The 72,089-nt window shown below is 36.0% G+C and overlaps 3 protein-coding genes and 1 long non-coding RNA gene across 4 annotated transcripts; 2 read left to right on the top strand and 2 right to left on the bottom strand.

The window, feature by feature from the left end:
- Window positions 1-6,561: 6,561 nt before the first annotated feature.
- Window positions 6,562-11,830, top strand: LOC138886919 (uncharacterized). Its single transcript, XR_011405876.1, has 2 exons — window positions 6,562-6,941; window positions 11,654-11,830. It is a non-coding gene; the product is annotated as an uncharacterized lncRNA (long non-coding RNA).
- Window positions 11,831-32,045: 20,215 nt separating this feature from the next.
- On the top strand, window positions 32,046-34,342 carry LOC104217125 (reticulon-like protein B2). Its single transcript, XM_009767280.2, has 5 exons — window positions 32,046-32,448; window positions 33,172-33,352; window positions 33,431-33,572; window positions 33,708-33,777; window positions 33,879-34,342. Exons 1-5 carry the CDS (start codon window positions 32,247-32,249, stop codon window positions 34,046-34,048), a joined length of 765 nt encoding a protein of 254 aa, XP_009765582.1. The 5' UTR covers window positions 32,046-32,246; the 3' UTR covers window positions 34,049-34,342.
- Window positions 34,343-34,906: 564 nt separating this feature from the next.
- On the bottom strand, window positions 34,907-38,799 carry LOC104217119 (F-box protein At5g52880). Its single transcript, XM_009767272.2, has 6 exons — window positions 38,349-38,799; window positions 37,431-37,585; window positions 36,685-36,772; window positions 35,676-35,863; window positions 35,308-35,450; window positions 34,907-35,150 (listed from the first exon to the last, which is right to left on the bottom strand). The coding sequence occupies exons 1-6, from the start codon at window positions 38,534-38,536 to the stop codon at window positions 34,974-34,976; spliced, it is 939 nt and encodes a 312-aa protein (XP_009765574.1). The 5' UTR covers window positions 38,537-38,799; the 3' UTR covers window positions 34,907-34,973.
- An 8,261-nt stretch (window positions 38,800-47,060) lies between these two features.
- Window positions 47,061-56,186, bottom strand: LOC104246700 (uncharacterized). The gene is made up of 16 exons (XM_009802575.2): window positions 55,609-56,186; window positions 53,364-53,485; window positions 53,189-53,277; window positions 53,065-53,100; window positions 52,788-52,881; window positions 52,119-52,161; window positions 51,931-52,031; window positions 51,430-51,494; window positions 50,813-51,306; window positions 50,631-50,718; window positions 50,423-50,542; window positions 49,515-50,083; window positions 48,754-48,889; window positions 48,599-48,667; window positions 48,355-48,486; window positions 47,061-47,740 (listed from the first exon to the last, which is right to left on the bottom strand). Exons 1-16 carry the CDS (start codon window positions 55,818-55,820, stop codon window positions 47,627-47,629), a joined length of 2,484 nt encoding a protein of 827 aa, XP_009800877.1. The 5' UTR covers window positions 55,821-56,186; the 3' UTR covers window positions 47,061-47,626.
- Between the last annotated feature and the right edge of the window lie 15,903 nt (window positions 56,187-72,089).

The following is a 72,089-nucleotide window of genomic DNA, read 5'->3' on the forward strand; positions in this document are numbered from 1 at the left end:
ATTAACGCACAATTAAGTAATAATTAAGCATAAAATTGTATATTTGGGCATTAAATGCTAAAAATGCAAAAGATGCCTATTTTTGTAATTTTCATTTTTTGTAAACAAATTTAATTAGTAACAATTATAGAATTAAATCCTACATGCAAATGCGACATATTTTTGTAATTTTTTATTAATTTAACAAATAAACAAACACAGACAAATACAAATAATTATCCAAAATATCACAAAATCTCACAAAATTTCACACCAAGGAAAATCATTTTATTTTGAATTTTTTGGGAGTAATTCTCATATAGGGCAAAAATCACGTGCTTACAAGTACAAGAACAAAAGAAGTAGGAGTCAGCAACAGTAATAACACGGCAACAACAGGTTCAGCAACACCGCAAAACCAGTAACAACCAGTAGAATAACCCAGCAACGGATTGAAAAATCAGCAATGCCAAAGTGCAGTCACAATCAAAGCAGAGAAGAGAAAAGATACGAGATGCAGTAGTTTCTGATTTTTGAATAACACTCGAAGAAAAGCAAACAGAATTGTTCGAGTGAAAGTTCAAATTGTCTTTCTCTTTTACTCTCGAAAACTCTCTCAAGTATAAAAGTATGTCAACTCTCAAGTGTAAAAAAATCTGTCAACTCTCCAAGTCTCTCTTAATGTTTTAGTTCTCTCAACTCTCTTTTTAGTCAATGTCCTCCCCCTTTCAAGTCAAGAATGACTCTATATATATAGCAAGACAAGTCTTCAATTCCCAACCCCAAATTATTCCCCCAATGGCATGCTTTGTTCCACTACTTAATGTTTTCTTTATTTTAAACTTTGTCCCCCATGCCTACATTAAATAAATACCACATTCCCAACCCATTACAATATGTCCCCCATGCCTACATTAAACAAGTACAAGATTCCTCCCCATTATGTTTTGTCTTGTCCCCCATTATATTAAACAAGTACATCAAAACCCCACCCCATTATATTTGTCCCCCATGCTTAACATAAAGAATCAAAATAATGTTTAATTACCAAACTACCCCTCCGATATTATTGCAATTACCATTCTACCCCTGAACGGATTGCAATTTACCAAATTACCCCCATCAGCTCTAAACACTCAATTAATCATAACTTGACCAAAATATAGCTAAGATGAACAATTTCTCAACAATCTTCAACAACAAATCATATGAACACGATGAACAACACAACTCCAAATTAATGGAAATAAATCAACCACATCGGGAACCAATCCTGGTTAATTTAGACCCTTAATGGATGAACAAAGATACAACAATACAAACAACAATATGCATGATTCAAATTAAATCAACAAATCACAAACAAACATAAACTCACATTAAATCACTAGATTTAAACATGAACTTCAAACAAAGATGAACATGAATTAAATCTGTTTTTAAGCAACAAACATGACGGATTCTAACGACTCAAACAACATTAATAATTTCTGGAAAATACATAACAACATGAAACAAATTGAAGAAATAATTAATTAAATTTCAATTTGAATCTAACAAACATTAAACTAACAAATATTCACTTAAACAATAATACAAACATGAAATAACATGAAAAACAATTAATTAATCTTTCATTTGGAATCTGAAAAATTAATTTAACAAACAACACATGAACATGAACTAAAAATTAATTCAAACGATAAACAAAACAAACATTTGCCGATTTTAGATTCGAAAATATCAAAGAAAAATACGGACAAAATAAAACTCAAAAACTACTAACCAGATCGAAATGAAATATGTACGGACTGTTTTGACGAACCTCGAATGGGAATGAATCTGTCCGGATTCGACGACGAACTCAACGACGAACTCACCTTCCTTGTAAACTTTGACGAACTCAAAACGACGCTCGATGACCTCGACTAAAACTCAACCGAGCAGCTCGTCTGAAGATACAGCAGCTGGAACGAAGGAGAAGTGATGAACGGAAGCAGCTGGAACGAAAGAGAAGTGATGAACGGAAGCAGCTGGTTCGTTTGGAGACTGGCCATGGTTGTTCGATGAGGCAGCAGCTGGACGGCGAGGTTGAAACAGAAGTAGCAGCAGCCGGAAGTGAAGAAGAAGGTGGAACTGGAAGCAGTAACACGTTTGGAACGCGACGATGGTGAAAGGGAGTCGACGGACTGTGGTCGTTGAAACAGAAAGCAGAAGCAGTTGGTTGAGGGCAGCCATGGACGACGAGCAGCTGTTCGTTGAAGGAGGATAACGGAGTGAAGTAGCAGCAGCTCGGAGCAGACGACGCAGTGGGGAGACCATGGATGTCGAGCTCGAGCTTGAAGGTGGTGGAGGGTTGTTGGTGCTGCTTCCATGGATGAGGAGATGAAGAAGACGAAGCAGACGCAGCGAGGTCGTTTGGTGTGGCTATGGAGGTTCGCCGACGATTGTGTGCGTGTGTAGTCGTTTGGACTGGGGTGGTGGTGGTTTTGTCGAAGGTGTTGGAGGTGTGAGGGGTGGCAGCCATGGTTGGCTGAGGTTTGGAGATGGTGGAGTCTTGGAGAAGAAGAAGATGGAGGGGGCGGGTATTTTTGTGTCTTTTAGGGTTTTTTGGAAAAATGAAAAATGAAGAATAGGAAGGGTTAGGTCATTTTGGGGTTAATGGGGCGGACCGGGTCGACCCGATCTGAAGTGGACTGGGTCATGGGGAAGATTGGGCAATTTTTTGGGCCTTTGGCTTACAATTGAAGAAGTGGCCCAATCCGATTTTCTTTTTGTATTTTTGTTCTCTTTTCTTCTTTTATTTTCTAAAACTAAATTATAAAAGTACTTAAATTATTATTAAGAACTAAATTAAGTTATAAAAGTGCAAATTAACTTCCAATAATAATTAACGCACAATTAAGTAATAATTAAGTACAAAATTGTTCATTTGGACATTAAATGCTAAAAATGCAAAAGATGCCTATTTTTTTTAATTTTTGTAAAACTAATTTAATTACTAACAATTGTAGAACTAAATCCTATATGCAAAATGCGACATATTTTTATTAATTTAACAAATAAGCAAACACAGACAAATACAAATAATTATCCAAAAATATCACAAAATCTCACAAAATTGCACACCGAGGAAAATTATTTTATTTTGAATTTTTTGGGAGTATTTCTCATATAGGGCAAAAATCACGTGCTTACAAGAGAGATATTAAAATACTAAAATACTAACATTCTCTCACTCATTTTAATACTAAAATATATATAAGAGAGTTTACCAGCTGAAGGAAGACTATCATGCATAATGGAGGTGTGCTCTGCATTGGACCTCCACTTAGCAAAACAATGATTTTTACTCCAGAGTCAGTAGTGGTCTCAGACTTGAACTATAACTGCTTTATGAAAATAAATTATCACTACTTACACATAATAATCAAGGTGTTGACGTGAGTTTTATTAGCCAACACATTACGGCCTTGTGCTATCCTAATTTTCATGAGTGTTTTTTAGAATAAGCCCAATTCTAATAGGAAGCGGCCTACTTCCACACTCACATATGTGAAATATGTTAAGGGTGCTCCTGTAACTCTAACACCCCACTCATACGAGCTACAGATTTTCATTAAGAGTTAATAACACTCAACCTCGCAAATCATTTCAGGATAAATGCATTCACACCATAGAAATGGAACAATAATAAATGTAATAATGCATTTCAAACCAAGCCATCATATGATTCGTTCTTCCCATTGAACCTGGTTATAGGATCTCTAGTCCCCAGGTTGGGTTTTCTCATACATGACTTATGAGTTTATGGGTTTCAATCTCATCTCCCTCGATGTACTCTAGATCATTTCTCTTGCCAAGGCCTTAGTCAGTGGATCTGCAACATTATCACAAGATTTAACATAATCAATATTAATGGTACCACTTGTCAAATATGATCTCATAGTACTGTGTTTTCTCCTTATAAGTTTGGATTTACTGTTGTCATGACGGTTTTGTACTCTACTAATTGCATTGGTGCTATCACAATGAATTAAAACAGGAGGAATTGATTTTTCAAAATAAGGAATTTAAAATAATAAATCTCTCAACCAATTTGCTTCCTCACTAGCTGAAGCTATAGCAATTAGCTCAGCTTCCACGGTAGAGTGAACAATTATTGTTTGCCTTTTCGATTTCCAACAAATAGCACCACCTCCCCAAGTAAAAATATAACCTGTAATAGAACAGGAATCACCAGATAAAATGTTCCAATCTGCATCAGAAAAGCCTTCGAGTACAGAAGGATATTTTTTTATAAAATAATCCATAGGTTTTTGTACCAAGTAAATACCTCATAACTTTTGTTATGGCATGTGCCAATATTCATTACCTGGTTTGCTTGTAAACCTGCTGAGTACTCCTACTGCGTATGCAATATCAGGTCAAGTGCAATCAGTCACATATTCTCAAGCTTCCAATTAAGCTAGCATGTTTTTTTTTTTTGATTTATCACATCATTGTCACTTTGTACAGGAAATAAGTGAACATTTAAATCAAAAGGAGTTACAACATGCTTGCAATCAATAAAATTATATTTTTTTAGAATTTTCTCAACATAATGTGACTAGTCAAGGAAACTTGCATCACATATTTTAATAATTTTTCATTTCAAGAATAAAAAATTTCTCACCCAAATCTTTCATGTCAAAATAGCTACTAGGCATATTTTTAGTTTCTCCAATAACATTCATGTTAACGTCAAAAATTAATAAATCATCAACATAAAGACAAATAATAATATGTGAATTATTCCAAGACTTATGATAGATGCAACCCGTCACACTTTTTGATTTAATCAACTTTCATTCATGCATAAATATTAAAAAATTTCATGCAAGATTATTTTTACCCCCAGTATTTTTAGAGTTATGAAAATTCATAATCATAAATAAAATAATCACAGAGTCATAAAAATATAAGGTAAAAAGGCTTTACTTTACTCCGCTTGAGCTAAACAAGTAGAAAAGTTTTTACCTTTCCGTCTCATGAAGAGAGTGAACTTCTATCTTGATATCCGCTATGTTTCAACTGCATAAAAAATTGAATCTCCTTAAAAATTATTGGTGAAAATACAATTACAGTTGAAAAATAAAATGAAGAAAATAAAATATCTTCAGGCTGAAGCGCAGATATCTCGCTCTCTTTAAGGAGATTCAAGCCCACTGCAGCAAAGTCTTTACTGGTCTAGCAGTAATCCTCTTGACTTGTCTCCCTCAGGATACAACAGCCCGATCACTTCGTATGACTCGAACAAACTCTGGATAAGTTGTTGAGTCCAAAGCTCTACCAAGATAAACATCTTCCTTCAGCAAAGATAAAAACTAGTATCTTCTTCTTTTTTCACAACTTTAACCTCACTTTATTGAAACACTCTCAATTATTTTTTCCACCATTATGGAAGAAAGACTCCTATGTATAGGTATAAGAATTCTTCTTTGAATTAAATTGGAAGAAAATGGATAAGTTATGAAATCACGGAGAACATGAGATAATTAGTATGTAATTAGTGGTTGAACATGGGAGAAGAGTTGCAAAAGAGTTACGGCAATTTTATACATCATGAAGTAGTGGGAGTTATGAGAGTTATGACCATTTTCTATATTACGGAGTAGTGAGAGTTATGCCATATTTTATTTTAATATTAAAATGCTAAAATACTAACACTATTCACTTGTCACATCTCATTCCCCTTTCACTATTCTCTTGTCCCATCACCATGTTCCTACACTTCATTTTTTTATACACATACAAGCACATACATAAGAGAGAGGAGATTTTTAAAAAGGGGAGTGAGCACAAAAGATTATAAAAAAGACTAGGAGCTGCTAAGAACAAAAACCGCAACAACTTTATAGCTCGTTTGGCCAAGCTGCAAAAATAAGCTTATTTTGAGAAGTATTATTTTTCAAAAGTGTTTTTCTCAAAAGTACTTTTGGTGAGAAGCAGTTTGTGTTTGGCTAATTAGTTTGAAAAGCACTTCTGAGCAACAATTAGTGTTTGACCAAGTTTTAAAAAACTGCTTCTAAGTGTATTTTTCTCAAAAGTGTTTCTCAAAAAAGTATTTTTGAAGAGAAGCTACTTTTTCTGCTTCTCCAAAACTGCTTCTGCTTCTCCTCAAAAACACTTTTTTTTTCCTTCCAAAAGCTTGGCCAAACACCTCAATATTTGGCCAAAAATGCTTTTGGCAAAAAAAAAAAATATTTTTGACCAAAAATAAACTTGGCCAAACAGGCTATTTCTTCTTCACAATTTTATCACACAAAAACTTTATCAACTCATCGTCATCTTCACCTCCAAAAACACCATGTAAAATCCCATTAAAGCAACTCTTTATTCACATTTAACAACTCCAAATATTAGCCAAAAGTTGGCCCAAATATTAGCCAAAAGTCTCCATCATTACCAAAGTAGATAAAATCACCCCAACCCTGACGAATTTCCAACGTGGCAATGAGGCCCATCACTTAAACTACCAAAATAAGGTTGCCACATGTCTGGTCACATGGCTATCTTAACCCACCTTTTTAAATCAACCTCCCTCCTTTCCCGTTTACCTCTTCTTCTCTTTCTTCTTCATTAATGGCTAGTTGGCTACCTCTCCTCTTTCATAAAACCAAGAATATATTTTTAATGATAGAGAAGGAAAGCTGGGCCAACATAAGTTAACAAATATTATATTAAGTAAAGCAATCATAAACATACAAGAATATATCATTAATCCCCTTCTCTTATTTTCTTTTTCTTTTTTCCAGTAATCGTTTTTTCTTCTCTCCAATTTTTCGTTAATCCTTTAGGTGCCATAAATTGCGTAGAGGAGCGAATAACTCCTCCATTACCTCAAACCTTCCCACTCTCTCTTTTTTTAGTCCTTTATGTGCCATGAGTTGTATCCTCGCCGTCGACCACCACGACAAAAGGTATGAATCTGAAAATTTTATCATAAATCTAGTAATTTTCAAACAATATAGCATCATCACCCCTTTTTTTTTATCTATATCTATCTGGTTGTCGTTTTTGATATCGAAAAAAACTTTGATTTCGCCTATTACATGATTGATTCTTGTGATGAAATAGGTAAAGAAAAAAGTTGTGAAATAGATCTAAAAGAAAATGGCTGAAAAGGGTTTTAAAAAACAAAGTACGATAGTGGCCGAAAATGGAAAAGAAGAAGAACATGTTGGTTGTGGTGGTGGTGAAATGGAGAAGACGAAATTAGATGGAGATAATTTTCTTTTTTTCTTTTTTATTATTTTTCACTGGAGCAATGTTGAGCTGAAATTTCCATAGTCTAACTTGTGGGTTCTAAGAAAGAGGAGAGATAGCCGCTAGCCATTAATGGGCACAAGTCTTTGGGTCAAAGAAATAGGCACATGCCTTTTAAAATTGGGAATTTTTCATAAAACACCAGCTTTTTTGTCTAATTAGCTATTTATAGATATTATTTGCTATATTACGTGTTATAGATACCTTTTATATTTTTATACAATGTATTTCATGTATTTAAGTTGTTGTATTCATTAATACAACTAAAAATATAAGCGTAAAAACTGGAATTCCAGCTAAGTTTGACATGTATTTAGCTGTATTCAAGCGACATTAACATTAAATACAGTAACGTATCGGCGCTAAAAACGGAAGGAAATAAAATCATATGATATTCTCCTAATTTAAGTCAACGAACTAAAACGATCCCTCATTAATATGTATTTGAAAGATACATAATAAAGATTATAGTTGAATAAAGAGAAATACATATGAATAATACAGTTGAGTAGAACTGTATACAGTTGAATACAACAAAATACAACTTAATTCATCTAAATAAAACACTTGAATACAACAAAAATACAATTGAATACAGCTGAATAAACTCTTGAATGCAACAAAATACAACTAACTTCTGCTGAATAAAATAGTTGAATATAACTAACTACAACTGAATACAGTTGTATAAAACACTTGAATACAACTAACTACTGCTGAATAAAATAGTTAAATACAACTGATTAAACCTGAATACAAGTGAATACAGCTGAAATATACATTCGAATACTAAGATTTTCTATAGGGTGTAAAATTTCTTAAATTAAAATTAAACTAATAGGAGTGTCGTTCTTGGTTTTGCTTTCTAACTTCTTCGTTAGCATCGCCAAGGGGTAAAGCTTCAAGCTTTTACCAGCAAAACTCGCCAAGGGGTAAGAGACTTCGCGAGTGATTTCAACGATCTCTCTTTGTTAATCAATGCCTTTCGCTCTGATTTTGCTTGATCGAGCTCGAACGTTTTTTAATCTTCGAGCAGTAGCACTCGAATGACATTCATTTTTAAAGTTGTTGTTGAAGTTGGGAGCCCGCCCATAGAACAGAGGCATACATTTCAGTCTTTAATTTTCAAGCATTGAACTTGGGAGCCCGCCCAGATAACAGAGGCATACATTTCAAGTCTTTAATTTTCAAGTATTAAAATTGGGAGCCCGCCCAGATAACAGAGGCATACATTTCAAAATCAAGTCAGAGGACAATAAAACAGAGGGTTACAATAGGAATCCCCAGCAGGAAACAATAAAATTCCCCGGCACCGGGAAACAGAAGGTTGCAACAAGAGGTCACAGTACAAACTCAAGTACATGTGTCAAAAGAAGAAAAGCACCGGAAGAAATGCAAGCAGACAAGGAAGCAAGGCAACAAAAACAAATTGTACTCTAGCCTAGCTTCTTGTTTTCTTTTAAGCATGGTGTAACAAGGAGATCGGTAAGCAGTGGTAATAGCATGCAACAACAGTAACATTGCAGTCCCACGGTAGTCCCAGCTACCAAAACTTCCCGAACTACATTGACCTGATTCCTGTTTAGCCCAGGATATGTAGGAAACCTTTGAAGCAAAGGTTCGGTCAAATCTTTTTCAAAAAATGCTTCACACGGAGTACTCGGATGGGCAAAAATCGCTCGCTTTATCTTTGCACGAAAACCCTTCGTGTCTTCGGGCAAAGAGGGGCAGCTGTAAGCACGTGATTTTTGCCCTATATGAGAATTACTCCCAAAAAATTTCAAAAATAAAATGATTTTCCTTGGTGTGCAATTTTGTGATATTTTTGAATAATTATTTGTATTTGTCTGTGCATGTTTATTTGTTAAATTAATAAAAATACAAAAATATGTCGCATTTTGCATGTAGGATTTAATTCTACAATTGTTAGTAATTAAGTTTGTTTTACAAAAAAATAAAAATTACAAAAATAGGCATCTTTTGCATTTTTAGCATTTAATGTCCAAATATACAATTTTATGCTTAATTATTACTTAATTGTGCGTTAATTGTTATTGGGAGTTAATTTGCGCTTTTATAACTTACTTTAGTTCTTAATAATAATTTAAGGATTTTTAGAATTTAGTTTTAGAAAAATAAAAGAAGAAAAGAGAGCAAAAATACAAAGAAAAATCGGATTGGGCCACTTCTTCAAATTTCAACCCCAGGCCCAAACAATTGTCCAACCTTCCACACGATCCGGTCCATTTCAAACCGGGTCGACCCAATCCATAACCCAACACCCCCTATCTTGCATTTTCAAAAACAAAACAAAACAAAACAAAAAAAAACCCTAAAAAACCCTAAACTCATCCCCCCCCCTTCTCTTTCTCTCTTCTCCTTCACCATCTTCAAGCTCCACCATCACCTCTCATGGCTGCCATTTACCCTCCATTCTCACGTCCAAATGACCTCACTTCTTATTCTTCATCTTGAACTCCCTTCACCATTGTTAAACAACAACAAATCCGACCACAACACAAACACACACACGCCCAAAACTCGCCGGAAGTCGTCGAACCTCCATAGCCACGCCAAGCGACCTCGTTGCCATTGCTTCATCTCTTTCGTCAAGCTCGAAGCTTGCTCGACATCCATGGCTGCTGCTACGTCCAGTCGTCGATGACAAACATCTCGTCGACCTTGACCTTCTCCAAACAGACCCAGCTGCTTCACCGCCTCCTCGTCGCCGCTGCTGCGTTCTTTTCTCCGCAGTATTGCTGTTTCTCTTCTTTCTACCATGGTTGTTGCTGTTTCTTCCACCCTCGTCGTCGCTCAATGCCTCGCCATGCTTCAGTTCCCTCGTCGCCTTCACGTTTCTGCTTCCTACTGCCTCTGCGTCGAGCAAACGACCAGCTACTACTGCCTCACCAACGTTCATGCTGCTTCATCTTTTTCGTTCTTCGTCGTTGTTCTGAACCGGTTAGTTGGTTTAAGTTTCAATTTTGTCCATATTTTTGTTTGATATTTTTCGGATCCAAAATCGATAATGATTCAATTCTTGTTTTGTTTGTTCATCGTTGAAATAATTTTCTAGTTTGTTCATATGTTTTGTTGATTTAATTTTCAGATTCAAATGGAACTTTGATTAATTAGTTTTTCAGTTTATTTCATGTGCTTTTATTTTGTATTTTTGTAGAAGAAATTGTTAGTTTAATTTTAATATTGTTAGATTTAGTTTAAATCATTTGAATCCGTCATGTTTATTTAATATGGATCTAATGCATGTTTATTCTTTGTTTGAAGTTCATCCAGTAATTTAATGTGAGTTTATGTTTTGGTTTTTGATTTGTTGATTTAATTTGAATCATGTATTGTGTTGTTAATATTGTTGTTTCCTTGCTCATCAATTTTTTGGTCTAAGTTAACCAGGATTGGTTCCCAATATGGTTAATTTATGCACATTAATTTGATGTTGTTCAATTTGTGTTCATGTGATTTGTTGTTGAATTGGTTCAGAAATCGTGTTCATGTGATTTGTTGTTTGAATTTATTTAGAAATTAGTCATATTGGCTATATTTTGGTTAAGTTTGATTAATTGATTGGTTATAGCTGATGGGGTAGTTTGGTAAATCGCAGTATGTTCAGGGGTAAAATGGTAATTGCAATAAGGTCGGAGGGGTAGTTTGGTAATTGAACATTTTGTAATTCTTTATGTTAAGCATGGAGGACAAAATGTAATGGGGTGTGGGTGATATAATTGTTTAATATAAATGGGGGACAAGACATAATGTAGTGGAGGGGAATATGGTAATTGTTTATGTTAGGCATGGGGGACAAGATGTAATGGGGTGGAGTTGATATATTTATTTAATGTAGTGAGGATGAGTGGGAAGATAATGAGTTTGGTAGGAGAAAGTGTAGTTTTATTAATGGATTAAAGAGTTTTGGATGGGAAATAAATAGAGGAAGGGGATCAGATTTTAAGAGGACAGAAAAAAAAACGGACAGATAGAGAGAGAGAAAAAAAAAAGCTGAATATTTAAGAGAGAAAGAAAATTCCGAAAAATATTAAAACTTTCAAGAAAAAGAAAAGAAAAGAAAAAATACAAATAAAAAGGAGCTGGAAATTAGAAGAGAGAGTAGTACACACCTGATAAATATTCTGATATACGGGTTTAGAAATTAAGGATTAAACATTAATTAGCCTTTCAAATCTGAAAATTCCCTTGGTTTCTGTCCGTTGTTTGTTGTCGGTGTTTCTGGATTTTATTTTGATTTTCAAATCTGTTCCTGGGTTGTTTGTTGCTGGGCTATTGTTGCTGTGCTGTATTGTTATTACTGCTGCTGATTCTCATCTTCATCTTCTTTTGCTTCCAATATCAGGTACACAACTGACACGCTGGTTATTGTAAACCGAAATATGAAGCATGAATACGAAAATGAAGAGTTGAAATTCTAAATTTAATTTAATTATATTCTGAATTTTATTTGTATGTATAAATTATTTAGCTTGCAAAAATCAGAATCATGTAGCTATTTAATATATATAGTGGAACATCCGACGATAGCTTAACGGATGAACTATCTATATATTGCCTAAAAATAAATAAATGGTGTAGTAACTCCGCCTAGTCCAAAAAAAAAAAATCAAACGAATAGGCCATTTAGGAACTTGGTAGGAATATTGTTTAGTTAAATAATATTGGTTAATTTCAGCATGTAAATGGTCTAGGATTAAAATTAGATTGCTAAGTTTTTTTTTTTAATTTGACAAACTGAGAACATGCCTAGTATAATGTAACTAAGTAGTAACATGTGAATAAGACGACCCAGGTCTAGTTTTATGTCATACACGTTGGGCCTGGGCCCGCAGTGGCAACGGACTGTCCTGTTTGCATCATTTTCAGATTTTATGAATCATATTCGAAACCCATCTATAACAACTCAAGCATGTAAATAAATTAAGACATTTTCTCTTTTATTTTGTAGAGACAAATTTAATAAGAGAAAAATGTAGGCATTTTAGGACTGTCCTTTAAAAATAAAATGAGATGAGCCTCGCCCAATAAAATGCACCAATTGCGGGGCCCTCAATAAATGTTTATTTGAATATTTAGAATTCAGGATGAACTGTTTAGTGAATTCCACGATCTTATCCAGAAATAATAATACGCTAATTGCTTTAGGCACGATTTTAATAATAATACATTCTTAAACACGGGTGCGCATTTATGCGACCCAAATCCAAATCCCAAAACATTGAATAAAAAACGTTCCAGATCACGGGTGCATTTTATGTGACGCAATCCAAAGACATGTTTTTAAACGATGTTCACATTCTTTTAAAAATATAATAATAAAAGCGGTAAAGAGTTAAAAATTTGCACATGAGCTCATAATTGTATAAAAATCAGATATTTAAGCCAAATATGACAGTTGAGCGACCGTGCTAGAACCACGGAACTCGGGAATGCCTAACACCTTCTCCCGGGTTAACAGAATTCCTTATCCGGATTTCTGGTGCGCAGACTGTAATATGGAGTCATTCTTTTCCTCGATTCGGGATTAAATTGGTGACTTGAGACACCCTAAATCTCCCAAGTGGCGACTCTGAAATAAATAAACAAATCCCGTTTCGACTGTCCTTTAATTGGAAAAAACTCCTTCACCCCTCGCGGGGCGGAAAAAGGAGGTGTGACAACCGTATTCAATTCAACTGTATTCAAACAATACAAAATCATAAAATACAATGATATTCGACTGTATTAAAAAAATACAGATCTTTGGAATACATAAATACAGGTAAAAACATAATGTTTTTATATAAAAATACAATGTATTTGAATGTATTTGTACAGAATATAATGTATTTGTATCATTGTATGTGACTAAATAGCAAAGAAGAGAAGAAAGTTCGTCGGAGATAGCATTTTCTAGTCAAGAAAAATACTGTAAATATTGTATTAAAATTAAAAATGGAGACAAACAAAAATCCAGTCCTAAAATCTTCTCGAGCGTAGCCATGGCCAGATCTGTTCACCTAAGAGGATGAGCCAATAGTGGATGATGACGCCGACGACAATTTTGAGGACGACCACGATGATGACTCCGATTATTCTGTTGATTTGAGGGAGAAGAGAGAGGATTGAGACGATTTTGCTGATTTTGGGTAAGGTTGTGCACGGATCGGATCAGATCGGATTTAGCACATTTCAAATTCGAATTTCGGATTCTAGAAAATGTAATCCGAATCCGATCCGAATTATATCGGATTGGATCGAATTTTAAAGTTTGGATCGGATCGTATTTCGGATCGTATTATTATGCCTCAAAGTTAAACTAATATGTATATTTTCTTTGTAAAAGAGACAATACATTAAGAAAAATTCATGTTTATGCAATTATATTGGTACCATCTAATGTCTCTCTATCAATAGGACAAAGATGCAACTGCAACAAAAGTAGCAATATATTTAGGGAGAGCTTTGATGTCTCTCTATCAAGAGGACAAAGACGCAACCGCAACCGCAACAAAAGTGGCAATATATTCAGGGAGAGCTTTGTGACCATTTGTATTTCGATTTGTATTTTCTCTTCTCAAAAGTTTCATGAATTCAGTTCATAATGTAATAAATTGCACAATTAATTAATTAATTAGGAATACTAAAAGTTTCACAAACTCCAAAGGTGCGAGATACATTTATATTATTTAGTGCTTTTACATATTAATATTGAAAAAATAATGTCTTTTTTAAATAATCTAATTACGGTAACTTGAATGTCAGTTACCACGAAATGCTTATATTATATAATAGAAATAGGCTTACGGTCATCGGTAATGAATTGAGTAGCAATAGTTTTTCGAATATAATTGCTACACGATATTGAAGGTAGAATAATAAATACAATACTCAAGTTTGCATAGACAATTTCGAAGAAGTCCAAAGGCCTTATTAAAAGTTGGTCATCTTAATGGGTCCCCATTCTAATTTAAATTTCTATTTATTTTTTATTTTCATTGGAATGTATATTTACCTCTTTGTACATAAATATTGTTGGAATATTTTTTTTAATTGAAGGGTAAAATCATCACTCAGTCTTTGATGGGTAATTTTGTAAATTAACTTTGACTTAAGGTATTCACATTTATAATATAGTATGATAGTTGGTCACATGTACAACTACTAATTTAAAATGGGGGATAACATCTTCAATATATAATGGTCTTCCTCTTGTTTTTCATTTTTTTGGATTTGGGAGAATTTTCATATCTGACTTAATGTACAGACTTTTGCCAAATTGTTTGGATCATTGCAATTCTTAACAAAAATTAGTCAGACATTTGATCAAAATTATTTTACTGAGTTTCCTAACTGTTACTATTGCTATGCTAACTGAAGTTGCATATTTTGAAAATAATAATAAAGAAGATTGACTTTTAATTGAGTGTCTTACTGATACTACATGGTTTCAAAACGTAGATTAATATGACATCCTTGCAGGGGCGGAGGTGGTGTATGGTTTACGGGTTCGGACGAATCCAGTAGCTTTTGCCTAGACCTTGTTTTATATTAGAAAATTCACTGAATATTTATAAATATTTAACTGCGAACACAGTAACTAACTGAGCTATGAGTTCGATGACAGATTCAGAACCCATAAACTTTAAATTCTGACTCCGTCTCTGCATCCTTGCATATAACCAACATTTCGATAGTTCTACCGTTTGAGGTAAACAATGCTCGTTATCTCATAGAAATTGTTTTATCAGAATCACTTTGGTACTATAGAAATAGAGTATGTTGTAGTTTGACATTCTTGTCCCTTGATATTGCTCCTGTGAACGCTTTATTTCAAGCAATCTTGCATGACAACTGAAATAGAACTGACAAATCAATGCATACCAATTAATAATTTAAGAAGATATGATTTTCAATGGATAATAAGAGTCTTAGTTATTCAAAGAGACTTAGTAAAAAAGTTTTAAAAAGAAAAACAAATAAAGGCCTTCCATACTAGTATTTGATAACAAATCAAAGGCCTTAATTTGTTTCATCTTTAAAGTCTTTTACTATCCTATTCGAATCACTAAGACTCTTATTACCCATTGAGAATCAAATCTTGTTAAATTGTTAATTCATATATTGGTTTCCATACTCTATTTCAATTGCCATTGCAACTGAAATAAAGCATGCACAAGAGTTTTAATGCCGATCATACAGGAATATCATACGACAATTGATGTTTGATTATAATTATATATTTTTAGTGCATTATATATCTTACATTATGGTGCTTTAATGCTAAATTGTACTATATTTGTGCTTAGTTGAGTTGAATTTATGTGTAGGTACTTTGAAGATGAAATTGTGAGCAAACTAAATTTTATGTGTATTTTATACACTACAATAATAAGCTCATGATTTTCTAATGATTAGTGATGACTGAAGACATAATGATGGGGTGATGATTAAAATAAGAAAAGGGAAACAAGAATTGAAAAGGAAGAATACATGAAACAAAAATAAGGAAAGAAACGTGAAGGCATTACTTGGAGAAGATGAAAAAAGCAACGAGAAAGAAAGCAAAAGTTAGGTGAACCAGCACTACAAAGACAAAGAATGAAGCAGCGAAACATTTACAAAGAAGCGACAGGCAACGAATTGAATTTGGAAAGCGCAAGAATTCATAGCAAAAACGATACTGTATTGTGCGCCAGGGCGAGGCGCTGGACTGGACGCTGTGGTTTGTGACTTTCCCTAGTTCGCTTGGGATATGGTTATTTCGACCCTGCACATTCCAACAGTCCTAAACCTATTTTGGAGGAGGAGGACGTTTTTTAGAGTAGCTTTTAACCAAGGGAGGCACAGAGAGGTCGGGTTTCATCTTTTCTTTTACCAAACTTAGTATTTTTTATGTTTCTTTGTATGATTTGTTGTTTTCATATCATGTCTATGTGGAGCTAAACTTCACGTTCTAGGGTTGTGGTTCTTTCATGACTATTGTTATTCGAATATTGATTTTGATTTCTTAGTTTATCGTATTGGTTTATTTATTCAATCCCGCGCTTAATTATTTGATTGCTTGATCACCAATTGAATACTATCTACGGATCTAGAATTGAACTCGAAAGTGAGAATTCTAGATTGCATATAAGATTGAGTAGAGCAAGTTCTTGAACCTGGGCATCGAGGAACAAATTCGAGGTTAGGATAGGCATATACCTAATCGCCTTGCTTGATTGATTTACAGGAATTATAAATGTGTTCTTGTTGATTCTAACTGTTACAACCCATATCCACATGTGTTAGTTCATGCCATATATTAGTTAACATAAATCCAAGAAGGAATTATCTTTGAGATGATAAGAAGTCAATCCTATTGGTCTTAAGTGATACAAGAGTGTATAAGGGTGATTAACCAATATTAGAAGTTAAACGAATCAAGGATGTTGTAACTCGTATTTTCAGGTAATCTAGCGGTGCTTAATACACTCAAGAGGTCATTTATTAAGGTATTTTAATCATATAATATCCGTATCATAAGTCTTGAAGTCAAACGAGTTATGAAACAAAAGTCGACAAAAGTTGTCGCAACTTAGGTTCATAATTTTACTTAAACATTAGGTCAAATGTTTCTAATCTTTTCTCATAATTTACAAGGAATTACGGGGTGATATACCAACCAAATTAAAGATATATGAGTCTAGTTTCCAACGCATTAAACCGTTCATCGATACGATCTCGGAGTAGAGAGATATTCGCGTTTTCGCGAGACTGCGCCAAGCACCTCTCTATGGGGCCCACTAAGTCGGTTTAAGATATTTGGACTTATATAGGATGACCACAACCCGTTTTTAGTCATTTCTTTTCACTATTTTCAGAACTTAGAACCCTAGGAACATCCTCTCAAGGTTCTCTCAAGATTCAAGACCCAAAAAAAGGGCAAACAACACAAATCAAGTGTCGGGAATTCCGTGGCGCTAGTAAGTCTCTTGTTCTTCTTGTTGTTGCTCATTTTTGTGTCGTTCCAACTCGTGTGGGAGGTTGTTTTAAAGGGTATATGTTCTGTAAATACTCCCTAATGTTCTTAATATTAATCCTAGGTGATTTCAAGCCTTCTAAAGTGATTCTAGTGCCGAAAAACACTAATTGATCGCTAGTTTCATTTTTTTGTTGTTGTGGCAGCATTGGAGGGATATTTCTTGGAAATTTAAGGTCAAATTGGAGTTGTTCTTTCTGTATAAAGGTAAGGAACCTCTTACTCTATATGTATTTAAGATTATCCAAGTTGCGGCTAAGCCATTGAAGCTAGAACTTGTGAGATATATATCGAAAGGTTTGGTAGTAATGTTATTGTTTTGTGGACTGTTTTGCGTTGTTGTTGGGCTGCGTATTTTACTACTATCTTGTGGAGTTTTGGAGGAGGAAGGGTGTGGGGAAACACCATATATATGTAGGGTTATGGGCTGATAGTTATTCGTAACATTTCCAGATTGTTTGACACGACTACGGTGGTCGTCGTATGTATGGAGTGATTAGGCTGTGTGTGGACTATATTGGGAGGCTCAATATGTTTATTATTGATGTTGTTTGGGCTGTTTGGTGACTATTTTGAATGGTGTGAGGTCATATATATAGGGGAGGTGCTGCCCGTTTCATCGTAAAATAGGTTGTGGTCGATACATAATAGTTATGACGCTTAAATGATAACGATAGTATCGTTTCTCTTATTGTAGACTAAGGAGTTTTGACAATTGCATAGCTTGAGATTGGGGCAGTATATACAAGGTATGTGAGGCTATCCCTTTCCTTCTTTTGCACGACTCCGATTGTACATAATGTAATGAACGAGCTTCCAAAGATACTCTACTCTTAGAAGCTAGCAGTACTTACATTGTTTTCCCTCTTATGGAACGATTGATGTTAATGTTGCTTCTCTTATTCTTATGTTATCAATGTTATTGGTACTTCCTGATTCTTATAAGGTTCATAGTGAAGAGTTAGTCCTAATAACGTGTACAGAGGATACCGACCTTACGTCACTCCGAAAGGTTTAGAATGTGATTCCATGAGTCGAGCATGCATTATATATATGTATCTATTTTACTCTACCGAGCCACGCTATAGTTGGCCGGGTACGGCACCTATTGTGCAACCACTGATCAGTTGGGTTTTACCGAGCTCCACGTGGCCGGGTACGATTCTACCGAGCCTATTATGGCCGGGTACGATATGATGATGATGATGCCCACAGAGGCGAATGCTTTAAAGGTTTATGTATTTATACATATGTATCATGCATTTCATGTAAGTAGCCCTCAGAGGTACTAAGATGTTACAGGTTGTATATTCTCTATCCTTGCTTACATTACTGATCGTATTTATGGTTCCTTGCCTTACATACTCAGTACTTTATTCGTACTGACGTCCTTTTATTTGTGGACGCTGCATGTCGTGCTGCAGGTCCTGATAGACAGGCAGGTACAGCTCCCCCACCACAGTAGATCAGCGGTGATTGGCGAGATCCCTTCTCCGGACTTGCCTTGGTCTTGGTATGCAATTTTTGTTATAGACATTATGGGTATGTCGGGGCCCTGTTCCGGCTATGTTGCAACACTTATGTTCTTTTAGAGGCTCATAGACAAGTGTCGGCTCATGTATAGTTTGGTATGCCTTGTCGGCTAGTTTTTGTTGTATAGTCTTTCATAGTAGCGTGGTAGCTCATACCTTATATGTAGTTTCTTGATTGTCTGGTCATCCCCTGCTATGTATGTTCATGCCGTCATATTTTATTGCTGGTTGTCCATGATCTAGGTCTACCATTTATATTGATCTCGTCAGCCCTAAAAGATAATAATGAAGGTTAGATGAAATGTACGTTGGTGCTCGGCAAGTGTGGTCGGGTGCTAGTCATGGCCCTCCAGTTTGGGTCGTGACAAACTTGGTATCAGAGCAAGTCTGTCCTAGGGGTTGTCTATGAGCCGTGTCTAGTAGAGTCTTGATTATGGATGTGTAGCGCGCCACATTTATAATCAGGAGGCTACATGACATCTAGGGTTGTTACCTTCTTCCTGAATCTAGATCGTGCGTAGAGTTGAGTCGTAAGTGTTTGTCTCTAATATTCACCTTGTTTTTTTCAGTGATGCCTTCGACTAGGAAGCAAACGATTAGTAGGCGGCTTGATACAGCAGCGGGAGAGGGTACCAGTCAGGTGCCCCAAGTCAGAGCAGGACAAAGTGAGGCTCAAAGTGAGATGCCCTCTCATACCTCATCTACTCCATCTCCTCCAGAGGATATTAGAAGGCACCCAGCGCCTCCAGTTCCTCCGTCTGGCACTCCAGACCAGGATATGCAGAGTGCTTTGCAGTTATTGACTAGCTTGGTAGCTGCTCAGGCTCAGAGGCAGAATACAGGTGCTGCTGAGAAACCAGTTAGTACAAGAGTTCGTGATTTTATTAATTTAGACCCTCCAGTGTTTACCGGATCAGACCCCAAGGAGGACCCACAGACTTTTATTGACCAGGTTCATCGTACACTTCGGGTTATGCATGTTAGTGATACAGAGGCAGTAGAGTTGGCTTCTTATCGGCTACGGGATTTAGCGGTTCTCTGGTATGATAGTTGGGAGAGATCCAGGGGTCCGAACCCTCCTCCAGCTGTGTGGAAGGAATTTTCTGAGGCCTTTCTTCGTCACTACTTGCCAGTTGAGATACGACGAGCTAGAGCTGATAAGTTCTTGAACCTTAGACAAGGTAATATGAGTGTACGAGAGTACAGTATGCAGTTTGATTCTTTGGCAAGGTATGCTCCCCATATGGTGGCCGAGATGAGTGATAGGGTGCATATGTTCGTGAATGGGTTGGGACCACATCTGATAAATGAGTGTACGACAGCCTCCTTGGTGGAGGGCATGGATATTTCCCGTATTCAAGCTTATGCCCAGACCCTAGAGGATCGTAAGCGCCAGCAGAGGGCAGTTAGGGAGCAGGATAGAGGCCAGCATAAGAGGGCGAGATTTGCAGGGTATTCTGATGACTTCAGAGGCCGCATCAGGCCACAGTTTTCGAGGAGTTCGGCGCCACCTGTAGCTAGTGCTCCTCCACAGTTTCAGAGGCCTCGATATGATCGATCCTATTCTGGTCCAGGTCAGAGTTCGCGGGCATCTGGCTCGCAACATCACAGGGATACTAGTCAGATGAGACCCCCAACACCACATTGTGATCAGTGCGGCAAGGCCCACTTTGGACTGTGTCGTCGAGGTTCTGATGCATGCTATTCGTGCGGGCAGCCTGGCCATATGATGCGGGATTGTCCTAATAGAGGAGGTGATGGTATGGCTCAGCCGACTGGATCTGTGTCTGGTTCTTCCTCATCAGTTCGACCTCCAGCACGGGGTTTTCAGCAGTCGACAGGTCGTGGTAGGGGTAGAGGTGCAGTGCCGAGTTCGAGTGGTGCTCAAAATCGAACCTATGCTCTAGTAGGTCGACAGGATCTCGAGTCGTCTCCAGATGTTGTTACAGGTATTATATCTGTATTTTCTTATGATGTATATGCGCTGATTGATCCGGGATCTACATTATCATATGTTACACCCTTTGTGGCTAATAAGTTTGGCATTGAACCTGAATTGATAAGTAAACCCCTCGCGGTATCTACTCCGATAGGAGATTCTGTGATTGCTAGAAGGGTATATAGAGGTTGCACTGTGATGATTTGTAGTCGTCAAACCTCGGCAAATTTATTTGAGTTAGAAATGGTTGATTTTGATGTGATAATGGGAATGGACTGGTTGGCCTCATGCTATGCAAATGTTGACTGTCGTACGAAGATGGTTAGGTTCCAATTTCCGGGTGAACCCGTCATTGAATGGAAAGGGAACATTGCTACACCGAAAGGTAGGTTTATTTCCTATCTTAAGGCAAGGAAAATGATCTCAAAAGGTTACATTTATCATCTCGTTCGCGTTAGGGATGTGGAGGCGAAACCGCCTACTTTACAATCAATCCCTGTGGTCAACGAATTCCCAGATGTTTTCCCAGATGAACTCCCAGGCCTTCCTCCTGAAAGGGAGATTGAGTTTAGCATTGATGTGTTACCTGACACTCAACCGATCTCTATTCCTCCATACAGAATGGCCCCGGCAGAGTTGCGAGAGTTGAAGGTGCAGTTGAAGGACTTGCTGGATAAGGGCTTTATTAGGCCTAGCACTTCACCTTGGGGTGCACCAGTCCTATTCGTGCGGAAGAAAGACGGGTCGTTACGGATGTGTATCGACTATCGACAGTTGAATAAGTCTACTATAAAGAACAAGTATCCACTTCCAAGAATTGATGACCTGTTTGACCAACTCCAGGGTGCCAAGTATTTCTCCAAGATTGATTTACGTTCAGGGTATCATCAGGTAAGGGTTAGGGAGAAAGATATTCCAAAGACGGCCTTCCGGACAAGATATGGGCACTTTGAGTTCTTGGTGATGTCGTTCGGGCTAACAAATGCCCCAGCAGCTTTTATGGATCTCATGAATACTATATTCAGGCCCTATCTTGATGTGTTCGTGATTGTATTCATTGATGACATTCTAGTGTATTCTCGTTCGGAGGCGGAACACGCGGGCCACTTGCGGATAGTATTACAGACGCTTCAGGATCGTAAGTTATATGCTAAGCTCTCCAAATGTGAATTCTGGCTGAACTCAGTAGCATTCCTTGGCCATGTGATATCTGATGAGGGTATTAGTGTCGACACTCAGAAGATCGATGCAGTAAAGAATTGGCCGAGACCTACAACACCATCAGAAGTCCGCAGCTTCCTAGGGCTAGCAGGATATTATAGGCGGTTTGTAGAAGGATTTTCCTCTATATCATCACCATTGACTAAGTTAACACAAAAAGCTACCAAATTCCAGTGGTCTGACACTTGTGAACGTAGTTTTCAGGAGCTGAAGAATCGATTGACATCTGCACCAGTGCTCACTCTTCCTGAAGGAACAGAAGGTTATGTGGTATATTGTGATGCCTCAGGTATAGGTTTGGGGTGCGTATTGATGCAGCATGGGAATGTGATTGCTTATGCATCAAGACAATTGAAGAAGCATGAAAAGAATTATCCAACCCATGATTTGGAATTGGCTGCAGTAATATATGCTTTGAAGATATGGCGGCACTACTTATACGGCGTCCATGTTGACATCTACACAGATCACAAGAGTTTACAATACATCTTCAAGCAGAAAGAGTTGAATTTGAGGCAGCGTAGGTGGCTTGAATTATTGAAAGACTACGACGTCGAGATATTGTATCATCCCGGTAAAGCCAATGTTGTGGCAGATGCTCTCAGCCGTAAATCAATGGGAAGCTTAGTACATATTGAGGCGGGTAGATGGGGGTTGATTAAAGAGCTTCATCAGCTAGCCAATATGAGAATCAGATTGTTAGACTCTGATGACGGAGGTGTTACTGTACAGAATACATCAGAATCATCTTTGGTAGCCGAGGTAAAAGCACGACAATATGAAGATCCTATCTTAGTACGATTAAGAGAAAGCATTCAACAGTGTAAAAGTATGGCTTTTGGGATCGGAAAAGATGGGGCACTGAGATACCAGAGCCGATTGTGTGTGCCTAATGTGGCAGGGTTGCGAGAGAAGATTATGAATGAGATTCATCAATCCCGATATTCCATCCATCCCGGCTCGACAAAGATGTATCATGATGTCAAGGAGCAGTATTGGTGGGATAATATGAAGAAGTCTATTGCAGAATTTGTGGCCCAGTGTCCCAATTGTCAACAAGTAAAGATAGAACATCAGAAACCCGGTGGATTGCTTCAAAATATAGAGATTCCGACCTGGAAGTGGGAGGTGATTAATATGGACTTCATTATTGGATTACCTCGCTCTTATCATAAGTTTGACTCCATCTGGGTGATAATTGATCGACTTACAAAATGTGCCCATTTTCTGCCAGTGAAGACAACTTACACGGCTGAAGATTATGCGAAGTTGTATATCAAGGAGATTGTTAGGCTTCATGGTGTGCCCATATCTATTATATCAGACCGAGGAGCTCAATTTACGGCTAACTTTTGGAGGTCTTTCCAGAAGGGTTTAGGCACACAAGTAAATCTCAGCACTGCATTTCATCCGCAGACTGACGGACAGGCTGAACGTACCATTCAGACACTGGAAGATATGCTACGAGCATGTGTTCTAGATTTTAAGGGGAATTGGGATGATCATCTTCCACTCATAGAATTCGCCTATAACAATAGCTACCATTCCAGTATTAAAATGGCCCCATACGAGGCACTATACGGGAGGAGATGTAGATCACCAGTTGGATGGTTCGAAGTCGGTGAAACAGAATTATATGGGCCAGATTTGATTCACCAAGCTATTGAGAAGGTGAAAGTGATACAGGAGCGATTGAGGACGGCACAAAGCAGGCAAAAATCTTATTCTGATGTCCGACGTCGTGATCTAGAGTTTGAGGTTGGTGATTGGGTTTTCCTGAGGATCTCACCAATGAAGGGTATTATGCGTTTTGGGAAGAAAGGTAAGCTGAGTCCAAGGTATATCGGGCCGTATAAAATTCTTCGACGGATTGGACAGGTTGCTTATGAGTTAGAATTGCCATCCGAATTGGAATTTGTCCACCCGGTATTCCATGTATCTATGTTGAGAAAATGTATTGGAGACCCTTCTCGAGTCGTCCCTATCAAAGATGTACAAGTTACAGAGGACCTATCATATGAAGAAGTGCCAGTGGCGATATTAGATCGGCAAGTCCGCAAGCTGAGAACAAAAGATGTAGCTTCCGTCAAAGTATTGTGGAGGAACAAAAATATGGAAGAAATGACATGGGAAGCAGAAGAGGAGATGAAGTCTAAATACCCTTACTTATTCCAGAATGAAGATAACAAGGATGCTGGTGGAAGACAGGATACATTGGAAGAAGAAACGGCTTTATGAGGTAAGCAATAATTTGAGAATACTCCTCCTTAATACAAAATGGTGATATGTAGATAATGTAAATACGCATAATGCTTTGTGTAGCCTTGTGAAGCCATATGTTGGGCTTAATTACATGCAAGTTTTGCTAGTGACCATTTTATAGGGGAAAATTGATCGGAAATTTCCATTGGAATCCACGGTGATTTAAACTCCCCCTAAACCCTTACATTCGAGGACGAATGTTCCTAAGGGGGGGAGGGTGTTACAACCCATATCCACATGTGTTAGTTCATGCCATATATTAGTTAACATAAATCCAAGAAGGAATTATCTTTGAGATGATAAGAAGTCAATCTTATTGGTCTTAAGTGATACAAGAGTGTATAAGGGTGATTAACCAATATTAGAAGTTAAACGAATCAAGGATGTTGTAACTCGTATTTTCAGGTAATCTAGCGGTGCTTAATACACTCAAGAGGTCATTTATTAAGGTATTTTAATCATATAATATCCGTATCATAAGTCTTGAAGTCAAACGAGTTATGAAACAAAAGTCGACAAAAGTTGTCGCAACTTAGGTTCATAATTTTACTTAAACATTAGGTCAAATGTTTCTAATCTTTTCTCATAATTTACAAGGAATTACGGGGTGATATACCAACCAAATTAAAGATATATGAGTCTAGTTTCCAACGCATTAAACCGTTCATCGATACGATCTCGGAGTAGAGAGATATTCGCGTTTTCGCGAGACTGCGCCAAGCACCTCTCTATGGGGCCCACTAAGTCGGTTTAAGATATTTGGACTTATATAGGATGACCACAACCCGTTTTTAGTCATTTCTTTTCACTATTTTCAGACCTTAGAACCCTAGGAACATCCTCTCAAGGTTCTCTCAAGATTCAAGACCCAAAAAAGGGCAAACAACACAAATCAAGTGTCGGGAATTCCGTGGCGCTAGTAAGTCTCTTGTTCTTCTTGTTGTTGCTCATTTTTGTGTCGTTCCAACTCGTGTGGGAGGTTGTTTTAAAGGGTATATGTTCTGTAAATACTCCCTAATGTTCTTAATATTAATCCTAGGTGATTTCAAGCCTTCTAAAGTGATTCTAGTGCCGAAAAACACTAATTGATCGCTAGTTTCATTTTTTTTTTTGTTGTGGCAGCATTGGAGGGATATTTCTTGGAAATTTAAGGTCAAATTGGAGTTTTTCTTTCTGTATAAAGGTAAGGAACCTCTTACTCTATATGTATTTAAGATTATCCAAGTTGCGGCTAAGCCATTGAAGCTAGAACTTGTGAGATATATATCGAAAGGTTTGGTAGTAATGTTATTGTTTTGTGGACTGTTTTGCGTTGTTGTTGGGCTGCGTATTTTACTACTATCTTGTGGAGTTTTGGAGGAGTAAGGGTGTGGGGAAACACCATATATATGTAGGGTTATGGGCTGATAGTTATTCGTAATATTTCCAGATTGTTTGACACGACTACGGTGGTCGTCGTATGTATGGAGTGATTAGGCTGTGTGTGGACTATATTGGGAGGCTCAATATGTTTATTATTGATGTTGTTTGGGCTGTTTGGTGACTTATTTTGAATGGTGTGAGGTCATATATATAGGGGAGGTGCTGCCCGTTTCATCGTAAAATAGGTTGTGGTCGATACATAATAGTTATGACGCTTAAATGATAACGATAGTATCGTTTCTCTTATTGTAGACTAAGGAGTTTTGACAATTGCATAGCTTGAGATTGGGGCAGTATATACAAGGTATGTGAGGCTATCCCTTTCCTTCTTTTGCACGACTCCGATTGTACATAATGTAATGAACGAGCTTCCAAAGATACTCTACTCTTAGAAGCTAGCAGTACTTACATTGTTTTCCCTCTTATGGAACGATTGATGTTAATGTTGCTTCTCTTATTCTTATGTTATCAATGTTATTGGTACTTCCTGATTCTTATAAGGTTCATAGTGAAGAGTTAGTCCTAATAACGTGTACAGAGGATACCGACCTTACGTCACTCCGAAAGGTTTAGAATGTGATTCCATGAGTCGAGCATGCATTATATATATGTATCTATTTTACTCTACCGAGCCACGCTATAGTTGGCCGGGTACGGCACCTATTGTGCAACCACTGATCAGTTGGGTTTTACCGAGCTCCACGTGGCCGGGTACGATTCTACCGAGCCTATTATGGCCGGGTACGATATGATGATGATGATGCCCACAGAGGCGAATGCTTTAAAGGTTTATGTATTTATACATATGTATCATGCATTTCATGTAAGTAGCCCTCAGAGGTACTAAGATGTTACAGGTTGTATATTCTCTATCCTTGCTTACATTACTGATCGTATTTATGGTTCCTTGCCTTACATACTCAGTACTTTATTCGTACTGACGTCCTTTTATTTGTGGACGCTGCATGTCGTGCTGCAGGTCCTGATAGACAGGCAGGTACAGCTCCCCCACCACAGTAGATCAGCGGTGATTGGCGAGATCCCTTCTCCGGACTTGCCTTGGTCTTGGTATGCAATTTTTGTTATAGACATTATGGGTATGTCGGGGCCCTGTTCCGGCTATGTTGCAACACTTATGTTCTTTTAGAGGCTCATAGACAAGTGTCGGCTCATGTATAGTTTGGTATGCCTTGTCGGCTAGTTTTTGTTGTATAGTCTTTCATAGTAGCGTGGTAGCTCATACCTTATATGTAGTTTCTTGATTGTCTGGTCATCCCCTGCTATGTATGTTCATGCCGTCATATTTTATTGCTGGTTGTCCATGATCTAGGTCTACCATTTATGTTGATCTCTTTAGCCTTAAAAGATAATAATGAAGGTTAGATGAAATGTACGTTGGTGCTCGGCAAGTGTGGTCGGGTGCTAGTCATGGCCCTCCAGTTTGGGTCGTGACACTAACCCCATAGACATATAGGCGTTAGGTTAGCGTGAATAGGCGAGTAAGAACCCGATAGATTCTTATGAGCAATATTAACCATGTTAACCAATAAACTAGATAAATTAGTTAGACAATTCAATTGAAAAATACAAGAGGAATGTTAGGTAGCCCATAACCCTAGATCGTTTTCATCACACTGATAACATAAAAATCTGCTCTTCCTCTGTTCAAAGTTCATTATTTATATTTCTTTATTTAATTAGTTTAGAATCAAATACTTCTAGGTTTAACTCTTGTTTAGATAATTAGAATAATATAATTTAGTTAGTAGTTAATCACAAGTCCTCGTGGGTTCGACATCCGACTTATAGTCACTTTATTACTTGACGATCGCGTATACTTGCGTGTGCGCTTGGTCGCAACAACAATATATTGTACTACTATAATAACAAACTAATTCTATAGTGACCAATTTTAAACTTCAGGAGAATTATTTACTGAATTAATGAAATTGTTTGAAATTCTAGTTTGATGACGCCAATTGTCAGTATCTATTCTTAAGTAATACAATTTTTAAATCATGTAGTATCATTAATAACATAATTAAAGGGGACAATCTAATTTACTACTTAAAAAAACAATTTGAGTTGGCATAACAATTACTAGTAAAGTTAATTATAAAACAAAAGGTAAAAATAATGTTGATCTGATGTCTAACTCTAACCTAAATCATTAAAGAAAGTTGTTTTTCCTTCCATACTAGTACAAGGCTTATTAGGTTGTGGATTTGTGGTGGAATGATAAGCATTCATTCATCTTTAACCACATATTTTTGGTTCGAGCTTTGAATATAAGTCTTCTTTGTTATAGAGCATTTTACTCTAAATATGAGACTTTTTGGCGCGAATACGAATTTAAGTGGAGCGCAATGTGGATTCTACTAAGGACACCAGGTGCGGAAAAAAAGAAAGACAAGGCTTATTAGGTGAAGTACATTTATGTAAAATTTTGACAGGATGTGGACTCTTTTGGACCTTCTTGTTAGCATATTCTTGAAATGTTCCAGAATAAATGCATATACCCGAATAAACTATTCAAATGAAATACAGAAATGCCTAAAAAATGGAATATAGAAATGCCTATCTTCTTCCTGAGGTAAACAATCACTTCATCTCTTAAGCTGCTTCAGAAGAAGGTCTACTCCATGTTTCAACAGGTAAAGCTGTAATCTCCTTATTTTTTTTAAATATTCGTGACAATCACTAGCTGGTCATTTTAAAGTATATACATATTTTTTACATTTTAACTATAGTTTAATTTGTAATATCACGTTGCTGAATCTTTTTAATTGTTTATGCATTAATTTTTATCGTAAAAGCTACGTGTAATTACGTAATAAGTGACATAATTATATAAATATTTTTTTTTCACAAAATATAAAAGTTAAACACAAATATAGACTCTTAAATTGGGTAAAGTGGGAAGTAATTTTGCAGAGAATAAGCTGTCATGCTGGGAATATCAAGACGCCAAAATTAATTGTTAGGTCTCCTGCTTTCCTACTACGGTTTTGTTTAGTCATTAGGTGTGTTTTAAAAGTCGTGGGCGTAAGGCGGAGCGTTTTATATATGCTTCAACGAAGTGTAAGCCCCGAGGCACGGGGCATAAGCCCATAGATATTTAAGTTTTAATATTTTATAAAATAATATAATTACAGTAAATATTTATAAACATGTAAAATTACATAAAAATTGAAAAAAACTATAAATATGTATATGTATGTATGTATATATATATACACACACACACACACACACACACTCCATCCCCAAAAAAAATTAGTCAAAACAATCTATTATACACTACTCAAGTAGCTTGAGTCGAAAAGAATAAAGCTTTCTACATGAAAGAAACAAAAAGATTGACTAACCTAGAATTTGAACTCAGAACTTATTGCTATGAAGGAGAATGGAGTTCTCTTTGTATTTGTAAAAAAAATTAAATATTCATTGCTTTTGGGAGATATTAGCAGACTAGCGGACGAGATAAAGAATTGGGAAATACCATGAATTAGGGCTTCAATCAATAAAAAAGGTCTTGACTTTTAGATTTTACATTTCAGTTCCTTCTTATTCAACAAATTTTGTTTTAATTTGAAAAAGTCTCTGGGGCTTACGCCTCAACTAAAAAAACTCGTCTCAAGCACCCGGGTGTACTCTCCGAACGCCCGGATGTACGCCCCGAATTGTTGGGTGTACGCCTTTTGAGACTTTCGCCTCACACCATCGCCTCAGGGCATTTCTAGTGCGTCTCGCCTCGGAGCTTGCCCGAGAACGCCTTTTAAAACACCGGTAATTAGTACATATTAACAACCCATGATCTAGAAATGGGAAGTCTTTACAATTCTAAGGTTCATGCTGAGGTGACAGCTTTAGTAAGTCAGACCAGCGACCAAGAAATCTTGTTAGACCCTTTAGTCTCGTTCAAAACAATAAAATTCTACCTGCCAAAAAGAGTTGTTTGGTGCCACGACCATGACTTAGGGACTTTAGCATTTGTTTTCTTTTTAAAAAATTGATGGTAGGGGAATGGAGTGGACCACAAAAGAGCGGAATGAATAAGAAATATTTATGTAACTGCTCTAGCTAATATAAGATTGAAGAGTTGAGGTATATATAGTTAACTCGTTTACTGGTTGACAGTTAACAATTGTTAAGAGTTCACTTCAAATTCAATGGAGACATATTTTTTTAACCGCTAGGTGGTACCAGTAAGGGATGTGTGGAATGTATGAATCTCTTTATCTTTAATTAGAAGTCAGACCTTTCTAATAAGAGTGTTTCCCTCTTAAGTGAGCCACTCGGTGCAAATATATAGTATTAGTTTAGGCCATTAGTTTTTGATACCCAATGGCTTTTAAGAAAAAAAATCTAGGTCGTCCTTCTGAGGCATTATGGTGTAGGATCATCCAAGGTACTTTAGACATAAAAATGGCAAATTCAAGTTAAGAGTGCAAGGCCAAGACGGCATCGCAATTTCCCTTTTAGAATTTCGTCCTATTTTACTACTTTGTTCACCTCAATTAACTGGTTAATCGTTAATAATTGTCAAGAGTTCACTTCAAACTCTATGGAGGCATGTTTATTTAACCGCTAGCTAGGTGGTTCCAACTAGGGATGTGTAGGATGAATGAATTTCATGTCTTTAATTAGAGATTTTGAGTTTGAGCCTTGAGAATAAATTTTTTTTGATAGGAGCACTGTTCCCTAACGAATTTGAATTAGGCCATTAGCTCGAGATATTGTGGTGTAGGATCATCCAAGGTACTTTAGACATAAAAAAAATGGCAAAATTCAAGTTAAGGGTACAAGACAGCATCGCAATTTTCCTTTTAGAATATCGGCCTATTTTACTAGTTTGCTCACCTCAAATGGCATGAGCTTTTAGAACTAAGATTAAAAATGTAATTGATCATTTTTCGCTATTTAAAACTTGTTCTGGTCCTCCTTCTAGTTGCATAGCATAGCACACAAAATTGGAGAGTTGAAAAAATTGCTACCATGTGAATGAAGAAAATCTGTAGGACTACAATAAGATTGCAAAGTTCAAGAATTGCTTTCTGTCAACATGTCTATAGGAATTAGGACAAAAAATATTAAATTATTCTTTTGCCCAATGGATTGTTTATCTTATGTTTCATCCCAATCTCAATATATACTGTTAATGATGATCAGTCGTGTTCTTTGAACGTGGATTCGCAGTTGCACATTTCTTTTCTTTTAAAATTCCTATTCCCATGGGCAAAATAAATAATATGACTTATTTAATAACATAGTAAGGGACGTTTATTTCAAAATTATAACATACATTACTTTATCAATTATAATTTCTAAATCATACGACGCATTTCTTAATTTGAGACGTGTTGGAAACTTGGAGTTTTAGGCATACTCCCATTAATAATGTTATTTAATACAACTTCAGAAATTTCATGAAATCAAATTTATTTTAATAGTCATACTTAGTCGTCTCATCAAATTAACATTGCAACCAAATTTTAGTACCCTTTTACATTATGATATGTAATATTTAAGTAAAAAAAAAAATCTTTAAATCACTGTTCTGTCAAATAGTGCCACGTAAAAGTAGACGAGCAAAAGTTGCAATAGGTATAAACTTTTAACTACCAAAAAATAGGCTTATTGAAAATTAAAAAATTTAACATATGTAAATAAATTTCTCGACTAAAACTCAAGGACCTAGGAGTTTAAGATAACTCTAGGTACACACTGATGTATGGACCTACATAAAAAAAAAATAAATAAAAGGGTAACATCTTCGACCTTTTCTAGAGAAAAAAAGAATAAAATTGGTCGAAACTAATTGCATTTTTTTAAAAAATTATATAAAATATGTATATATTTTTTTATACAATACACATATACACAAAATATATACATATTTTATCGACTATTTATTCCGGGAACGACTAGAAATAATACATTTCAAAAAAGAAATCTTCGTCCTTTGAGTGTGTAAATGGATGGTGATTGGTGAACCACTCCGCGTCATTAGAACCTTCAGCAATTTCAAGACTGAAATAAACCAAAGTCGTCGGTTGTAGTCGGCCCAACTAATTTGGATGCCACTATTGCTTGAAGCCCAGCCATTATTCCTGGCCCACCAATCTTTTGTAATGCTCCATTTATGCGCACCCACGTGTCGACATATTCCAAATTTACCGGAAAAGGGCCCGGAACAGCGCCCATTGCGCGTTGTGCAGTCACGTAGAATCAACGACAGCTTGACGCCGTCAACGAGGGGCTGTCCGAAAGATTCTCAAGCCGTTAAATCCGACGTCTTCCGTTTATCCTCGAATGCATCAACTGAGATAGAATTTTCTTTTTCTTTTTTTTTAGCGGACACCAGCTTTTCATCGATTTCCGTTATTTTGCCGAACCACTTGGTTCGGATCCGAGCCTCAGGTTCGAAATCACGCTCTTTAAGCCTTTCGATATTTTCCCTCTTTCCCCACACTTGCGAGCGTAAGGAAAGCAACTCAAAAAGCAAAAAAATATCCCCAATTGCCGGCGGCAAACGACTGTTAGATCGGAGTACAGGATGGCCGATCACGCCGGCGAGCACGAGTCAGTTGTTGAATCTGTGATGGATAAGATCAACGATAAGTTGCACCACGATTCATCCTCATCGGACTCCGAAGATGAGAAGGAGAAAATATCGCCGGTCGAGGCCGTCAAGGCTAAGATCTATCGTCTCTTTGGCAGGGAAAAACCCGTCCATAAGGTTCTCGGCGGTGGAAAACGTACATCTCTCAAATCTCTTTCTCTCTCTAAATCTCTACTTTTTTCTTTTTTCAATATAGATGTGTATAAAGATATATGTGATACGGTTTGTCCTTTGATTCAAAATGCATTTTCATTATACCTTAAAATTAGTTTAAGATTTTCGGAGTTTGAATTACTTTAGATTTATTTGGCATTGCTGTTGAAATGCGCTTTAATTCTTCTTTTCCTTTTCAAAATTCTGAAATTGGAGATCTGTTGCAACAGTTGGAGCCGAATTTCATTCGTTTATATGTAGCTACATACATTTGGATCCACGCTAGTGTCTCTCTATTGTTTTCCTTTTCTGATACATTATTGTTCATTGGCTTCGCATGGATCTGCGGTTGGTTGTGTTGTTATCTTTCCCATTCATGCAGTGTATAATATTTTCGAAATTGGTTCATAGCGAGATCAAATTCTTGAGAAGGTTGCATTGTGAATGTACTACCTGTAAATAAACTAGACACTCGCATGCTTCGTTGTTACTCGTATCCACTAACTGAAGAATTATTTTTATAGGAAGATTTATTGGCCAATTTTGACATGTAACATGTATATTTGATATACAATCTAACTTTAGCAGCACGGTTTACGTGAGATGGTAGAATTACATCGGTGATGTGTGTCTGATGTGCAGTTACACAGTTTTCTTTTATAGCTGCATGCTTTTATGTATCTAATTATTCAATTCGATTGGGCAGCTGCTGACGTTTTCCTGTGGAGGGACAAAAAAATTACTGCCGGCGTGCTTGGGTTTGCCACTGCAATTTGGGTGCTTTTTGAGTTGCTTGAGTACCACTTGCTCACACTTGTGTGCCATATTCTGATCCTTGCCTTAGCTGTCCTTTTCCTCTGGTCCAATGCATCCACCTTCATCAACAAGTAAGTATATTCTTCCCTTCTTTAGTAATTTTCTATCCAGATTTACCTGATAATTGACCTTGAAATATCATGCACCAGGTCTCCACCCCAAATTCCGGAAGTCATTTTGCCCGAGGACATTGTCCTGGGTGTTGCTTCTGCCCTCAGGATTGAAATCAACCGAGCTCTTGAAATCCTTCGGGATATTGCCTCTGGAAAGGAATTGAAGAAATTCCTTGCTGTATGTTTTCGTGTCCATTTGTTTTGTAATTTGAGTCCATTATTTTGATAGCTTAAGCTTGAGCATAACTTCTTGTTGGTTCTTCATTATTTAAGTTTCATCTTCTCCAAGTTTTGATACAAAAATTACATGCAGGTTATTGCTGGCTTATGGGTACTTTCAATATTGGGGAATTGCTGGAACTTCCTCACCTTGTTCTACATATGTAAGCGATTTTATCCTGTTCTTTACTGGAATGAATAGATCTAATGTGTATGATTTAGTTTAGTTCTGATAGTGCGCCTTTTCCCTTCTCTTTGCAAACAGGCTTTGTATTGCTCCATACCGTCCCTGTACTTTATGAGAAGTATGAGGACCAGGTTGATGCTTTTGCTGAGAAGGCTGAGGCAGAGATCAAAAAGCAGTATGCTGTTTTTAACGTCAAGGTTCTAAGCAAAATTCCAAGAGGTCCACTGAAAGACAAAAAGTTCCTATAGAGAAGAATAGGTGGCACCCCTTAGGTTCACAGAGTCGTTTCTCCAGATGTTGTGATTCAGTTATGCTAGAAGACCCTTTGTTTACTGGTTTTGCTTTGTTATTACTAAACAAGCTTGGCGCTTTTTGTGGTAGTTTTTGAGTTCCAGATATGGTTTTCTTCTTTGTTAAATTTTGAAAGACTGCTGTATGAATATTGGCAGTCATCAGGGTGACAGTACACATTAATATGCAAGTGAGTATTTCCTACAATTATAAATCAGATAATGAAAAACACGTATTTGATTTTTGTTTGACAGCAATGTCTCTCTGTGTGGCTACTTTCAAGGGTGGGAATGATGCGAATTACGTTTCACAACTTAATTCAGTGTGTTATGTATCAGTTTGGCCGTATAATTTGCTGCGGTGCAATGTACTCGGTAATATTGCTGTACGGTGCAATGTACTTGGTGATACTGCTGTGGCTCTAGAATACCTGTAGCATTTGTCTCATCCGCAAGGACTCTTGATATTGCATTATACCTTGTTGCTTCAATGGCCCATTTAGGCATAGGATGGCACTGAGGCATCAATTGGTTTTCATTACAGTTCAAGGACATGGCTTAGCTCAAGGTTATGATTTGGTAGACTTGACTATTAAAAAAGATTGAAACTTGTGAGCTGTCAATTGTCTACTTGCAAAATGTAGGTTAGGCGGATTCAATGAATAGTTGCAGTCTGCGAACCTAATTCCAAAATGTATTTACGCTGATGACATTTTCATTTCTACAACTCTCTGTATAAAGGATGTATTCGACCATTTCACATAAACTGTAAAGCTCCCCAACCAAACCAGAAACAATAAAAAGGACAAAACAACGGAGAAGGCAAATTAATTGTCACATTTGATTGATATTTGAACGGGGACATTAATTACAATCCTTTACCTCATTGTTTCAGTCCCCAGCCAATGAACTGTTTGTCTCGATATATTAACAAAGATCTTCTCATGGGATACGCCCACAGCTTGAAGAGTGAGCCATCAACTGAGTCATCTGAATCACTATCACTATCACTATCACTATCTGAGGAAGGTATGGACTCCTCTATTACGTAGTCCACAATCTGGCAAAGGCAAAAGACAACTTCAGAAAACCTTGCAGGACTAGCTATGAGCTGCTTAAGATGGTGAAAAAACAATGTTGTATTGAACTAAGAAAATCTGAAGAGACAGGAACATTTCTTTTCTCCTTACAGTGCTAAGGAGATAGCATTCACAAACCTGTTTAATTGACACAGGCATGATCTGATGTTCATCAGAAATTTTCCCAAAGCATTCATTTGAACACTTGGAATTACTCAGCCAAACAATAGAATTGCACTGCTTGCAAAAGCCCCTCTGGGATGTTACCTTTCTTGAAATTCCTGAGTCAAAACAGCTAGGGTGTATGAAAAAAAATGACACAAAAAGAATTGTTAAGAAAAAAGAAAACAAGCAGATAAAGTAAAGACCTCTCTGAATGAAGACAAATGATAATGCTAGAATAGTCCAAGTGGTCTATTAACCCATGCAACATGGATAAAAACAATGAAACATAGGCGGAATATTATTCTGCCTAATCAAAGTGGGATAGCAGCCAATGGGAATACCTCTATAAGCTCGCTTGAAAGCATCTCTCCAGTCAACACTAGCTGTGGTGGTATTTCCCGGAGTAAAAGTAATTCTCTCCACACCATAGGTAAGCCTGATAATATTTGGGTTGTCACTTGGCCTTCCGAAAAAGTTAATATGCATCGACTGCCACAGATGGTTGTCACTAGCTGCCACACTCCACGACCTGCAAAAGTAGACACCTTTTGATATATCATTCTGATATGGTAATCAGGGGCGGATATACGCGGAGGGAAGGGGGTGTACGCGACCCGGTCGCTCCGGTAGAATTTCATATTAGTATTGGTATTCCACTGATATTTCATGTAAAAAGGGTACATAAATTAAAGTGTGCACCCTGAGTAAAAAAGTTATGGTAGGTGCCACGGTCCAAGTGCTTCCTGCCAGGCCCACAGCCCAGGATCGAGTCTCCTCTCATTCATTTTTAACAAAGCCTATTTTGCTTTTCCTTGTTCCCTCTTTTCTAGATTTTTCTTTTCTTCTCTTTCTCTTAATTTCTTATTTTCATCTTTGTATTCTCTCTCTATACAATTCCATTTTTATTAGTTATTTAGATTATAAAAGTATATTTATTTCTGTTTTCCTTTTCTAAATCTCGAATTTTGAAATTTCAATATGCTTTTAATCATTTTTCTTTTGATCTAGTTAATGTTATTTTTTTCTTGAAGGACCAAACATTTTTAGTTTAGTTATCACGTGTGTATTTATGCACCAGAAAATCTTATAAAGTGAACATTGAAAAATGGACCGAACCGAACCGAGTTAATTCAAAACTGAGCAAACTAGCCAAATGTATACCCTAATTCGACCTCCTTGACTAGAGGTAAGTTTACATTAGAGACAGTGGTACCCGTAACCATCAAATCCTGGATCCACCTCTGATGGTAATTGATTAAATCAGACAGAGGACTAGGTCCTATGTTCAAGAGATGCCTACACTGAATTTATTTGATGCAACCACTTAAGTTGATAAGGAAAGACTCATACCTGCAGACTAAAGAGGCAGTGATAAGAGACGTTAAATCTAAGAAGCCAAATATGTGTACAAGAACATCCTGAGGAAGTTGGCTCCTACCTGGAATGCAAAGAAGCAATACAAAATTAGAATGCAGTGAGCAGTGATACAGAAGTATTGAGCAATATTTTAGAAAAAGGACACCATATTGAATGTTAACATCTCTACAACTGGTTAGCAATTTACTTTACCGTTCCTTATGAAATCTACATTAGCTGAAGTTCAGTTGTGGCATAAGGGTCGGTGGAGGCACTATAAATTCGAGATTTAACTGTTAACTGGAGGATGATCTTTTGCCTTACCAAGTAGTATATTACACTGTCCATTTCTCCGCTAATGTTTTTCCCTTTACTGGGAAGAAGAGAGGTGGAGGAATGTTCTCAACAAATCTCTAAGGACTCTGACACACGAACATCTCTTTCTTTCTTATTTGTTGTTGTGGTGGTGGTGGTGGTTGGGGGGGGGGAGGTGTTTGCATTTCCAGAATTCTGGAAATAACTCTCCTTTAAAGCTGTCCACTCCATTCTTGCAGACATGGCTGCAAGTTGAGATTTAAAAAATGGCCTTGGAGGAATATGCCACTATGGCTGGATAGCAAAGGCAATAGAGCTACAGGTGTCTTAATCCGCAGGGTTTGACAAAAAGGTATTCCATACTGAAAGCACTAAATGTCTATACTGACCTTTATCATTGAAAAGAAATGTTAAATTAAAACTACCTTCTACCATTGGTTGGACCTTCCGTCGCCTCCTTTGAGCAACCATAGCCTGTTTAAATTCAGATGCAGCTAAAACTTTTTTTTGTTTAGGTAATGCAGCCTCGATGCTGTGAAGCAGGCCATTTGCTGCTGATATGGCTGCTTGTGTCTGCATTCTGAAGTGAAAACTTTAATATTAAGGTTCCTTCACTTGAAATAGAAACATATCACTAAATACAGATCAACAACAAACAATTTCATGAACAAGAAATATGTGAACACTAGTATGTTCTTAATGTCAGTAAATTAGGTTATCTATAAGATCTTTTGATTCAGGGACCTGAAAGGCTCAAAGTAGAAAGGATTGGATCTCTCCTTCAACATGGCATGGCTCCATCAAGCCCTTATTACCAGCAAATGCTTATCATTAGGAAAGCAGAAAAAAGATGAAAATGTAGTAGCTAGTGTGTCTTCTATTAAGGTTAACCAACACGTTAGCACAAGTGCTAAGCCCCACGGAAAGTGTTGATCAACTATATTTTTAATTTCTAAACTTGCAAATTTTAGTAAATGCTTCTCTAGTTCTATGCACACCGGAAACTTCGATTCTCAAATGTAATAATCAACAATTCGCTAGTGAGTGAAAAGGAACATATATCAATCAGTAATTAAACATTCTAAATCCTATTAATCCATCAGTCAATTATGCTGCAATTCCCAATTAATTAAGCTAACTACATGAAATCCTCTTTGTTTATAGATAAACTAATTTTACACTGTTTTCCAATCTACCTTGGACGAACTATCCTTTATATACACGGAGTTAAATTTCTATTAATCGAATCAAAGAAAATACAAGGACAAACCTATTAACTATTCAGGTAGATTATGCAGTAGTAATTTCTAATAAAAATCGAAGGAGGAGGAGGAGTGACTTACTGAGGGAGGAGGCGAAAGGCGGCGAAGGAATCCTGAAAGATGAGAGATTGCAAATTTTTGGGAACTTTAGAATATGCATTTCTTAGAATACAGCTTAGCTCTTCACAAGCAATTGGGTAATGATAGGCTCGACTCAACGACTCCTTTAACCCTAGCTTTTCATACCTCTCCACCATTAAACCTCCCATCTCTACTCTAAGATCCAAGCCCACACATGTTTGCTGTGTGTTTCAATGGCCGATTGAAGATCCAAATATGTATGTGTGTGTTGCGTAAAGAGGAGATGGTCGGTTTTTCTGGTTTCGATTTTTTGTGCTCTTCTCCGGATTCCTGACTTTGATTGTCATTAACATGTCAAATTATTGGGAAAATTGCTATACTAATTAGTACTGTAGTATTAACCATCCGCTTAAAGTCTAGTATGGTAATTTAGAAAATACAGTATAATACTACTATAATAGTTTGATTTTCATGATAATGTAATACTCCATACATTTTTTTAGTTTATGTAGCCCTATTTATTTCAATCTGTTTTAAAAAAATAATTTCTTTTTAAATTTAAAAAAATAATTTTTATTTTTAATGAGAAAGTTTTATAATGAACATCCAAGGGGGAGTGTTATAAATATATTATATTATGAATGTTCATTTAGTACTCCGTTGTAAATAAGCTTCCTGAAGAAGCTTATCCATATGGGACTCCACCGTAAATATGTTTATCTATTTAGTACTATATTGGAAGCTTCTTCAGGAAGCTTATCACTTCGGTACCCAGTTATGGATAAACATTATCCCCGGTAGAAAATTATCCATCCGGGTATAATGAGCTTATCTTTTCAGTACCCGGTTATGGATAAACATTACCCCCAGTAGAAGATTATCCATACCAGATATAATAAGCTTATCCATTCAGTACTCCGTTATGGATAAATATTGTTCTCAGTAGAAGATTATCCATATCTGGTACAACAACAGCTTACACAGCAGCTTGTAGCAGCTTACACAACAGCTTGTAGTAGCAGCTTACACAGCAGCTTATAGTAGCTTACACTGCAGCTTGTAGTAGCGGCTTACACAGCAGCTTACAGAGCAGCTTCCTTTCTTCTATAAATAGAAGAGATTTCAGTTCATTATGTACATCAGTTTGAATTCGAATAATATATCAGTTTCTCTCTATACTTGTCTTTACTTTATAGTCTTTATTTTATAACACGTTATCAGCACGAGACTCTGCCATCTCGAGCAAATATTTTGAAAGTATCTGAGGTAAGAACTTTCTTTTCCTAAATAATGTCAAATCTTTCTAAATTTGAATTTGTAGCCCTGGATATATCGGGCAAAAGCTACATGTCTTGGGTGTTTGATGCTGAAATTCATCTTGATGCGATGGGTCTGGTAGACACCATCAAAGATAAAAATCAGGTATCAAACCAAGACCGTGCCAAAGCAATGATATTCCTACGCCATCACCTTGATGAGAGCCTGAAAATGGAATATCTTACTGTTAAAGATCCAGTCATACTGTGGAATAATTTGAAAGATAGATATGACCACCTGAAGATGGTCGTTCTTCCACAGGCACGATATGATTGGACTCATCTAAGGCTACAAGATTTTAAATCTATCAGTGAGTATAATTCTGCTATGTTCAGAATTATTTCCCAATTGAAGTTATGTGGTGATAATATTACTGATCATGATATGTTGGAGAAAACTTTCACCACTTTTCATGCCTCGAATATGCTCCTGCAGCAGCAATATCGAGAGATGGGATTTAAAAAGTATTCTGAACTTATCTCACATCTTCTTATAGCAGAGCAACATAATGGGCTATTAATGAAAAATCATGAAAGCCGACCTATTGGTTCTTGTCCATTCCCTGAAGTGAATGAGACGAACTTCCACCAAGCTAAACGTGGAAGAGGTCGTGGCCCCAGTCGTGGTCATGACCGTGGTCGGGGAAGAAACCCCAATCATGGTAATAATAATGCACCAAAGAAGCCTTCTCACCACCAGCAGTGGAAAAGGAAGGAACAAAAGCATGAAGCGGTGCAAGCGCCAAATGTAGAAAATGCATGCTATAGATGTGGAGGAAAAGGGCACTGGTCACGTACTTGTCGTACGCCAAAGCACCTGGTTGAGCTTTATTAAGCCTCCCTGAAGAAGACAGAGAAAAATGCTGAAGCAAATTTTATTTCTGAAGATAATTTAGACTTCATGCATTTGGATGTAGCTGATTACTTTGCACTCCCAGAAGGAGAAATGTAATCGGTGGTGAATCTGTAGAAATATAAATATTTTAATTTTTGTTATTTGTAATAGATAGTATGGTTATGTAATTGTTGTACATAAAGAAAAATTATGATTTGATAATGATGTTTACTATAATATATCTTATTTATGTCATTTTAAAGAATATGGATAATATTATTAGATCAACTTAAACTCTAGCAGAGTTTGCAAGAAATATACAACCACCAGAAGTAGTTATATTTCATATATCTCATTGTAATTATATTTTGTTAACCACCAGAAGTGGTATATGTCTATGATCACCAGAAGTGATAATTTAGGCTTTCTATAGTTACAATTGAAAATAAGCTACATAAATATTCTCTATATTAAATGCACGCCTCGATTTGCTCCTGAAGTAGTAAATATTTTAAAAGAGGTTGAGGCATCACAATTTGATGTGATTAATGCGCATTCAGATAATTATGTTCGATTTCCTGAAGGATGAGAACTTTTGATAATATTAATCCATTCCCTGAAGTGAATGTGACAATACTAATAAGTCGGGTAAATATGAACGCGCTCTTGATGTGAATACATTACAATTCACCTCCAGAAGAGTTAATATAATTGAGAGAATATATACTCAATATTTCGTATTTTAAATTTGCTCCTGAAGAAGTAACACAGTTGAAATTGCCTCTTGAAGTGGAAAAATATTATAAAGAAGAGTTTTCGTGTGCTTAAACAATTGTTTTACATTGTTTATTTGATTGTGATTTTCTCTCATGACACCAGCAGTGTCTGAGCAATATTTGATAGTACAAAATGTATCAATAACTCCTGAAGAGCTAAATGTTTGCCTAAAGAATACATGACACCAGTAGTGCCAGATAAATATTAGATTGTGGATAATAAATTAAGGCTCTCGAAGAGCTTATATACAAATATGTCATTCATATTATATGATTATGGTCAAAACATATGTTGTAGTAAACCTGAAGTTTACTAATACAAATGGCTATCATATTGAGACTACAAATGATTGGAAGATTGATTATCTTCATGTTTCCACAATCATAGGGGGTAAAATAATATGTATGTGAGAAGTTACCTACCCTTATTCTTTAATTTGTACTATATCATGTATCACAGTAAACCAGAAGTTTACTAAAGCAAAAGTTTATGTCATAGTAAACCAGAAGTTTACTAAGAGATAGCACATGACATGATAAACTTGAAGTTTTCATTTGCCATTTTTAAAATGAGCTATTTGAGAATTCAGATAAGCATATACTAAAGAACTAGAAGATTCTTCAGGAATTCTCATGTGTTGCTTGTTCTCATAATGAATTGATTATACCAGCTAAAGTTGGGACTAAGACCCCTGATTCTGAAATATATAAAAGGTGAATATGGGCCCGTTCACCTATCATGTGAACCACTTATAGGTGCATATATGAGATGGTTACATGTGTAATTATTGTCAACCTGCAGTTTGGCATTTGGAATTGCTTTTCTCGATTAAGAGCATAATTTTCAGATTATGAAATCAAGACAGTTCATCTTGATAATGCTGGTTTATATCCAAGCTGGTTTAGCATTGAATACCTCCTATTAATGTCTAAACCATTGCTTATGAGAACAAAGCTTCATGTGTTGGTCTAAGATTTTCTAAATTGCATATAGCAGCACTTGTATGCATCAGATCAACAATATATGATAAGTCCTCCCTTCACAATTGGTTTAGGATCAGAAACCAAATATTTTTACTATCTTTTGTTGTGTGGTATATGATTAATTTCTCTACCATAATACACAAAGATATGTTTCCCAAAGATGATTGAGGATATATGTTAGTTTTTCTAACATTTGAGGGATTGAATAAACAGTTGAAAAATATGTTATATGAATTGAATTATCATGATCCTCACTTAGAAGATAATTCAAGTCGAATGCCAGAAGCATTTGCTGATCCAAAATTAAATATCATATTTCAGCTGCAAATGCTCCTATTAAAATTAAAGTCCCTGAAGGATAGAGTTTACTGTACGCATGAAGCGTGGTAGACCAATCGGTTCCAAAGGTAACAATCCTTGAAAAATAGTAGGAGCTAATGATCGAAATGATCATAATGAGGAGGAAATAAGCTCTAGAAGAGCCCACGACATAACATTTCATGAAACTCCCGAAAAAGTTCAGGTACCTGAAAATAAAGAAAGTGATGAGATCTCCACAAGTTATGTCGCTTTGGAACTGACACAAAATGATCGTCGACGATATATTTAATACAATATAGTGCACAATATTGTAAACGATTGTGAGGATCGGACTAGCAGTCCAGACACTTGAAGATGTCGTACCATTTAGATACAAGTCTTAACCTATATGACTTATTTGGCTAAATCTATATGAAGATCCTTGAAGGATTGAAAATGCCCGAAGCATATAATTCAAAGTCTTGAGAAATGTACTCGATCAAATTATAAAGATCTTTGTACGGTTTAAAGCAATCTGGGCGCATGTGGTATAATCGCCTTAGTGAATATTTGCTGAAAGAAGGTTACATAAATTATGTTATTTGTCCATGTATTTTTATAAAGAAAATATCATCAGACTTTATTACACTTGTTGTTTATGTTGGTGACATAAATTGGAACTCCAGAAGAGCTCAAGAGGGTCTTAAAAATGCTTTTACATGGACAAAGTGTACCCATTAAGTACACCATTGGATATTCAATCACTTGAAGTGAATAAGGATCTGTTCCAACCTCTAGAAGAGGATGAGGAGCTCCTTGGTCCTGAAATACTCTATCTCGGTGTAGATGTTGCACTTATTTATCTTGCTAATGCTAACAAAAGTGGTGCAGATCGTATTGATAATGCAGATGCAGGTTATTTATCCGATACCCATAAAGCTCGATCTCAAACCGGCAAGCAGGGAGTGAATATGATTGAGATCAGTGATTCATTCGAGAAATATGTGGGTTGGAATGTGAGAAAAGACCCACAATTTTATACAAAGACAATGCTGCATGCATAGCCCAATTGAAAGGAAGATTGATAAAAGGAGATAGAACGAAGCACATTTCACCAAAATTATTCTACACACATGATCTTCAGAAAAGTGGTGACATTGATGTGCAACAAATCCGTTCAAGTAATAATCCAGCAGATTTATTCACTAAATCTTTGCCAACTTCAACTTTTGAGAAGATGGTATACAAGATTGGAATGCGGAGACTCAAATATTTGAAACAAGGTTTTCATCAGGGGGAGTAAAATACGCGATGCACTCTTTTTCCCTTACTAAGGTTTTTTCCCATGGGGTTTTCCTTATAAGGTTTTTAATGAGGCACCTAACAATGCGTCTTACTAAATATGTGTACTCTTTTTCCTTCACTGGAATTTTTTTCCCACGTGGTTTTTTCCAGTAAGGTTTTAATGAGGCACATTATCTTTTTAATGAACATCCAAGGGGGAGTGTTATAAATATATTATATTATGGATGTTTATTTAGTACTCCGTTGTAAATAAGCTTCCTGAAGAAGCTTATCCATATGGGACTCCACCGTAAATATGTTTATCTATTTAGTACTATATTGGAAGCTTCTTCAGGAAGCTTATCACTTCGGTACCCAGTTATGGATAAACATTATCCCCGGTAGAAAATTATCCATCCGGGTATAATGAGCTTATCTTTTCAGTACCCGGTTATGGATAAACATTACCCCCAGTAGAAGATTATCCATACCGGATATAATAAGCTTATCCATTCAGTACTCCGTTATGGATAAATATTGTTCTCAGTAGAAGATTATCCATATCTGGTACAACAACAGCTTACACAGCAGCTTGTAGCAGCTTACACAACAGCTTGTAGTAGCAGCTTACACAGCAGCTTATAGTAGCTTACACTGCAGCTTGTAGTAGCGGCTTACACAGCAGCTTGTAGTAGCAGCTTCCTTTCTTCTATAAATAGAAGAGATTTCAGTTCATTATGTACATCAGTTTGAATTCGAATAATATATCAGTTTCTCTCTATACTTGTCTTTACTTTATAGTCTTTATTTTATAACAAATATATTTAAAAACATAAGTTTTAAAAGTTATTTTTATTTTTTAATTCACTTGAAAAAAAGGGAAAAAAGTAATTCTTTATAATGATAATATATTTAATAATTTCATTTTAGTTACATCGGCGTCATCCTAATGAGCTTTTAACAAAAAAAACTATGCAAGTGTAAACTCATTCAAGAGCTCATAAAAATCATCACTCAACAATTTGTACTGATAATTAATTTCATAGGTGTACTCCAAGGTTTCTCACAAATTTCAGTCTCCTAAAGATTAGTTATGCTCAAGTTTTGCCTGTCTTTACCAGACGGTTAAACGAGTTTTCTCTTCCCCCTCCCTTCTTCTTCTTCTTCTTTTTTTTTTTTTTTTTTTTTGCTTCTGTTCTAATTCCCCTTTCTATAGACAAAGCAATAAATCATATGATCTTCTTGAGGGAAGTCAACCAATAATTTAATCAGGTCAATTCTTAATCTCAACTCAGTGGTTGCAACCAATCTCCCATAGATCATCGATCGAAGGATAAAGGAGGATGGTAGAACTCTTACTAAATCTTGATTACCAAAATTCCTTCTCAACTCTCATGATTCAACATATCCAATCTATACCTAAAATTTGATTTTACTTTTCTTCCTTTCCTTTAACCTCTGAATTATAAGCTAGAGGCGCATATACTTTAGAATTGAATAGCAACAATTTTGCTTGGATTTAACCAGGAGACAATATACCTTGATATTCTCGATCATTCTTTGATTCAAAGCATCGTTCCATCTTAATTGAAAAAGCAAATAACGTTTCAAGAACAAATTTGTGAAGTTTTAAAGTGAAACCTGAAAACAGAAGACTTCAATTATAGAATCTTGTAATCCCTAGGTCACTCATTTAAGCTTAACATCTCTCAGATGCTTGCAACTTAGCTACTTATCTCCACAAGAGGGGTTGCTCTGATGCGGGAGTGGCAAAATGGTTCAAAGAAAACAGTTAACCGTCCATATTATCCACTAAAAAATGGGTTGGATAATAAATTTTTTAAAAATGGATCAAATATGGATAAGAACCATATTATCCATTTAGAAAATGGATAACCAATGGGTCTAACTTTTATATTTGTGAAGCCTCAAATTGGGGATTCCTCAAGTTAGAGAGACTAAGAATTCTCCCAAAAGTGATCATATACAAGAAGTCATGGATAACCGTCGATTAACCCGTTTTTTATCCGTATTAAATATGGGTCGGGGCGGATAATTGATTCGTTTTTTCATTACTCGTTTTCAACCCGAACCATATCCGACCCGACACGCCCGTTTGTCACTCCTACTCTGATGGTAAGCAACTTCCACTTCCAACTAAGAGGTTGTGAGTTCGATTCTCCCCAAGAGCAAGGTGAGAAGTTCTTGGAGGGAAGGATGTCGGGTTTATATTTGGAAACAGCCTCTTTACCCATTGTTGTTGTTGTTAGCTGCTTATCAAAAAATCTTCCCTCCAGACTAGTTATGAAGCAAGTTCAAAATTCAACGCGCACGAATTAAGCTGTTTGATAAAGTGATGGTAAATGAGCCTGTGACAAATCTGTCTTGTGTAACAGAATGTCCTGAAGCCGTTTTGTTTAGGCTCAAGCTCTAAGATGTATAGTATATTAAAAGTACGAAGGCTCTTAACGAATGTGGTTCGCCTTTTTAGATAAAATAGTCATTTGATTATTCTCCAAGCTAATATTTAGGTGTTTGAATTAAATCATATTTATTATTTTTAATTCTTTCCTTATTTGAATTAAATAAGAAGTCCTTTTATTTAGGATTTTAAAATCATTAAAATTTTACCTATAATACATATCAGAAAATACTAAATTAAAACACTTTGTTTACAAGGAAATACCTTAATTTATTGTATTGCTTATTTCCGTCAACTGGATGAAAAGGACTTTTTTTGGTAAAAAATAATATTTATTATAGAATTTGATTTTAAGAAAGTAGGAATTAGCTTTGAAATTCGTCTTATAGCTAATAGGACATTTTTTGATAATCTATCACTAACCCATAGCTAAATTCTACTCAGCAATGAATATTTGCCTTTTAGCTACATAATTTATTATAATTTTTATTTTATTTTCTTTAGTTGGCCTTATCTAGAATACATATTACCTAGACAATTATTTTCATCCAAAGTTAAAACAAAAGAAGGATAAATAATAGATCACTAAGCTATCAAAATTATTTTTGTTGACCAAATAGGACCAATATTCGTCATTTTCAAGAGCTTATATTTTTTAAATTATATTTTATGACTCAAACACTTTAGTTAATAATATTTATATAATTTTAAAATTTTATATTCATTAATATAGAGTACACGAGCAAAGCGCATACCCTAAGACTAGTATTTAAGAAAGAGTTGCATGGCAACAAGTGGCAGAAACTACATTCATATTAAAATGACTTCCCAAATTTCAAAAGAAAATCAAACCTGTGCTGTAAAGTGTCTAAATGAAGAATACATTAGTCCCAGGAAACTCTTGAAAAGTAGTTGATAAATTACACTATAGCATTAACTGTAAACAAGACTAATTTACAATACACTATTACATGGAATCACTATAGATTTGAACAAAATCATAACTTGCTGTGAGATTTCCGAGCCCATGTGCCATTCCAGTTGCCACGCAGAGATCATCTTTGATATCCTAAAAGACTGCTATGGGCTAACCGTCGCTCTGAGCAGAAACAGACTGAATTCTCCTTCCTTCTGCAACCATCCACATACAAACACAAGCAAGCATTTGACAAGCACATTTCATGCATATTCATGTCACACCTCTCAGAAGTGGAGACCAGTTTGGCACAGGGTTCGAGTATCTCTTCCTTAGATTCAGGAGAATGCAGTTTTCGATTCTGAAGGTTGTACCGATCACAGTTATCACCCCTTTCACGAACAATAATGCTGACAATCATTTCTTGATGCATATATTTGACGACCTAAAGGAAATAAGATAACTGCTGCTTCTTTCTAGAACCTCCTTCTCCATAAAGGTCATTCCACTGCTTCAGCTCACTCATTACGGATCCCTCAGAAGCAAAGCTAGCAGCAACCTAGCAAAAGAAGTGATCCATGAAGATCTGTGTGTATGCCAAATTGAATACAACAAAAGAACTGAAGGAAATAAGTCCTTCGCATGCATTATTTGTTAAGTATTGATTTCCAGGTTCTTTGGTTCCACAAAAGAAAGACTACAAAGTGGCCAAGTGCTTGATTATTCCATGCCTTAATCTATATAAAAACAATTCTTGGTTCGTATTGCACTTTTGTGTTAGAAAAACATAATCCTACAATCAGCCACAATATCATCACTAATAATAATGCAGAGCTACAGCTAATTACAACTTCTGTGGAATAAACAGCAAACAGGAAATTTCATTTTCAAAAGCAAGGAGATACTGTAATGTCATGATAGTGCAAAGAACCAATTCTTTATAATATTAGTCCATCCAAGAAATTTTGTGTACCAAAAACAGCAATTTCCTGTCCAAGATGGCCAAAGAGTAGCTTTGGGATCAAATGCTAGGACAAAGGAAAAATTAATGAAAGAACTAAATGCTTCAGATGGTCCAATCAAAGGAGAACAGAAGTATTTTTATAATTTGGTTTAGGATCTTTTTTGTTTTACGCATTAAGCCTCATGGACCCAATATAAGAAATGGATTACCTGATTCTTTGCCTGTCTCATGTCTTCCATGTTTAGAGGCCTCAAAGCAATTACTCTTTCTTCTGTGGCTTCTTCTTTCTCATCTGAGTGATCTTCTGCACTCTGCCCTTCATCAGCTCTCCGCTTCTTTTCCTATGACGAAGAAGAATATATAAGAGAACACGAAGAATACACAATAAAGCAGATAGATAAAAAAAGGTTATGTTGTCGAGAAAAATAGGGAGCTTGAAGCTTGCAGTATTACCATATCTTTCTTTCTCTCTTGTTGTATTAGCTCTCTGACAGGCCGATAAGCTGCTGTTGTGCACAAGTTCTGTTGTTGGAAATTAATGCCTTCAGTTATTTCAAGATAATAATAGGCACATTCTTAAATTATTTTGGAAATAGAACATTACAAACCTTAAGATCACTTCCACTATATCCTTCGGTCATGGCTGCGAGCTCTTTAAAATCAAGATCTTCTACCTTCTCCTTTGCTAGAAGAGTTCTCAAAATCTTCTCTCTATTCTCAGCTGCAGGTAAACCGACCATAATTCTGGCGAACACGAAAACCAAATTTGAGCATTTATATCATTTTGCTATATCATCATAAACTGAAAAAGGTCTCGAAGTTTATAAATGTTTCCTTAACGTCAAAGTATCAATAGGAACCATTGCACAGAGTAAAATATCTGCAAAACTAACTGCCTACTAAACCTTCAGAAGATAAGGCAAGAGCTAACAAAATTGTTACGATGAGCAACATACCTCTGATCACAGAAGACTTTTTGTCACCAGAAAATTAAGAATCGTGCAACTAGTCTAGCAGAAAATAATGTAAAACTAACAGAAACACATAACAAATGCATGAATAATATTTTTGTTGTTCTTCATATTTATGCTCAAAAGAGAAAATCTATGAAGATTACTATAAGAAATAGATCTTCATCCTAGAGTGGAGAAGCTTAAGGGCATCAGCATTTAGTTCAAGCCGCCAGAGAAGGAGATCTAACTTGCTTTCTGCCTCTCTTTTTTTCTTCCTCTTTTTACAAAGCTTCTTTGAGATGTAGAGGATTAGCAGTAAAGTTTCGAAATGCATAACATACTGGTGAAAATGAATTCACACGACTGGAGAACACAATTAAGCTAAGTAAATGATTGGTGTCGAGCTGTAGAAGTACCTGCGCTCAAACCGCCTGATTATTGCTTCATCGAGGTCGAAAGGTCTGTTGGTTGCAGCAAGAACAAGGATACGCTCACCTGGTTTAGTCAATAATCCGTCCCAGTGAGTCATAAACTCATTCTTAATTTTTCGCATAGCCTCGTGCTCTCCAACTCTTGTCCGCTGCCCGAGCATGCTATCAACCTCATCCACAAAAATGATCGTAGGAGAAACCTTCGCTGCAAGTGTGAAAAGAGCTCTGACATTCTTTTCATCTTCCCCAAACCATTTTGAAGTAATGGTTGACATTGAGACATTTATAAAGCTCGCTCCAGCTTCGTTGGCTATTGCTTTGGCCAGCATCGTTTTCCCAGTGCCAGGTGGACCAAAGAGTAGTATACCTCTGCAAGGCTTCAGCAGTCCACCGTTGAAGAGGTCAGGTCTTCTAAGAGGAAGCATGACCAGCTCCTGAAGTGATTCTTTAGTTTCATCTAGAGCACCAATATCCGCAAATGTCACTCCAATCTCATTTGAAGGTATAACCTCTGGTCTTATCCGCTTCTCGAATTCATTGTCAGGAAGAACTTCCTGTAGATACCATATTACACATTAAAGCAAATGGAAGAAGCACCAAATGAAGATTGAATTAACAAACAAAAAATCAAGTTGGGCCAAATAGTCAAAATATATACCAAGACGCAAATCAGAGAGTAAAAAATGTAAGCGCATACTGTGACAAGACAGACATTGTTGAAACCAGTAAATCAGCATTGATTTTTTCAGAGGAATATAAAGACATCCTATAAATTAGTCAACATGACATTTGAGAAGAAAAAGAAAGAATACAGCTCTCAAGATCAACTACTACCAACTGAAAGGTTTAGTAGAGAAGGTTGTTAAAAAAATTCTATCAGGTGCGGCACATACCGGGGCCTTAATCTCTCCATCCTTTTTTGCTGAAGGAACTGATTTTTCAGCCTCGCCCTTACTCTCAGATGTTGGGTTCCCAGACTTTGTTTCAGGCTTTAACCCAATATCCCCAGTATCCTATTTTTGATTGAAAAGAGAAAACAGAATTAATTTCGTCTGAGATAATTCCTCAAGGTTCAACAGAAACACCAAAATGCAAAAGAACCTTGGACGTTTCAGCATTTGCCTCCATTTTGAGGGAGTCTCTGCAACCACTCTTTCCGTCCTGGAAGACATTTAATCCATGGGACAAACTGCACCAGACGAAGCATGGTACGCACATAAACATCAAGTAAGAAAAATAAAAGAAGCTAAATTACTCAAACAAATTGGAAATCTGGCATCTACCTGTTGGATGATATGAGGAGCTTCCCATTTCGATATTCTGGATCCTTGCTGTTCATCAAATGATATGATATAGCAGAGATAACAATTTCCTCTATGTAATTACTCAGCACCACTGTGTCAGCTTGACAGATAGATCCTAGATCATCACATTCGAGGTCATTTGCTGCAAGCACCTCTGCAATGTGATTCTTGTTGTCCTGAAACTGAATCATCTTCATATCCTTATCGAGTTGTGTTTTCCAGTCTGTAAGATGTGTCTCATCTTCAGGGGGCCTAATTTCAATATTGTAAGGAAACAGAAGACCGAGTTTCTCATCTACTTCCTCACAATCATCTTCATGCTCAAACATCCTGGAGCCTAGAACCAACACCGATCCTGACAGCTTCTTCAGCATTCGATCAAAGAGTTTATAAACTCTGGGTGGTTGAAGATGTCTGTCAACATCCCTGATGTAGAGAATAACACGGTTGTTTTCAGAGACCGACACCAAAACCTGCAAGTAACCTCCTTCTTTAGTAAGATTTAAGATGAAACAATCATAACGTGAAAGATACTGAGAAGATCATATGGAATAACAACACAGATACAAGTTTGAAATTAAGAGAAAATTTACTACCTTGTAAAGTGACTGTAAGAAAGCCTTTTCATCTATTGACCAGCTGTTCACCCTCTTAGTTGGAGCTAATGAAAATGAAGAAGCAAGAAATGATCAGAAGATAATCTTCAATCAAATGATTATCCCTCATAGGTTAATCAAAATTCAACATTGTGAAATTGATAGATGCAACTTATGCAAGAGATGAATCTAAAAATCCGTTGCAAGAACACTATATCAGGTAAAGCTGGTTGATGGTTAGATGGGAAATTTGAGGAGATCCTTCAATAAAAGAAACATAAAGATGCAAACCACACTGTAGTAGCAAGATCATGAGAGTAAGAAAATGATACTTTTACATAATTAGTGGATATTCAAATCATGATCCAAATTAACAACTTCACTAACAATTATACATGAACATCATGAATGCAAGCGGACTCTGAACTCCATGCATGACGTGTAACAGGAAGCAAATAGCAGAGCCATGACAAGTAAATCAATTCCCTACAAGCATCCCACCTGGATTTGAAGAACAGGAGTCAGAGCTGATGCTACTTATATCAGAAGAAACAGAAGCGGTCCTGCGATGCTTTATAGAGTTGCTTGCACCTTCCCTATTCCTGTATATCCCAAGGCTAAGGGTTAAAATGAAATGTCAACTCCAAAAACCTGCATTAATGTCTGAATGAGGAATAAGACTAATATACCTTGATTTAGCATCAAACGCAGTGGTTTGCCTTGAAAAGGTACCTGCCAAAAAGAGAATAAAAACTGTATATGAAGAGCATCTGGAGAAGTAAAGCAACATGAAATTATCAAGCCTGAGATTTTAAGTTCTAAAATTCTGATTAGGTCTAGATCGAAATCAGAACCATCAGCATACTGGCTGCGGAGCTCCACGTGAAAGATGGATGTTGAACTTCAGCAATTACTTGAACTTTACATTTCTTGTTTTCTGATCAATTGTTTTAACTTTACACTTACCAGCCTCTGAAAAGTTCTCACGATAAATTCACTCCACCTTAGGACTTATGAAATTAGGATCAGCTTTGATAGCTTTTACTCTTCACGTACAGGACAAAAACAACTTGCTGGTGTTAATGTGGAAATGGCATCACTTCCCACAAGATAAACGTACTGTTAAAGGCTTAAAGCTGGTGTATTATACGACTATTAATATTTCGTAACTCCATAAACATCTAGAACCTCATTTAAATATAACGTATGTGTAAAGAAATCAGCAGATCTGGAGATCAAATAGTTTGTGATTCATATTCTTATATTTAAGTTCAGATATATTCATTAATTTACATAAACAGACACAAATACAATTAAGTGTACCAAATAGTGAAGAACTATGGCCTTTCTTCATATACCTCCATTATTCTCTCTTGCTGGAAGAATTGAGAATGAACCAATCAAACTGGACCAACGTCCCAACATAGACTCTGAGGTTGACCTCTTGAAAGCCTACAAAAGTAAGATTCTGAATCAGGTAATATTCCACTAGGGGTGAAATGATTCCCTTTTACTTATAGTGGAAGTGAATTCAGATTCAACAGTTAAGGAAACATGAATAATGGGCCCCAAGACAACAATATTTTGACCAAATAAGAACATAATTCTTCAAAGATAGTAAAAATTAGTACTTACCGATTCTTTCTTAAAGATGCCATACTTGCTCTGCATCTGCAACGATTGACCCATGAAATAGAATGAATACAAGTATCAGCAGAAGATATGCTAAAGTACTGTAAAAAGAGGCCTTACACAATACCTTTAGAGTGAAGTCAGTTAGATCCAAAAGCAGCAGTTTAGCATCAAAATGATGCGCCAAAGCCTTCGCTAGAGTTTGCTGGTAAAGTTCTGCATTATAAGTATCAAACATAGTTAAAGCGCTAAATGCAGATAACATATCAACTTGGAACAGACTTTAAATGCGAAAGCCATACCAGCAGGCCCTGAAAGCAGTATGGCCCTGCTTGCAGGAGAAAGATTTCTTGTATGTTTAGACACATCTAAGTGATTCAGATGAACGTATGCTGCACTTGTTAATAACACGCGCGTCCGTTCACTGTCAAAGCCATCACATTTGAAGGAGATTATCAAGTGTGAACGGAAACCATCTTCAACATATAGTCGTAGAGATTATCAGAGAAGTAGATTGAGGATACAACAAGTTGGACGTGAACAGATATTTTTGAAATTATCAACTTTTACCAAGATCCTAACTGGAGCCACCACAATGAAATTTAGCATAAGTCTCCAACAACAGAACATTAGGTGAAGGAATGAGAACTTTAGGTGCAAGTGTCAAGGGATAACCAGTACTTGAATTTTGTCAAACAAAAAGCTGTTACATTCTTCTGCTTATTTTGATTCCGCATTCAACAACTTTGCTGTATTGAGAAGAACTCCAGACATGCAACCCATAAAATTCATAGGTTGCAAGCACTAGTGGGTGGCTGGTTATTGTTACTCCATGCGTTTCAATTTAAGTGTCTTATGTTCCTTTTTAGTCGGTTTAGAAAAAGAATGTCACCTTTCTATTTTGTAATTCCAATACTCATTTTACCTTTAGTAACACTTTCTTATGGGAATGACGTGGCATTAGAAGACTAAAAAAATCAAAAAGTTTTTTTCGCATATTACACATACCTTTAGTTTATAAACACAAGCTTCAAAAAATTTCTTTACGTTGTTAAACTTGGTGTTGATCAAACTAAGACATATAAATAAACCGGAGGAAGTATTGTACTTTGATAAGTTAGGTTGTCTATTAATTAGATAACAAAAGGTAAGAGTAAGAAATACACATAGTTGATGCACCCAAGGTGTGGTTAGCGGTCAATTAAGTGAAATAAAAATTGTGAGAGACCAGAATTCAAATCGTAGGGAGGCAAAAAGCACTAGGTGATTGTTCCTCTCCGCTAGTGGACGGAGTTACCCATTACCTAGCTAGTGATATATAACAGGTATATGGTATAATAGTTTTTTTTGATAAAGTAATTTGTTCATTGATGGCATCAAGAAGATGCAGTAGTGCAAAAGAGGTACATGGTATAATATTTGCTCAAGCTGACCTAAAAACTATCGTTATATAATAAAACATCTTCCACCTATATGCTTATTAAACAATCTAGAGAAGAAGAACGAAATCGTTGAAATATATACTCCCTCTGTCTCATTTTAGGTGACGTACTTTCCTTTTTAGTCCATTCCAAAAAAGAATGATTTTTTTATTAGAAAACATTTTAGCTTTAAACTTCAAATTTACTCTTAATAAAATAATTTATCGCTATAAAAATATTTATTAAGGCATGTTTGAGATCACAAGTTTCAAAAGTCTTCCTTTATTTCTTATAATCTGTCCCTTTTAAAACACAACCACATAAATTGGGACGGAGGGAGTAAGCTTTAATTGCAATATCTTGCCACTGTCTTAGTATCAGCAATTTCAACTTGAACCAGACCATAAACTAGTGTATATGAAAGTGTCGGATCATTTTGGGCTTAAGATTTACCACGACCAACAATTTTGAAATCACCAGTTTTACCAAATTCATAAAATTTGGAAATTCAAGTAGTAGTTGCAAGTTTGCAAGTTTCATGCTATTACTAATTATTACTAATGGACCTTTGAGCACCAGAGTAGTTTGCTTACTGAAGGGCCAATTTTGAAAAACCATACATCATAAGAGTAAACAAGTTACGAACAAAGTAAAATTATATAAAAAAAAATATAAAATCGTTGATTTATCTAAAAAGCAGCTGTTTTTATTGAAGGACTAAAAACTGAGGGGAACAGATACAAAACAAAAAATAAATTTAAAAAGAAAAAAAGAAACAAACTTTCAATAAGAAAATTAAAAGAAAAAATTGCAGAGAAATCTCAACTTGAAAATTCCAAATTCGAAAAGAAGCATCAATGGTGCGCGCAATGCATTACAGGTGACAGGACTACATCACGTAGGCTTAACACAATTAAATCATGAGATCCAGGGAATTAATATAAAATGATCATTTACGAAAAAACAACAGAAAAAGAAATTGAAACATAAACAACTATGTTCTGCAATTATTTGTATAGCACTGATAAGTTTTTTTTATGTATATGCATTTGACAGATATTAAGCAAATTATCAACAAAAAAAACCGAAGATAGAAAAAATGGCGGCTTTGTCAAAAAACTGTTACCTGAGAAAATAAGGGAAGTCCTCAAAGGAGACTTTGGTATGCTTGCCGTCAACGATGAGCCGTCGAAGTTCCTGCTCGATTTGGTCGGCCGTTATCCCTTCCGCCGCCGAATTACCACCGGTCCATTTATTAACAGCCTGTCCTGAAGCCAATCCAAGCCCTACTCCAACCCCTACGCTCAATGCCGATAACAATACGTGCTTCTGTTCCATATTCACGCCAAAGATAGATCTGTTTTTGTTTTTGTGTTGTGATCCTCTGCTCTATAAATAAAAAATAGTTCCAAAATGTTGAATTGAAACAAGTTGAACGTATTTCTTTTATATAAATGTCAATATCAAACAAGCAATAATGGGGAAAATGTGAAATAATAATGTACGGGAATGGAGAAGAAGGAAGTTGGAAAATGATGGAGAGAGAGAGAAAGTGAAATGGGTCGTATATACGAAAGGAAGGAGACGTTGGTGGATTCTGCCTTAATAATAATGACAGGTAATGAAAAAACAATTAACAACTTGATCAATTGATCGATCCCATTGCGACTGCGCGCTGTTTTTCTCTCTGTTTAATTTGTTTCTTTCTTACACGCAGTGTTGTCTCAATTTATAGAGTTATGAGAGATGAAATCGGAGCCCCATTTGAAAGCTCTTTTTGACCTTTTGACTCAATGCTCCAACCTTTTTTTTATAAAAAAAAATGTTTAAAATGTACAACTCGGTGGCTATTAACTATATCAAGTAAACACCTCATAATGACATGGCAAGTTACGTGCATGAATGGACGGTTCATAATGACATGGCAAGTTAATAGCCACTTGAATTGTTTAAATGATAAAAGAGCCAATTGAGGTGTCTGGACGATCGTTGAGCACAACTTAAAGGACTGATTTATGTATTTCGCCTAAAATATTATTTCCACAACTAAGAGATGTGATATAGAGAATCTACTCCAATACAACTATTAGTGACTGTTAGAACACATGGCCTATGATTATACGATGATAATTTGACTGTTACTTCAATAATCCTTCCTTTTTTTTAAAAAAATGTTTACTTCTTGATTTTGGACTACTCTCTTACTACTTTTCTTAGGAACGTTATTGATCGTTGCTTTTCCAATGCCCTTTCCCTCCGTTTTTTGTCTAGCACATGTGCTCAAAATAACATATTTGCTTCTTTTTTTTTTTTCCTTCAAAAACTTATTTTTTTCGTTACCGAAATAGGGAGAAGCATTTTGTCTTTTTCGTTTTTTTCATTTGGCACTTCTTTCGTCCAGTTATGATTTTCATTGTTTGACTCGGCATGACTATGTTACTAAACTACATTTGTAAAATAATTTTTGAGAAAATAAATTAACATAAACATAAATGTAAATGAAATAACAAAAATAATTCGAGTCCACTGAATTTACAGTGTTTCCTTAAGGAATTTAATCCCCTCCTAATATCCAAGGTTATGGATTATTTCCTCCCAGGATAGAACGAATTACACACTGGTGTAGTGGTACTTCAAACCCCAGTATTTCACCGAACACAAAGTTCGGTAGCAAATCACACTTACTGTTGTTTTCTTTGAAGTTAAAATATGTAGAAGAAAGGAGAAGAACTCAGAAAATCCGTATGGAAATTCTGAGCAGAATAGTCTTGTATTTATAGCCAAAGTTGGGCTGAAATCTGAAGAGGTGCAACTCTTCAGAATGACTGTTTATGCAAAACGGCCACAGCATAAATGCCATAACATAAATGGCTATTTACTCAACAATAAAGAGGAAAAATTGAAAACAAATATTTAATAACATTTCTGTTAATATTTTACTATTAACAAATAAATTTGGTCCAAAAAATTAATCAATCAATCGATCATTTGACCAAATCCAAATTCGAATCTGAATCCGAAGCCGAAGCCGAAGCTGAAACCGAGCCGAGCAAGCGACGACGACGGCGGCGCGAAGCTTGCCTTCTTCTCAACTCGTTAAGAGCTAGAAGAAGACCAATTGCTTATATACCCATAAAAAAACCTCTTCCTCTTCCTCTTCCAATATGGGACAATGTCCCTTTGCCAAGGGGGAAGCTTAAAATTTCACTCAAAAATTTCATTTCCCTCCATTTCCCATTCACCCTCTTTTAAGTATTTAATATACTTAAATACATAAAATCCCAACAATTCCCCACATGAATAGGGAATGGCTATATCATGGAAACATGGATGAAAAATTGTGTAATTCACAAGCAAGGATTAATTGCATCTAGATAAGTAGGTTTCCCTTTGAACTTTCCGTAGTGAACTTATGTCGGATATACTCGATCAATCGGTAGATTTGATATCTTTGAAATGTCGAACTTTGGTGTATACTTAGACAACCACAAGTCACACAACCAACCCTTAACTATCTTTGGTTTTCATTGTTGTGTTCATTTCACCCATGAACACCGTCTGGCTTCATAAGTGCATAGAGAACTGGCATTGCAAGATTTTCCTTGAAGCGACTAACACTTCACACTTACATAGGTGATTCATAAACGTCTCATCCCGTAGATATACTATTTGATATACCCCATATCAAATTTAGAAATCATTAAAAAGCCTTAATGTTTTATCCTTGGTACTTGAACATTGTCTCATCACGAGAATGGACCAAAAGTTTAGTTGACAATATTGAACCGCCATTAATGACTTTGTTTGATCTTCTTGAACCTAGATCTTGGGATCTCCAGTCTTCTAGGTAGAATTACCGCCACTATGACTTGTTCTCGGCCACAGTCTCATTCCCTTTGATGATTTTTCAACTACCTCTCTAGTTAGGCCTTTTGTAAGTGGATCCGACACATTATCACTTGACTTTACATAATCAACCGTGATAATTCCTCTAGAGAGTAATTGCCTAACGGTTTATGTCTTCGTTGTATATGATGGGATTTACCGTTATACATAACGTTCCTAGCCCTTCCAATTGTCTCTTGACTATCGCAATGTATGCATATTGGTGCCAACGGTTTGGGCCAAAATGGAATATCTTCCAAGAAATTCCGGAGCCATTCAACTTCTTTACCGGCTTTATCTAAGGCTATGAATTAAGCCTCCATTGTAGAGTGGGTAATACAAGTTTGTTTGGACGACTTCCAAGATACCGCTTCTTCACCAATAATGAATACATATCCACTTGTGGACTTGAAATCAGTTGATACTGTGATCCAATTTGCATCACATTATCCCTCAATGATCGCAGGATATTTACTGTAGTGCAAAACAAAGTTCTAGGTATGTACTAAATACCCCAAAACTCATTTTATGGCCATCCAATGAGATTGACCTGGATTGCTCGTATATCGACTCAATTTACTTATAGCACAAGCTATATCTGGTCGTGTACAATTCATGATGTACATTAAGCAACCCAACACACGAGCATAATCCAATTGTGATATGCTTTGGCCTTTGTTCTTTGCTAATGCAAGATTCATATCAATTGGAGTCTTTGCAACTTTAAAGCCCAAGTGCTTGAATTTTTCAAGTACTGTCTTAATATAATGAGATTGTGACAATACCAGACCTTGAGAAGTCTTATGGATCTTAATTCCTAGAATTAAATTAGCAACTCCCAAGTCTTTCATATCAAACTTACCAGTTAGCATGCGCTTAGTCGCATTTATGTTGGCAATGTCATTACTCATTATCAACATATCATCCACATATAAGCAAGCAATGACTATGTGATTTGGAACATTTTTAATGTACACACATTTATCACATTCATTTATTTTAAAACCATTTGACAATATTGTTTGATCAAATTTCGCATGCCATTGTTTGGGTGCTTGTTTTAGTCCGTAAAGGGACTAACAAGTCTACATACCTTCTTTTCTTTACCTGGAACCACAAACCCTTCAGGTTGTTCCATGTAAATTTCTTCCTCCAACTCTCCATTTAAGAATGCTGTCTTAACATCCATTTGATGAATTTCAAGACCATACACTGTAGCTAACGCTACTAACATTCGTATGGACGTAATTCTTGTAAGTGGAGAGTATGTATAGAAATAGTCAAGACCTTCTCGTTGTCTATACCCTTTGACCACAAGTCTTGCCTTAAATTTGTCAATAGTGCCATCATCTTTTATTTTCCTCTTAAAGATCCATTTAGAACCCAAAGGTTTATTTCCAAGAGGAAGATCAACCAATTCTCATGTATGGTTGTTCGGTATGGATTCTATTTCACTATTGACTGCCTCTTTCCAAAACAATGATTTCGAAGAAGACATAGCTTCTTTAAATGTTTGAGGTTCATTTTTTCAATAAGAAAGTCACAAAATCTGGTCCAAATGAAGTAGACGTTCTTTTACTACGTCTTGGAACCTCCTGAATAAATGTACTTTCTTTTGTTTCTTCCCGAGGTCATTTAGATCCTTCACCAATCGACTCACATTCCTTTTTATACGGATATATATTTTCAAAAAACTCAACATTATCTGATTCTATAATCGTATTATTATGAATGTCGGGATTTTCTGATTTATGAACCAGAAATCGATATGCTTTACTATTGGTCGCATATCCTATGAAAACACAATCAACGATTTTCGGTCCTATTTTTATCCTTTTGGGTTTAGGAACTTGTACTTTTGCCAAACACCCCCACATTTTAAAAAATTCAAGTTGAGCTTCTTTCCTTTCCATTTTTCATATGGAATAGATTGTGTTTTGCTATGGGGTACTCGATTTAGTATTCGGCTAGCCGTAAGAACGACTTCCCCCCACAAGTTCTATGGCAAACCAGAACTTATCAATAATGCGTTCATCATCTCTTTTAATGAACGATTCTTTCTTTCTGCAATCCCATTGAATTGGGACGTGTAAGGGGACGTTGTTTGATGAATAATTCTATATTCTAAACATATTTGTTCAAAAGGAGATTCATATTCACCACCCCTATTGCTTCTTATCATTTTGATTTTCTAGTTAAGTTGCGTTTCAACTATATTTTTGTATTACTTGAATGCTTCTATTGCTTCATATTTACTATTAAGTAAGTAAACATAGCAATATCGAGTATTATCATCAACAAAAGTTATGAAATACTTCTTTCCACCGCGAGATGGTATTGACTTCATATCGCAAATATCTGTGTGAATTAAGTCTAATGGATCTGAATTCCTTTCAACTGACTTATAAGGATGTTTAACATACTTAGATTCCACACATATTTGATATTTTGATTTGTCGCATTCAAATTTAGGCAATACTTCCAAATTAATCATTTTCTGTAAGGTTTTATAATTAACATGACCTAAACTTATATGTCACAATTCATTTGACTTAAGTAAGTAAGACGAAGTTGAAATTTTATTATTAGTTTCAACAACCATTACATTCAACTTGAAAAGGTCCTCGGTGAGGTAACCTTTTCCTACCAACATCTCGTTCTTACTTATTACAACCTTATCGGATACAAATACACATTTAAAGTTGTCACACCTCCTTTTTCACACCTATACCCCCAGAAGAGGCGTAAAGGAGTTTTTCCATTTAAAGGACAATCGGAACGGGATTTAATTATTAATTATTCAGAGTCGCCACTTGGGAGATTAATCGTGTCCCAAGTCACCGGTTGAATCCCGAACCCAAGAAATTTATGACTCAGTTAACAGTCCGTGAACCAGAAATCCGAGTAAGGAATTCTGTTAACTCGGGAGAAGGTGTTAGGCATTCCCGAGTACCGTGGTTTTAGCACGGTCGCTTAACTATTGTAGTTGAATTTATCTGATCTTAATACATGTTAACTTATGTGCTTTTTATTTGTAAACCGCTTTTATTGTTGTTTATTTTTAAAGAATTGCGACGTCATGAAAACGCGTTTCGAACCACGTCGCAATCAATGCACCCGTAGTTATCAACACATTTTGACTTCGTCGAGATTTGGATTTGAGTCGCATCAATGCGCACTCTAATTTTAAGAATGTTATTCAATTAAATCGTGCCTAAGATGCTAACGTAGTGTTATTTTGGGGGAATGCCATGAAATTTGTTAAACAACCTTCCCAAATCTAAACAGCGAGATAATTATGTCAACAATTACTTAAGGATCCTAATTGGTTAAGGCCAATCATCCGTTAAACCTGAAATTTGAGCTTCTATGCAGAAGTACTGAGGAAATGGGCTTTGAGCTCATATAATCCAAAGCATTGTCATTACATATATTGCAGGTGAGGGTTCTTAGAGCTCTAAGAACCAGGCCTTACGGAGGCCAAATTTTACTTATGGATGGGCCAATGCACAGCCCAATGATCGAGCCCTCGAGGCTCCTTCCTATTTAATTAAACTCTCGAACCTTGATGTACCTAGGCCCCATTTCGATTTCTCGCCTAACCACAGTCTGGGCCGACTGCAAATTCGACAGGCCCAAAATTGGCCCAGTATGAAGTTGTGCCCAATTCATCTTAGACCAAAACTAAAAAAACCATGTGTGTTGAATTCTAAATCAATCACAACTTTGCAGACTTGACTCCAGCATACTGTGAAACTTTAAACAAATTGAAAATGACAATTGTATAAACATGAAATGATCCATTTAAACAGCTCGCACCCTGGGCTATATACATAAATCTAAATATCCAAATGTCCACTTACTAATTAAAATAACCAAACTCATACTAGACAGTTCATCAGTCTCGATTATACAAATCAGTTATTGGCTCGAATCAACAACAACTAAGTAGGTTAGTAACAGTCCAACAATTTAAACAAATTAAACTATGAAAAGATAGTCAATAGACAATGTTTCGAAAGACAACAGAATTCCAGTAACATTCTCATTCTTCTCCACTTCAAACTTGGATTTACATAGATGCGAGTCAAGGAAATGTACCTGGGAATTGTAATGAAAATAGAGAAAAGGAGAGGAATCAGCTACTTTCAACAGCAACAAACAACAAACCCAGCAATGTACACCACAGAAACACAAACAGATTGTTTTGAAACCAGGAATATAAGCAAATTCCCACAGATCAGCTTAACAGACTTCTAACATTTCCCTGACCCTCACAGCTGAAACCCAGAATTAGTAATGGAACTATGAAGCTGTTTCAGATCTCCATATTTTGATGTCTTTATTTTCTGAATAATCTCAGAATTGAAATGTTAACTGGATTTAAAAAAACAGGAATGAAGCTCAAATTAAAACTTAGGGCTCAAGGCAGTAGACTGAGCAGACCCCCTTTCCCCAAGGCATCTTATGCCCTTTTATAAGCAACCCTCAAGAGAATGGACTAGGTTCTGATTTTCTAATTAGTCCCTCTCTATTTTCAATTTGGTCCCTCTATTTTTATCTTGCTAAACAAGTAACTGCAGTATAATTATTAAAACTTACACTTGAACCCTATTCTAGAAGGCCCTAAGGTATTCCTATACTCATACAATACCCATACTGCCCTTCCCTATACCTTGATATTACTATTCCTATCAGAACTACCCTTTTCCATACCCAGATTACCCCTGAAAGACTTTTAGAATCACTGAACCTACCCTTATCCCTAACAGTTATACCCAATATCCTAAACCATTCTGGAACTTAACTAAAATTAATTAACTAGCAATCAGAAACTAACTAAAATTAATTAACTAGCAATCAGAAACCAACTAATCAGGCTGACTGAACCAATTCTGGTCAATTAACCAACTCAAACAAGCTAAACAAAATTAGACTGAGCTTAAGCTACCACGATTACCATTGAATGAACTTAAAACTAATTATTGAACCATGAACTTATAATCATTCAACCAACTAACAATCTCAGAATCAACAGTAATTAACAGAACCACAATTAAACCCTAAAATTAATAGAACAACAATGAAACAATGACTGCAAATAATATTCTAATCATGCGAGTTTAAGAAACAGTAAAAAAAAAGAAAAGAAAAACTCACAAAGGCATAAGGGATTCTGGCTGGTCATAAACATCTGAATCCTTTCAGATTTTTGACGCGTAACACCCCTAACCATGTGTTCTTACACGAGAACACATGGTTAAGGGTACTACGGTTCGAAATCAAAAGGATTTAGTTTTAGGGTTTGGCCAGCAATTCTTAGATCTAAAATTTGGGTTGTTTCAAGGTGATTTGAAAGAAAACAACCACAGATTAGTGTTGAGGAAGGGCTGGGGGTTGTAGGGTGTGATTTTGGGTTGATTCGGACAAACTGTCACCTGGCCGGAAAACTTCAAATCAAGATTCGAAGAGTTCCGGCCTTATTCGAGGCAAACCAACGGGTGCAATAGAAAGAGGAGGGTGAGGGGAGTCCGTGGTGTTAATTTCAGGGTGAACGGCGTAGTTCGCGTTCACCGTCGGCAAGGGATTTTAGGGCGGCGCGGATTAGGGTTTGGGGAGAAGGGGTGGGGGTGAGGAAGACGATGGAAATGGGGGGTAGGGGGGTGGTTTGGACACTTAAATACTGGAAACCTCGTTAGTTCCGGACCGTTGGATTGATGAGATCCAACGGTCCTGATCCAAGGGCCCTGAAACGACGCCGTTTCATTTAAAGGGGGGGGGGGGCAAATCTGGTAGGGACTTGGGCTGGACTCACTTTAAAATGTTTGATGCGTTTGGGCCTGAAATATTTGGTGTATTTGGCCCAAATTTCGGGTCTCAAACAAGACCCCCTCTATTATTCTTTTAAACAATAATTTTCCATTTTTCATTTTGCAATCTTGTATTTTTTTGTATTTATTTTCTGATTTTTTTCAAAGATGTGAAATTAAACTAACAATTAAGCTACAACCAATTAATGCCTAAAATTAACTTGATAACTATTTGCGACTGTCTCACAATTAAAATAATAAAAACGTTAAAGTGAACTATTATTGTCATTTTCTTCATATCCTATTCCAAAACAGGTTAATCCTTAATTAATACTAAAGTATAAAATTAAATCCTAAGTGCAGAAAAATGCGTATTTTTGTATTTTATAAAATTAACACGCACAAATAAAATGCAAAAATTATCAGAAGATGACACCAAAAACGCACAAAAATTGTAAAAACAAAAGAAAAATTATTTTGTTTGGGATTTTGGGAATTATTCATATATAGGGCAAAAATCACGTACTCACAAAAGCCATTCTTAATAAGAAGTCCAACAGAGACTAAATTCTTCCTAATCTCGGGAACATGAAGGACGTTGTTCAAAGTCACCACTTTGTCGGAAGTCATTTTGAGAAATATCTTCCCACATCTTTCAATCTTGGCCTTTGTAACATTTCCCATAGAAAACGTCTCATCGGGTCCAACAGGAGAATAAGTAGCAAAAGCTTCTCTAACAGCACAAACATGGCGAGTGGCTCTAGAATCAATCCACCACTCTTTAGGATTGCCCACCAAGTTGCATTCGGAAAGCATGTCACACAAGTCATCAACATCATCATGCTTTTCAACCATGTTTGCTTGACCCTTCTTCTTGTCTTTCTTCGGAGCACGACACTCCGTAGATTTGTATTCGGTTTTTTCACAGTTGTAGCAATTTCCACTGAACCGCTTCTTGCTTGGGTTGTGTTTCGATCCAGAAGTCTTCTTCCTCTTTTTGTTCTCTTCAACAATATTTGCTCCCATTATTGTCGAGTTTCCACGGGCTCTCTTTTCAACAACTTTATTGTCCTCTTCGATTCTCAACTGAACAATGAGATCTTCAAGGGACATCTCCTTGCATTTGTTTTTCAAGTAGTTTTTGAAGTCCTTCCACAAAGGAGGTAACTTCTCAATTATCGCTGCTACTTGGAATGCTTCATTGATGACAAGACCTTCAATGAAATTTTTGTTAGTAAAAATACTACGATTACTACTTTCAACATCAGTATTAATTTGATTTATACCTTCAGCAAGGAGATCGTAAATAATCACTTGCAATTCCTGGACTTGGGTAATAACAAACTTGCTATCTACCATTTTGTAGTCCAAAAACTTTGCAGCAACGAACTTCTTCAACTCGACATCTTCGGTTTTGTACTTCTTTTCAAGCGTAGTCCACAGTTCTTTTGACGTTTCCACGCCACTGTAGACGTTATACAAAGCATCCTCCAGCCCGCTTAGAATATAATTCTTGCACAAAAAATCTGAATGCTTCCATGCTTCAATCACGAGAAAGCGTTCAGTTTCTGGAGTTTCATCGGATAGCACAGGAACATCTTCCTTGATGAACTTCTGGAGACTTAGAGTAGTCAAGTAGAAGAACATCTTTTGCTGCCAGCGCTTGAAATCAATTCCGAAAATTTTTTCGGGTTTCTCCGCAAGAGCCAATGTTGCCGGTGTTTTTCGGCTGGTTGAGGCATTGGCAGTCACCATTGGAACAACTTGGTTTACATTATCATTAGTCATTTCTGTAAGAGAATGACACAAACGTTAAAATCACGTAGATTTTAATCTCCAATAGAGTACAAAACCACAAAGGTTTTACTATCTAGAAACAGTGAGTACAAATACAAAAAATATATTAAATTCCTTAAGTTTGTTACTAAATTGTATTTGTAAAACAATTCTGGAAAAAATAAATTAACATAAACAGAAATGTAAACGAAATAACAAAAACCAATTCGAGCCCACTAAATTCACAGTGTTTCCTTAAAGAATTTAATTCCCTCCTAGTACCCAAGATTATGGATTATTTCCTCCCAGGATAGAACGAATTACACACTGGTGTAGTGGTACTTCAAACCCCAGTATTTCAGCGAACACAAATTTCGGTAGCAAATCACACTTACTATTGCTTTCTTTGAAGTTAAAATATGCAGAAGAAAGGAGAAGAACTACATAAATGACTATTTACTCAACAATAAAGAGGGAAAATAAAGAGAAAAAATTAAAGAGGATAGTTTAATTTTCAGTTACACAACTGAAAAATGGATTGGAGGATTTACTATTAATATTTATTTTAATATTAATATTCTGTTATTAAAACAAATATTTAATAACATTTCTGTTAATATTTTACTATTAACAAATAAAGCCGAGTGACGATGACGACGGCGCGAGGCTTGCCTTCTTCTCAACTCTTTAAGAGCTAGAAGAAGAGCAATTGCTTATATACCCATGAAAACCTCTTCATCTTCCAATATGGGATAATGTCCCTTTGCCAAGGGGGGAAACTTAAAATTTTACTCAAAAATTTCATTTCCCTCTATTTTCCATTCACCTTCTTTTAAGTATTTAATATATATACTTAAATACATAAAACCCCAACAGACTATTTAGAGTTGAGTTAAAAATGTAAGTTGTTTAGTGTGTATTGGGTGTAAAATATAGTTATACGTTGACTTTTGTCTTATTAAAAATTGAAAAAAAGTTACTGTAATATACAATTATGTTGAAACATTTTTCTTCAGAAGAAAATGGACAGCATTTTGTAGCTGATTAAAAGGAGAAACAAATAAGCTTTATTTTTTGTCGGACAGGGAGAGTACTATACAGAAGGTAGTACTTGTGATATAAATTTTCCCTACTCAATCTGCTTTTATATCGATTTTTATGTTTTAAAATTATTCTTTAAAAATTTCGTAATTAAGAGCTTCAGTGAAATGATTTCTCTTGCAATTGTATTTCAGTTTTTATTCGTGTATAATGAAAGTAATCCTAGGGCTAGCAAACTTAAGTAAACTCAAAATGAATAAGCTGAAGTATACATTGCTATCCAAATTAATTTTATATTCCACGGCCGCCTCTATCAATATTATGTTAGATTGTAATTTATCCTTATTTCAAATCTAAATGTTTGATTTTTTTGTTGTTGAGAAAATACATTTTACTGCCTCCTGCTGAACATTTTTTCGGATAAATATTCATTACTACGCTTCTTATCATGTTTCCTTCAGCAGAGGCAGACCTTTTCATGTATAAGTCAACATACTCTAAGGGGTCATTTGGTAGGGTATATAAGAATAATGCGGAATAAGATGTAATGCATGGATTAGTAATGCAAACATTAATTATGCAGATATTATTTCTTATCTACTGTTTGGTGTAGTGTATTAAAATTATAATGCATTGCATAATTTTTAAGAAAAATAGTTGTTTACAAAAATGTCATCCATATTCTCTAGCTTTAAGGGACTTTAAGGATAATTTTGTCTTTAACCATACTAATGCATGCATTAATAGTCTTGGTATTACTAATGCCATGATTTTCTATGCATTACTTATATATAGGATAATACAAAGTATGATGTATAACTAATATAAGTATTAGTTATACACAGGTTGAAAAAATATACCAAACAAGGTATTAGTAATGCATAGAGCTAATGCTTGCATTATTTTTCTAATACCTCCTACCAAACGACTCTTAAGATATTTGAGAGAGTTGAATGGTTTAAAGTAGTAATATACTAACAACAAATTATTCACAAATGATAAATAATCTAAGTTAGTTACTTCAATAGACAAAAATTGTTAGCTAAACATAAAGTAGATGAACAATTGTGATTGCCACCAATATATTGTTTCCAAAATGATGGAACAATTTTTTTTTTGATTTGCGAATTAAGGATTAGTAAGACGTGGTAATATGAACGAGGTACAAACTTTCTCCATAAATCACGTTTTTTGAAACTTCAACCCGACAAATTATAATCATTCTAAATTTAGCATTGAGAATTAGAAACGTCAATTTAGATATTGGTATTTTCGCTTACTTATTGCTTAATAGCACCGTAAGCCTGTGACTACATTCATTTAATTAATTGATAATTATTAAGCCGTCATTACTTTACGTGGACGGTTGCAAAAGCTGATTGGCACATGCATTGCTTCTCATAACTTTATTCCTTTTCTTTTGGACCTTTCCACATAGGAGACGACTTGCAATTGCATGCACTGCTACAACCGTGTAACTTGTAGTAATAAATTAAAATTGTTTAGGTATGATCCTCTTGTGGGAAGGGTATCTACACTTTCCTTACATAAATTTGTGTTTGACTCAAAAGATGTTAAATTCTTTTTTGATAAAAGATGAAGGGGTAAATCGTAGTCAAACTTAATTAATTTCGGATCGAAAGATTTTGAAAGTAATGATCACCCATGAGACGAATGAACCATCAATAATCTTAATAAGATTCGACACTGCCTTCCCCATTGATGGATAAGGAAGCAGGATTACAGATTGTCTTTTTCCTTCTCTCAGGATACAAGAATAGAGTTTTGTCCTTATTTTTCCTCTGTGGGCCAGATCCCCGTTTTGAAAGCCTTTATGGGCTATATATATAGTCGAAACCTCCTTACCCTCATCGTGACCTGGCGCGCTAGGATCAGCGTTGCATTCTGGTTGTGGCTAGGCATTGCTCTCGTCGATTTGTTGGATATCTTGGAGGAGGAACGAAGTGGACTCTATTGATTTCTACTACCAGATTGCTAAAAAGAGGTTGTGGTGGTCAGATTTTGAACGATACAATTTCCACCATAACATGTTTTCTATATATATATTTCTCTATTAGCTGAATATACCATTAGAAATTGTTGAGTTTTTTTTTTTTTTTTTTTTTTTGGTTAAAAGAAATTGTTGAGTTGTAATATAAGTGTGTCGCTTTTAGCTCATTTTAGTGATTGTACTACCCTCTAATATTTATAATTAAGACCAATGATTAATTATAGGCGCATTAATAAGTTCGCGGTCCTAACATTTCCGCTCATAATATATGTAGTATAGTACTGCAACTTGAGAGTCCAATTATTGAAAAAAATTGACCTTTTACTTCATAACATACGTTTGCTTACCAACCAAGTAAAAAGAGAGAGAAACATTCATGTCCTCCATCATTTTTTATCATGGACAAAGTTATTTTCCTGGCATTTTCTCAAAGTAAAGCAATTAAGATCACTTACATGTGAGAAGGGAGATACAAGTAAATATTTGCATACTAGATTTGTGTTATCCACGTTGGTTGTGGCAGAGATGGAGCTAGAATTTTAAATATATATTCTAAAAAATTATTTTATTGGGTTTTAGATAAATTATTTACACATATTAAGTAGATTTTTTTTAGCACAAATATAGGACATGGGTTGAAGCTATTGAGTTTTGCTGCACTTTAATTCCGTCCCTGGCTGAGGGAATAAATTGATGTCTTCATATACAGTTTTGAACAATCATTTCGAAAGCTAGCTATCGCACTACTAAAAAAACTGCAAAAATCGTTCAGGAATACCGATCGAAATCTGTCAAAAAATTGAAAAAATCGATCGACTTTAATCCATCGAAATGCCTGGTCGATAATAAATAGCGACCGAAGTCGATCGTAATTTCTAATCGATTTCGATCAGTCAATTAAATTTCACAAACAGTCAAAAATGAAAAAATCTGCCAAAAAAACCGGCTGAAGTTAGTCAGTATTTTTAATTATGTAATTAAAAAAATGCATCGTCTAGGAATCGAATCGGGGTCTGTACTGTGGCAGGATACTATTCTACCACTAGATCATTGATACATTTTGGTTTAAAACTTTCTTTTAATTTATTTGTACTATTTAATTGCATTTTCGTGCGAAAATAATCGGTCGGTTTTATTAAAAATATAAAATTACTTTTCTTGTTTTGTTAAGAACCTTTCCGTACTTGGCGTCGAGCCTACACTCCTGTCCATCTAGTACCCTAAGAATTGGCTTCTCGAGAATCCGCTGGAGTCAGATCAGTAGGGGAGTTCACACCGGGACTTTCTTAATAGAGAAAGATCCCATACCCTGAACCGGGGAAAGGCAATAACGACCCAGAAAATGGTGAAATACGTGAATCGACTCCCTCTTCGAGTCCAGACTTTTTAACATAAAATAAGAATAAGGGACTGACTTCTTTCTTGACAAGGATCCTGAATAAATCGCACATCCTCCAAGTACTTCACGGAATTAGGAGGCACACAAGTGGGTATACCAAGAGAAATGCGGGTAAGCGACGAGGGAAATTGCCTCAACAGGCATCACCTATGCTAGAAGGCTTAACAGTCCTCCTTATTTGCAGCCCAGATCTGTTTTGTGCTCGGCTTGATGCTATCTCAGATGTCCATTCAAAAAGAGCTATTGGGGGCAGCCTACTAATTCGTATTCGTCTTTTCAGACAGGAGCTCCTACCAAAATCGGTTGGGTTTTTAAAATGATCGTCCGAAATCGGTCGGTTTTTTGAATATTAATTTTAATTTATTTTACATGAAAAAACTAATATAGTTGGTCGGTTTCTTAAAAATTAACTTTTGGTACACGTCAAAATAGTTTTCCGTATTTTTGCGCCCAAAAAATCGACCGAAGTTGGTCAATTTCGTAAAAAAAAATTAAAAAATAAAGTATTTTGGAAAGCCGATCGATTTCAGTCTATGTTTCGGCCGTTTTTTTGACCGATTGAGTCAGCCGTTCGCGGTTGGTTTTGACCGAATTTTAGTATTGTTGGGGTTATGTTAATAGGTCTATTCTATTAACATGAAACTCAAGTAAATGTTGTTCTACGATACATTTATGTTGTATTATGCTTAGCAAGTTAGCTTAGTGACATCTTGGAATAGAGGAAACCGACACAAAGGAAAATGACAAAGGCGGGCGACAAAATAATAAAATAGTTGGTGTTTGCCACTTGACAACATAAAACATGTCCATTAGCCAATAAGAACAGGAATATAACTATGGCTGTAGAATATTTTATTGGCAGCTGCTAGCTCCAAGTAAATGGTGGCTAACTGTTAACTGTGACAGTTCGATTGTGAGCTGGTGCTGAGATCTGATGTTTGAACCAATAATATGTATGAGTTGTAACTTTTTTTCTACGAGATATATTAACTTTAGTTACCTCGCGTGACAGCTACCTCATTCTAGCATTTAATATAACTTCTTATCGTTTAAATAGATCGAGATGTCCACCTAGACTGTTAGATCTTTTTTTGTTTAAAATCATTTCCCCCTCTAATTTAATTGGTAAGCGTCCCTGACTTCTGACCTTCACAAAATTATAAACTTTTGCTATTTTAAATAGCCTTTGACAAGCCAAATTAATAGGCTAATATCCCTTTTAATAGTATCAGGCCCTTGTATATGGTAAACTATGATCATATTAAGTGCTCGTATGATAAAGCGACACGTGGAGCCGAAGACAGAAGACAATCAAGTTCGAGAGCAATGATGATCTCGTGTGTTACCGGAGAGAATGGTGTCCATAAAGGCAAAATAAATATCTGCCACCTGGTAGCATTTAATAGATAATATTCTATAGCATTAAGTATATGGTCCATTACAAAGAATGTGACATTCAATACCTACCATTACACATTCTTCAATAGCCCTCATAATTGCCATTTAATAGGGGCTTGATCCTAGGACCTTGTTCCCTATGTGCAACTATAAAGAGTGACCTCTACAACCTACACGAATTTTCTCACAAACATATATTATACTCCTTACGGTTCACAATAAGTGACCAGTTTCCTTTTAGCACGCCTATTAGGAAAATGCTAAATCCTATATAAAAATACCTAGTA

Source organism: Nicotiana sylvestris, chromosome 3, assembly GCF_000393655.2.
Source record: "Nicotiana sylvestris chromosome 3, ASM39365v2, whole genome shotgun sequence".
Lineage (NCBI taxonomy): Eukaryota > Viridiplantae > Streptophyta > Magnoliopsida > Solanales > Solanaceae > Nicotiana > Nicotiana sylvestris.

Coding starts and splice junctions, on each gene's coding strand:
- LOC104217125 (XM_009767280.2), top strand. CDS start 32,247: ATGGCCGATCACGCCGGCGAGCACGAGTCAGTTGTTGAATCTGTGATG. Junction 33,353..33,430: donor GCATCCACCTTCATCAACAA/GTAAGTATATTC, acceptor ATCATGCACCAG/GTCTCCACCCCAAATTCCGG. Junction 33,573..33,707: donor AATTGAAGAAATTCCTTGCT/GTATGTTTTCGT, acceptor AATTACATGCAG/GTTATTGCTGGCTTATGGGT.
- LOC104217119 (XM_009767272.2), bottom strand. CDS start 38,536: ATGGGAGGTTTAATGGTGGAGAGGTATGAAAAGCTAGGGTTAAAGGAG. Junction 35,451..35,675: donor TTTCAAGCGAGCTTATAGAG/GTATTCCCATTG, acceptor GTTTTGACTCAG/GAATTTCAAGAAAGGTAACA. Junction 35,151..35,307: donor TGCCTGTGTCAATTAAACAG/GTTTGTGAATGC, acceptor TGCCTTTGCCAG/ATTGTGGACTACGTAATAGA.
- LOC104246700 (XM_009802575.2), bottom strand. CDS start 55,820: ATGGAACAGAAGCACGTATTGTTATCGGCATTGAGCGTAGGGGTTGGA. Junction 52,162..52,787: donor AGCAAGAGAGAATAATGGAG/GTATATGAAGAA, acceptor TCTTTTTGGCAG/GTACCTTTTCAAGGCAAACC. Junction 51,495..51,930: donor CTCCTGTTCTTCAAATCCAG/GTGGGATGCTTG, acceptor CATTTTCATTAG/CTCCAACTAAGAGGGTGAAC.